The 51822-nt window shown below is 39.2% G+C and overlaps 1 protein-coding gene across 1 annotated transcript; it reads left to right on the top strand.

The window, feature by feature from the left end:
* Positions 1–4246: 4246 nt before the first annotated feature.
* Positions 4247–51272, top strand: tgfbr1b (transforming growth factor, beta receptor 1 b). The gene is made up of 9 exons (XM_026362145.1): positions 4247–4341; positions 29420–29668; positions 34724–34993; positions 36205–36435; positions 37167–37334; positions 38742–38898; positions 43071–43195; positions 43384–43514; positions 47507–51272. The coding sequence occupies exons 1-9, from the start codon at positions 4278–4280 to the stop codon at positions 47630–47632; spliced, it is 1521 nt and encodes a 506-aa protein (XP_026217930.1). The 5' UTR covers positions 4247–4277; the 3' UTR covers positions 47633–51272.
* The last annotated feature ends 550 nt before the right edge of the window (positions 51273–51822 follow it).

Raw genomic sequence — 51822 nt, 5'->3', positions numbered from 1 at the left:
TTTGAACATATACTGTAGGTTCATCCTGGTGAATGAATCTGCTCTGTGGAGCCAGCCATTAAGCTGTTAGTGTAGCTCGAGCAGAAGATAGTGTCATTTCATCATTCTGGCAGAATGTCCAACATAGATTTATGATATGACACCTTTTCCCACCAGCTGGAGTCGAGGTTTGATGCCACAACACGTCCGGTATCAGAACCATCAGCAGGACATGTTTGTTTCAGTACTGCAGAATGGCCGGGCCTGTGTTTCAGTGGGCTTTTAAGTGTGACGGTCTGTTCTTTCCTCATTGTATTATACACTGACCTACTCGTAGGTCTGCACACGCTAACTGAAAAATCATGAATATATACATATATTACACAACTTATGTTCCTAGTTCAGAAAACACAGTTATAGAAGTGAGGAAAATGTGTCACTTGTTAGAGATGAGGGACAGGCCTAAAATAAAAGCAGAGGGGTGGTGTGACTGGCACAGTTCCATCTACACCACCAGATATCAGGGGGGAGTCCAGGAGGGATCCAGGGACAGGGCACAGTCCGTTCCCTTTAGACAAACATAACAGTGTTTGTGTGTGTGTTTGTGTGTGTGTGTGTGTGTGTGTGTGTGTGTGTGTGTGTGTGTGTGTGTGTGTGTGTGTGTGTGTGTGTGAATAATGACTGTTAAATGTCACAGACAGATTACAAAAGTACATGAAAGCATAGATAGGAACAATATTAATGAGGTTTATCGATCATATACTCCTAATGGTATTTATCATGTTGATTGGGGCTTGAACAACAGAGGCATTTTTGACGTTCTGAGACGTTCTTTTATAAGATAAAGTAACATTTAACACTTCTCATTCTCATGGAGGTCTGCTCCTCTGCATCAGCAGAATGCAACCCAGTATCTACAGTAAGTTGAAATCAAACACCATTTAGTCAAAGAGCTGTTTTGATATCATTTTAATGTCATGCAACAAATATGAAGTGCACATCAGATTTAAATCAGTTCAGAGGATACGTTCGTATTCATGGACTGGTTAATGAAAAACACCGGCTAAGCTAATGTTTACTTTGGATTACTGACATGAAACACAGCATGTTACAGTGGCTTGTTTGCAAAAGCTCTGGTTAGAGGTAGAATGGACTTCATGCATGGACATATTTTCTGAATGAGCACTGGCTGCTCAAATCAGATCACTGTATGAATTTTATATAGATTCCAGTGAATATATTCTAGCCTATTATTTACTAGTTCCTGTATAGACCTGGTCCTGTACAGGAATTAAGATTGAGAAGCACAGGTAAGATTGAAAAGGTTTAATATAACAAGCAAAGGTGATGTTCATGTGCTGCAGTAAGAAAACTCCGGCCTCAAACATGATACATCCCTTGACGTACTGTAATGTCACATATATGGGTAGTGTAGTGGATCTCCATCACTGCCGTGGGTCCAGTACGTCTAGAGCTGTGAGGAGCGTTAATTTAAAAGTCTGAATGACAGAAAGCCATCGCCTTAACATGCAGTATTGATGAAGCCAGCAATGTTTCCTATTCCGTGTCTAGAATGGACACCATAATATATTGCTGGCTGTCTGCGTCCACTAGAATGATATGGGTCACACATAGTCCGAAGACTCAGGCTGCTATCTGGAGACCTCGAGGAGTCAGCTCTTTCAAACACGGGACGACTGCATGGGGTAGAACACAGAGTGATGGTGTCACATTGTTATGCTTGTCATTTTCTGGAGAAATAAAATAAACAAGCATACAGTCTCCTTTTGTGATGCTCTGTGTGTGATTAACACTGATGAAACCCTGCGTTGGCACTTTCAGGAGTGAAGCTCTGCTTGTTTACCTCTAATGTGGGTTTTTGCATAAATGCAGCTCGTCTAAAAGGAAAGGGCAGCATTTTAATACATGCTAATGCTACAGACATAAAAAAAACAAAAGCATTGCTCTGAACTCGTGCAGCAGGCAAACAGCGTGTTAGTTTTATACTGACATTAACGACTAGTTAATAATTGTCTGCTTTTAAATGTGACCCGTGCTGCCAGTCTATGTTTTTGGAAAAGATACAGGTCAGTTGTCTTTACCTGTGGAACTTTGTTTCAACTTGTTTAGCTGTGACTGATAGAAATAATTTTAGAAGAGGAACACACCCCAGCACGGTGAGTGATATCACTGCCATTAGCTGCTGAAGCTGATGTGAATGTCATTAGTTTGCAGGTATTTGAAAGTGCTGAAGAAATGACTTGTTGATGGAACAAGAGGAAAAAGAAACACTAACACCAGAGTCTCTCCGTGGGTACCATGTATTTTTGGCAGTCCATCTAATATTTGATGGGATATTTCGGGCTGAACTATAATGGTGGACCATTCCTAAAGACTTTGATATTCTTGTCCTTGGTCTTGTGCCATTAACAGTCCTTAACTCTTGGTTACACTTACTTGAGATATCTTTACATTGTTATTATTCTATATTTGCTATGTTGTTAACACGCTTAACATGCTGCAAGTACCTTATAAATGATATTTCTATAGTGGTGTTTCAAGTGTAACGCATTATTTCAAGACAATTTACCTCTTGTGGCACCTAAAGGAACTGCATTTCTGCAGGCTATACCTACTATGCCTACCTATAATAAGACCTGAGTCATTACTCCTTTAACTTGGCTCCACCCTACAGCATCAAACATTTCACACGAAGCCTTTCACATAGAAAGGACAAGGGTGAAGGATGGGTTTCAGAAAACTGAGTGGAGTTATCAGAGGAACAGAACAGCACTTAAGATGGCAGCAGAGATTCTCCGGAGTGGGACGGCCAGAGGGAAGTGAACGAGGACATATTAAAATGACTAATGAAATTGAGCTTCAGTCCTCCTCCTAGTGTGCCCCCTGTCCTTGCCAACTGTAAAGAGACTTTTGATTTTCTTTCTCCAGACAAAACAATATAGGAAGAAAAATGTGTTTACTGAAGGTATCTTAACTCCAATCACTGGTCTTGCTCTGACTAAAGAGAAAAAAAAACTGTTTCTGCCTCTGTCCTTCACTTCCTTTCCTTGCACACATTTTTGCACCATGCTTCTGAGTTAACAATAAAATTGCAGTTGACCTTTACACTACTTGCTATTGCTTGCATGTAATTTTGTTATTAAAAATCTGAGCACTTTCGACAGGTCCACACATTGCAAGTCACTGTGGATGAACGCGTCAGCTAAATGCCAAAATTGTAAATGCAAATGAGACAGGTACAAGCATTAAAACATGAACAGCATTTGATTACTGCTAAAAGCAGGTGTCGCCTGTGTGTGTGTGTGTGTGTGTGTGTGTGTGTGTGTGTGTGTGCAGGACTCAGTTGGACATCAAATAATAGGCCATCATCAATCTCTGTCACACTCACCAGGGACTAGGGAGAGACAGAGAAAGAGAGCATGCGTGTGTGTATGCTTGTGCATTAAAAGTGGGGGCATAGGGGCCATGTTGCCTGTGTATGTGTATTTGTGTGTCTACTCAGGAGATGGAATAAATGTGGCGGAGACAAAAGAAGGGTTACGAAAGAACAATGTGCGAGGGATGTGTGTGTGTGTGTGTGTGTGTGTCTTTGCCATGATTGTGTTGGACATCTGTGTTAGCGCGTGAAAGACATATGGATGATGAACATGGGTTAAGCAACAGCACGCCATTGAAGATATGTTATCTAGAAAGGCTGGCAGCAGTGAGAATGTAATCTCTATTTGCCTATGTTATTATCATGACATGTTACCTCAGCACTGTGGCATGATTGCTCTTCCTGACGAAATCACGACTGTTACCTGCCGGGAGACATTTTCCCTTGTGGGTATATGTGTGTGTACATGTCTATTTAAAGCCAGGGTGGGTAAGAGATGTATAGAGAAATCACACTGTCTGCATGTTTTTTTCTGCATTTTCAGGCAGTAGATTTTTGTATTTCCATTTGAAAGTATGAAATGGTAGGAAGTAGGTTATAATCATTTTGGCTTAGAAGGTGCTCAACATGTGTTATTGTTCTGAACATATATTGTTATTGTAGAAATAATATGAATTAACTTGAACACGATCTTTTTCACGATCGTGAATAGCAACAGTGTTTGTTTACAGTAATGAGAGAGTTGCTCCAGTGGGGCGGGGTGTGGCGTGGCTCTCCGCCAATCAGCATCAGCCGAGCGCCTGGATGGGCGGGACCTGCCGCTCTGTTAACTAATCAGCGCGCACCTTCCTGAAAGCAGGGAGAAGTTAGCACTCGGCTTCCAGTCTGGTCCGTAGCTACGATGGATGCAATACCGTGCTTCGTGGTCGTTCTCCTGTTCGGGACGGGGATACTACAAACTACTGGTAAGAGGCTTTAAAGGGATAAGACGGAGTTGTGTTTTTTTGTCTGTCGGGTATTTGTCAAGCGTCCCACTCTCTGGTTACACTCTTAGTCTCCGTTGGTAAAAGCTCTTTGTTCAAGAAGCCTGAAGAAGCAGAGTGTGTGTAACTAAGATGGCGCAGGGTCGGCGGCCAGCCTGCTGCTGCCTGTCTGAGGAATGTTTATTGTCTGAGGGGGGGGGGAAAGAAGCAGGGAGCTAAAAGTCACGTTGGGCTTAACAGGTCCGACAGCTACACCCCATGATCAGGTCAGGTCTTGGGCACCGCTTTTGGGCTGTACTCGGCCAACAAAGAGTCCGACCGGTGAACAGTCCCGAGTTTCGCAAATACAAAGTTGGCAGCATCACTGAGTGGATGTTTGCTTTTTGTCAAGTACTGGCTGTTCATTTACCTTGTAGCTGGAGCATGAACCCTCCCAGTCTGCTGTGTTTTATTTATTTGGTGGGGGAGCATAGTTGTAACTAGTGACATAAGTTTATGTTGCCTCAGTGGTAAATGTTCAGTCTTGTTCCAGGTGACCGTTATTTCTCCGTGCATCCCGCTGATGCCTCGGTTACTGGTCTATCAGTAACAACGACGTCCTGTTGTGGTGTTAAATGTATTTATAGATACTTTTAGAGAAGCGGCAAACTAAATAACTAAAGCCCTGTTGCTTTTCTCTCGCACTATTTTCCTTGAGTCTGGCAGCACTTTGTTTCTGTCACGTCTGTCACCCTCTGCTCTAGCGAAACCATTAGCCATAACCATTAGCTCTGGTGGTTGAACTTTGCTTTTTAATAGGTGTCTGCTTGTTAGCCTGCTATTGTTAGCTTTGGCTGTCAGCTATACATTTTTTTTTTTTTTGTTTAGTTGTCTGGGAATTTTTACTTTTTCTTTCGACAGGTGATGGCATTGTGTTTAGTGCTTTAGACATGCAGCATACAAGGGATATTTGATACCTCGGCTGAACAGGTTGAAACTATGTCTTCAGTATGCTACTTATTCATCCTCCTATTTGAGAGAATGCAAATCGTCCTGCTGTGCCAAACTTCATTTAAAAATATGTCAGTTTAGTTATGCCTTGTATCGTTTAAGTCTGGCCCATTCGTTTCAGTCACCTGGTGCATACAGCGTTGAAATGTCCGCATGGTGTCATTTCACTAAACCACAAGACCCAGGAATTAGCTTTGCAGCGATAGTTTTAGTTCACAGCGGAATAAATGGTTGTTTTCAAGCATGCCGAAAAGAAGGGGACGTCCCTACGACGCTCGGAAGGGACTGGCTCATGTGCAACGTGGTGTTTAAGGTTACCGAGAAGCGGTATTGTGTTAGCCCCCAAGATTTGTGAATCGGGCTCAGTATTGTGGATTGCTCATCGCAAAATACCAGTGCTACGCCAGTCTCCACCGCTGCTACCCTTTATTCTTGCTCTCAGTATGCTCTCTGGTTTTTATTTTTATTAAGCAGCGGAACTATGGTCTGTTTTCTTTTTCGGTAGCCACATTATGATTGCAGTCTTTTCTCATAGGCACAAATAATCGATAGTGTGTGTTGTTTTTTCTACTGACTTGCACACTCACGCGTTTCCTTTGTGTGTCATTTCTTTGTGTGTGGGGAGAGAGAGAGAGAGAGAGAGAGCCTCATGATGAGTGGAGGAGCATTCAATTCAGCAGCATGCACAAAGAACTTAATGAAACCTCCCCATGTTAAAATTATTGTCGTGTCTTTATAGACCACAGGGCTGTCTTGGATGCAGCCTGGCTATAAAATTGATATGTTGGCTCAGGGTCACACAAGAAGTGAGGGAATTCCGCTTTTCCTTCCCCCAGCAATATGATTGTCATGGCATGGGCCCGTGGTCTGCGCTGCATCATTTACACCAGAATATAACCCAACATTTTAAATGGAGATAGTCTGACCCACAGAGCACCAGTGCACATTTCAGCTGTCCATCACAAAGAGATGGAGATCATTTAACCAGAGAGCACACGGACACCTGTACATGCCACGTTTGCTGTTCAGCACCACACCCCTGCAGATCACACACACTTGCCTCAGCAGCATTGGTATATAGCAGTGCGGCGCGCACACACACAAAAGCATCCACACACATCCAAGGGCTGGCATTGGGCTAAATTAGGTGGTGTCACTATTACTCTCCTCATCCTGCCAGCCTCAGTCATCCTCCCACCTAATAGGCTCTGTCCTCATGCTCTGTCACTTGTTTCTTCCTCTCCTTCACTCAGCCCTCCCACCTTCCACTTTCATTTGTCTGCTCTGAGTTTTCTGCTTTTCCCCCCATTCCCAGAGAGGTATACTAAGCAAATGGGACACATTTAGCTGGAATGGATGGTATAAAGAATGGGTGTTGTGTCAGCAGTATGAGTCAAATGTCGGCAACTGTCAAGGGAGATTCCAAATTGATCCTGACTGTCCTGATGGGGCGGCATCAGTTTAGGATGTTATCTCAGCTGTTTCTTGTTGCTTCTGGGTTGCTGCTTGTAATAAGAAATCCTCAGATTTAGATACACGTGTCCTACAGTTTGTTCCACTTTCATACAATGTCTTGTGACTGTAAAGTATACACCATGTACAAAGGGAAATGACACCAGGGTGGTTGTTGTTTCCAGGAGTTGTACTTGATCTGCCTCACATTGGTTTAAAAATTCTCCCCGTTTTTTCAGGGTGTCTACTCTCATGCACAGCTTTTTGGTGTATGTAGGTTATGTGCTTGTGATGTAAACGTTAAATCCTTGTTTCAGAAACTGTTGAACCCTTGAACCCCTTGAAATTTTGAAAAAATTGGGATACACCAACTGAAATGCAATTAGGAACATAGATTGGTAAGTTGATTGTGGTCAATTTCAAGCCACTGTTGATTTCAGGTTCTTTTTTGTGATGATATGCATTTTAAGTAGTAATTAATGAAATATATGGGAAAAGGCTTTGTTTTAGAGTCTGGTAAACTGCTCACCTATTTCAGTTATTCTTTTACATTTTATACATTAATCCATAATATGATTTACTGTTCTGGTCATGTAAACGGGTGAGTAATTTCTTGTGTTTCATGTAAATGTCACATCCCAAAGAAGACTCAAAACTGGGATATTAGTCTGCACAGAACCATACCAAAGCCTGTTTAATTTAGATGTTTTCTTTTACCACTTATCACAGGGCTAGGATTAGTTTATAGTGTGCGATGGGGAGAACATTCAATCACCTAAACTCAGAAATATGAAAATAACGATGGATAGATGCACTTCTTGTATTATTAGCACTTTTTCCAAATGTTGTTGAAACTAGTGTTTACTGTGGAAAGACAGCAAACATCAGGAAGCAATATTTTTCAATGATACAATAGTCACAGGATTTTTGTCAAAGCCACAGTGTGCGTTTTGATTTCTCTTTTTTTTGTGACGTTCAGCAGATATGTTGCGTTTAAATGTTTTACTGTTACTGTAAAACAATATGCTGTATTGTTTTAGGCTGTGGAGAATTAGTGTTTTGCATTGTGTATTCTTGCCTGCTTCCCTAGCCGCTGGGTTGTATGTTTTGTGTTATGTATTTCTATGTTTTTTTTGTTTGTTTTTTTTAACGTAGTGTTGTTTTTCTGCTGGTTGTGTGCTGCTGCTGTCAGTACTAGCAGTGGAGGAATGTCAAGCATTCAAGTGACCCTGGCCGTCCGTTGTCCCGGCCCATGGAACCACAACTAATTTGAGAGGTTGTAGCCATGCCAGTGGCCATTGGATTCAAAAGCGCCAATGCTTTAATGAATGCCCCACCCTCGCTCCCTAGTCTGCTCCGTTTCATGCAGAGGCCAGAGAATCACAAACCCTACTGCTGATTCTCTGTTTGTTAGTGGTGGGAGTCATGCTCGTTCGTCTCACTGGAGTAACAATTATAACAACTTGCAAAGTCAAGATGTTCCTCCCTATTTTTGTATTTCAAAATGTTGCTAGATGATACTTCTAGACTATTGGTTTAAGGAAGATGTGCCTTTTTTTTTTTTTTATAAAATCTGTTTTGTTTTTTTTCTCAGTTAAAACAAGCCCCTCACCTTACTCTCTCAATAAAATGATAGATTGTTTTACTTGTGTCACAGTGAGATGCTTTGTATTAAACACAGAGGTAAAGCAGCAGAAAGAGCCTTTTCAGATTTTGCATTGTGTTAGGAAAAAGGTCCCGGATCTGAAACACAAAGACCCCATCCACACCACCTCTACCAAGCAAGCCACATTACACTATATTACTCTATCTACCTAGGCTCATACTTTATCCAAAGAGTAGTTTTAAATTTCTTTAGAAAATTAAGAGAAGAGAGAGATCTTTGTGTGCATTGTAAGTAAACCTGATCTGCATCTGTGAGCTTCTGACTTTGGGCTCTGGGAGGTTTGTGCTAGGATATCTCAATTAAAAAAAGTTTAAATTGACTTTCAGCTGATAAATATTTGTAAGTTAGACACATGTTTAAAGTGTATGCAGTGTAACCTACCATTAAAGCTAGAGAATGTATTGAGACTACAGTTTCAAATCTCAGTATTACACTTGAAATATTGTAGCTTCAAGACTAATGTAGAAAGTAGGACATAAACTGCTGACCAACCCAAGATAATTTTGGGCTTTACCAGGCTGTTACAGTAGGCTGGTCCATGTTGTATTCCTGGCTGATGCACTCACGTCGAAGACATCTCTCATTAACTGTAAACTCTAGAAAAATAACCAACCTACTCTACCTTACCTTATTTTTCACCTTTGTGGTCTATTTTCCTCTGCCAGGCTGGTGGTACCCATGTAGAGCAACTAAGCTGCTTAGCAATTTACCAGATGTATTCTGATTTTGTGAGCATAGAGAACAACAAAACAACCTTAAAATTGTAGGTTTTCTTTCATGCCTCGCTTTACAAATGCACACTTCCAGTTGTAATTTGGTATGTCTGCAGTCCTTCTTCCATACATATTCAAGCATTCTTAAAACATACAGTTCTTCTGTAATTATCTCATTTTATTCGCATTAAATAATATCAACACTGACCACAACATATTGATCTTTAGAGCTGCAGGAGACTGGGGTTTGAATCCCAGCTGTAGTCTACCTCCAGTATGTTGTTGTTGTTGCTGTTGTCGTTGTTGTTGTTGTTGTTGTTTTGTCTGTCTTTGTTGTAAAATACAACATTTGAATAGCTACAAACAAGACATAAATATTATGAACACTTGAATTGTGAAAATATTTTAATAATTCCAAGTATTTTAAAATAAGAATGAGTGCCCCAGCAGTGCTGCATTGAGGATTGGTTGCTCACACAAAATGGTGTAGTCCTATATGCAGTAGATACATCCACAACAAGAGGAGAGAGGAAATATCTTATGTGTTGGAGATTTTATATAGTTCGTTATACTATGCGTAACAACGTATAGTTGTAAATTAAAAGTCCCAACTTTCCTGGGCTCCTTCTGTTCACCTACCTGCTGTTCGCTTTGTGTCCATGAGATGCGCTCCACCTTCAGTCACAGAGACACAGGCCAATCAATTAACCTCTCAATTTTAGTTCTGAATCAGGATCAAGTAGCTGTTGGAAAATAAGATGTGGCAAAGTCAGCGGGCTGTTAATATGTTCATACAGTCAAAAACTATGCATACTATACACTCTGTATTTGATTGTGTAGTCTTCTTTTGCTGTGTACAAAGAGGTATGTACAGAATGAAGGTTTGTACAAAATTATGCTGTGCTATGAATCATATGAATCATTCTTTTTTCCTCAATATGTAATGTGATTGGCAATTCAAGTATTTACAAGTGTCCATTCCTGGTAAGGCAAATGCTGTGTTTCTGGTGTTTGCTGCTGTGTACTGGTCATGCAAAATTGTCACTGTAATGTTGCATGATCAGTTGCTGCTGTGACAACCCAGACAATCCTATGGCATTTTAAAGACAAAATAAGCATTAAATACATTAATTTGTTCCTTCGACTTCCCAGATCATATTTTACTGCTACATACAGCACACCCCCACAGATGCAGCTAGTTGCTTTGTTTTACTGCAGGGCATCTGTCTGTGTGAATACAACCTGAAGCAGAACCTCATTAAACAAAAGAGACATCCTTGAAATGCAGTCTGGCTGGCAAGCAGGCTAATTAGATGAGAAATGCTGTTCAGTGAAGTCATCTCTGTTAGGTAACAGTGAAGAAGTATAGGACATTTGAGATGATGATGGTGATTATTTTTGTTGGACTCACTGATCAAGGGCTCTACCTTGAACTGTGTTTTCCATAAATGACAGTAGGTGTGGGTGTGTGGGTGTGCCTTGTGTCTAGGTTGGAGCAGCTGCCAGGGTGCTGGCTGTCTAACCTTTCAGATCAAGCTGCTGCATATTTATAGGCCCAGTGGCTCAAACAGATGTACTGCCTTTTCCTCCCATCCCATTCTCAATATGTTCTGCCATCCATACCTTCCTCTTTGTTTTGCAGGAACAAAAAGCTGCCTCAGCTTTATTTCATCTGTGATGATAAAAGAGACTGGTTGCATGGTGCACATGTTTTTTTCATAAGGGTGTGCTGCAGTCGATGTCAGCAAATACTGCTTCTGTCCAAATTTTCTGCAAGTGCAACACAAGAACAGTGTCTGTGACCAAGTGTGATATAACCAGTTCATCTATCATCATTGTAGACTTTGTGCTTGAAAATTAGTGGACACCTACACCTTCAAGAATCAACAATAGCAACATACTATTCTGTGCTGTATGAAACTCTCAATGGCAGTTTGCTTCACTTCCCCATGTTGGGCATGTTGATGTTTGTAACTTTTATAGTGTCAGCCACCGTTAGCTTCGCAGTTTTTCCCTGAGTGTTGGCTCCAGCTTTGACCAGCAAGGTGAAACAAATCATCAGGGCAGATAGCAGCCTTTGTCATCGGCTCTGTGTTTGTGTGGGGGGAGGTTCATCCGGGTCTGGGGCAGTGGGCCTCTTTGCCCAACACACACACATTTAGAGAACACATCTGGTATTGACAAAGGGCTGACCATAATGGAGCTGGCTGGGTGCATGGGTGGGGTGGGTCAGGCCATGACCTATGGAAATGATTCTGGGAGCTGAAAGGTCCCACAGAAAAAGGAGGAGTGAACTTACTTATTTACATAATTCATTCTGAGGCCCTCACCATAAGCTTAACCTAAGTCTGACCTTAGCCCTAAAACCAAGTCTTAACTGTAGTAGCACTTTGAAGTTTGAGTATTAACCATAATGTCGCTGCAATACGAAAATGCTTTCATATTATTTACAGTTTGTCCATGCTACCATTCCCCCAGGAAAATATATTATATGGTTTCCAGTGTAGTGTGTAGTTTTGTGCTCTTTACCTCCCAGTTAAAACAGATGGGAATTACTGGTGACTGAGCGCAGAGTCAGTAGTGATGGGGTGTTAAAAGATGAAAACAGGTGAAACTATGTGTTTCTGTTCAAAATGACTCCTTCTTCTAGTAAAATCTGTACTGCATTTTCAGTCCTCACCTCATTTTCATAACAAAACCCACACATATCCTCCCAGACAGTATGTAAATTTTTCCTCAAATAGTATGTAGATGTGATTTTTTTTATTATTATTTTTTAACCTTAGCTGCACAATTTTGTGTGGTTATGAAAGGGAGAATGAAATGGTGGAAACAAATCTGAAAACCCATGAGTTGCTATTAAAACAGGCCTCCACGGTTTAAAAGTAGAAATGACAGTTTTTCTACACATATTGTTTTACACAACTCTCTGTCTTTATTGAAATTGAGGTTGCTATGGTGATTAAAAGTAGTTGCACGACTGGGATGGTACATTTGTGTGGCTGCACATTCACCAAGGTGTTGCCTAAAATGTGTGATTGTTGATAGGGAACAGAGTATTCATGGAAGTTGATTTGCTGAACTGTCCCCTCATTTGCATTGAAGACATCATTATGTTGTTGCCATTAAGACATTTATCATGCTGATACTGATAGCAAGAGATGGTGTAGGTTGTATGCTATCATTAAAACACAGATGAGTTCTACTAAAAATATTTTTAGTACAACTAGGCTTCATAATGTATCTCATTATTGGAGACATATTGGCACCTCCCGTGAAGTCAGACTCTCACAACAATCATGCAGTGAAATATTTGGTTCTAAAAGTCACTTCAATGATTTCACATTAATTAGTTCTATGTATTGTAGCAGAAAATGACTTATGCTGTCCAGAGCTCGGCAGAGTGTAGCAGACGGTAGAAGAGCATAGTTACGGAGGTAGATTTTAGGCCGGTCAGAGCTGAGTATATAGACTTCATGGTCATGCTTGCGCTCACTTAAGTTGCATATTGCAGTTTTAAATATGTTTTATAAAGCCTGAAAAAACTTAAAATAAAATGATAGGTAATAATTATACAACTATTACTACTATTATTATTATTATTATTATTATTATTATTATTATGACAATTGCAGACAATTTTTTATGAGCCTGTTTGTCAAAATGACAAATATCGAGAAAGTGAAAGGCAACCTCTGGTCCAAATCATGTTGTAAATATGCAAACCTACAAAACATTACATGTATTATATAACGGTGTATGTCATTTCTGTTAACACTGCGATGTGGGCAGCTGTGTGAAAATAATATAATACAATACAATACAATAATACAATTTTGGTGGCCTTTGAGAGTTACCTGTAACCATTATTGAGAATGCATGTTGTGTCACCCACATGCTTGAGTTAATAATTAACAATAATTTCACCTATGTTTAACATTTTATTAACATGTTACACTAGTTTTGTAAAAGCCAGGTTTCCTTAATGATATCTGTTAAAAATGTGAATTGGATTGGACTAAAGGATCAACACAAATGTCAACACTGGTATTGAAAATCTTTGGTAATGTAACCCTGTCATGGGTCTTGGCCACTGTAAGCACAGAAACAGTTATTACAAATGCAATAAGAGGCTTAAAATCTTTCAGAAAAACAACTCCTTCTGCCAGTCTGTGTTGTATGAACCAGATAAAAGGATTCTGTAAACTGTACGTTTTATGTTTGTTGGAGAAAATTGGCCTTGTTGTTTTGATGTTTTATTTCTATGTTTAGAGAAGTTTTATTTTGTTATTTTTTTCTTTTGTTTTCACATGTTTATGTATAATTTAAAAAACTGTTTGTGTTATTTGTCCTCACTGGCAAAGTCTTACCTGAAAGCATTTTCATCTACTCTACAGAGGAGATGTGTTACTCAAAAGGTTTGTCGAGTTCAGAGGCGTGCAGTGCTGTGATGTGAGCTCGATGACAGTTTACTTGGGACTAGTATTTAATGCAGGATGGATATTTGAAATGTCACACAAAACACTGCTCATACACATCCCAGGCAAAGCAAAGTGCTAAACATTGTGATTCTCATTGAAAGTGCCTCGTGTCAAACTTAGATCTTTTTGTGGAGCTTGAAAATGGGCACAGCCGCCTTACCTCCCTCCAGGGAAACACTTTTCTTAGGTTCTTGAAAATGTACTGCACTTGTTTAATTGAAATTATATTACCCTAATTCATTTGGGTTCTATGTTGGCTATACCAGTAAGTGGATGTCTGTTGGAGAGATTCTATCTACATGTAACAGTAATTGGGCGTCAGTCAACTGGATGCATTTTTACCACCCAGGTGATTTCTCTGCTCCTTTGTAGTCTGTGTTTTGATCCTCACTGATGGATCAGATGGCACACCTGGTCTCAGGTAGACACAGGCAAAATGTTGCTAACAAAAACCTGACATTTATAAGAAATGACAGCAAGACAGAGTTGAAGTATGGCTTGCAGCTAATGTTCCTAAAGCATTTAAATCAGAAGCTAACTCCCACACCTTTCAGCATTCAGTTTGCTGAGACTCTGCCTCAGACCTGCATACTGTCTCCCGAATGCCTCACAGCATATTAATAGGCTCTCAAGGGTTGCATCTTCTAGGCTTCTAGTATACTGGTAGTACAGCCAGCACACTCAATGGAGTGTGCAGGCTCTAATCTTTTTTTATTAGTGTATTTCAGAAGATTATTCATTGTGTTTCTTTTGTACAAAAGAAGGGAAACATTTTAGAACTAAATGACTACATCCAGAACGGAGCCAATAATATCTCCTGCCATCCTCCTATCCCATTAAATGATAGTTATAACCTTCTGTTACACAAAGATGTTTTTTGTATATACTGTATGTTAGCTAACCAGGTACATGTCCCTATGCCAAAGCCTTTGTTGAAATAGTTTTATTAGTATTTAACATTAAAATGTAAGGGAGCTTAGTCAGACTCAGGGATATTCAGCTTCTTATGGCTCCTAAACATGAGCCAGATCTACTACTGACTATTGTGTGTTTGCTAGTAAAGTGTTCAATGTAATATTTACCTAGATTGTAATCTTCACACTCTGGACAACTTTTATTTAATTGATAACAAATTAAATTTCCATCACTTAATGTAACCATCCTAGCGGTTGTCATTTACTTTCTTCATTTAGATATCCTGCATTTTGATTTATCCCTTTCAGTGGTGTAGCTTACCTAGCTTTCTGCAGATGTGACTCATCACACTGTTGAGAAATTAAGCTAAGCGCTAATAACAAAATTAATGTGATCCAACTGTGCTAAAACGCAGCAATGGCAGTGGCAGCTGACAGCAGCAGTTTGGATGAATGGACCAGGGAGGATCTGCACTTCATTCTGTGGCCCCTCTTTGTGCTGCGTAGACTCTGATCACTGAATGCTTGATAATTCAGTTAGTGCCTTGCACAAGGCTATGATTGTGTATTTGCCTGTGTATGTGTAACTGTATATTTTTTGCGTAGGGGTTGGCAAATTCAATTTCTATTGATTTGTGCAATGTGAAGCCATTGTCTTGGCCGTTTCTCTTTCCCTCCTGCCCTCTGCTATGAGTCGATGTATTAGATTAAACTTTATCCTCTCTTTTCATTTGAAAGGGTCTCCTGGGGCTTCTCCACACTGCGATTCAGCCACTTAAAGACCAGCCTCTGGAATCTGTCTCTCTTGGCTTTATTTTTTCTTTTGCCTCATTTTACTCTCAGCACTGTTAGAATAATGGTTTATTCAGCCCTAAACTGATTGCCCAGAATGGCATCAGGTTCATTTAGAGTAGTTACAGATGTTTAGTTGCTGCATAGTAACTAACTCCAAGAACCTGTACATACCTGGTCTTGTTTCTAGATACAACCAGACTGTGTTTCTGTCTGAGACAGTTTACAGTTCACGCCCAACTGTATGCAGTGGCTCAGCTGAATCTGAGTGTATACTGAGAAACCTCAGGGTGAATGATTATTGTACCTGTACCATACAAAACCACAGCTCTTCACAAACAATATCAGTCATTTTGTTGTACAGTGGCAATTTTTACTGCTTTACTAGCTGCCAGTGAATATCAATGGACCTCTTTGACCTGTATGGAAATGAAAAGAGCTCACCGCTCCCAGGAACAATAAGACTTGCTTTTTTAACCATCATAAAAATGAAAATATTTTTAATTAAACCTAATATTATTTTAGAGCTACAAATCTGTTTTTTTTAATAGCAGAATTGTCAACACTTGCTTCCGAACCTCTCCAATATAAGAAATGGTTGGCTTTCTAATTATGTCATTGTAACTGTATTATTTTACACTATTTTTGACTGGTGAGCCTTCACCCTGTGCTCTAGGAAAATGTAATAGATTTTTCTAAAGGTAAAACTCCTTGGTAGATCCCTTGTTTTGCATAATTGCTCTCCTAGTAATTGTACTCTAGCATTGCCTGCTGTATCAAAAAGTAACACCTTCTGTAATAGTACTTCATTAGTATTTTGTTCTGTTTAGTCATTGTGAAGATTTTATGACTTCCGATACTACTATTGTGCTAAGTGGTACTACATACACTCACCGGCCACTTACTTACATACTATTAGGTACACCTTACTAGTACCAGGTTGGACCCCCTTTGCCTTCAGAACTGCCTTAATCCTTTGTGCCATAGATTCAACAAGATACTGGAAACATTCCTCAGAGATTTTGGTCCATATTGACACGATAGCATCACACAGTTGCTGCAGATTTGTCGGCTGCACATCCATGATGCAAATCTCCCGTTCCACCACATCCCAAAGGTGCTCTATTGGATTGAGATCCGGCAACTGTGGAGGCCCAGTACAGTGAACTCATTGTCATGCTCAAGAAACCAGTTCCAAGAAACCATTCGCGCTTTATGACATGGCCTGTTATCCTGCTGAAAGTAGCCATCAGAAGATGGGTACACTGCGTTCACAAAGGGATGGTCATGGTCAGCAACAATACTCAGGTAGGCTGTCGTGTACACGCAATGCTCAATTGGTACCCTGAGCACATGAGACAGATGTGAATGGGTCTAGAGAAGCCGAGGAGAAAGTTATGCTGCCTGTTGCATAATTTAGCATGACCTGTTTGGTGGTAGGTCAGTAATGGTCTGGGGAGGCACATCAATGAAGAGATGCACAGACCTCTACAGGCTAAGCAACAGAACTCTGAGTGCCATTAGGTATCGGGATGAAATCATTGGACCCACTGTCAGACCCTACACTGGTTCAGTGAGTCTTGGTTTGCTACTGGAGGATGAAGACCTTGATACCATTGACCGACCCCCATGCTCAACTGACCTAAATCCAATAGAACACCTCTGGGACATTATGTTTTGGTCCGTCCTATGTCGCCAGGTTGCACCTCAGACTGTATGGGAGCTCAGTGATGTCCTGATCCAGATCTGGGAGGAAATACCCCTGGGCATCATCAGTCAGCTTATTAGGAGCATGTCCCAGTGTTGACAGGTCTGCATACAAACACGTGGGGGTCTTACAAAGTATTGAATACCATTTTCAGTTGCTGGAATGAAATTTCAGTAGAATGGACTAACCTGTTTCCTTCCTAACACCTAATCCATATATATCATAAATATAATGTATAACATATATTAGTATATATATCCAGTATGATTTTTTTTCTCATGAATGGAAATCTGATGTGTTTTCAAAGTGTTCTATTAAATTTTTTTTTTGTAATGTATTTTCACACAAAATTTGGTACAATCATTCAATTCATCAACATAATAATCAGATGTAGAGGCAGGGCATTTAGAGGACATCGACAGTGAGTCATCTACTTAATTTGTTTAGTTCTTACTTTCATAATTTCATATTCTTTTATACTCAGTCTTTAACTTGAAATGGTCTGTTAATTCACCTTAATTCCAAACTTTACACAAAGCTTCTCTGGCCATGTGATTAATTTCAACTTTGCAGAAGAGCTTTTTAAATGGCTGCGTGCTCAACACTGACTGAGATGTGAATTGAACCCGACTCTTACACGAAGGCTTGTCAGCTCTCTTCTTCTTTGCTTCTTTGAACATTGTAATTGACAAGGACCTAAAAAATTATACAAAACACATGTATCTTTAGAAGTATACATTTTATTCAAATAACCAGTCTTCTTTTCAATGTGTATTTTGTCAATTTGAATGCTGCCTCTCAGATTGAACGTATCAAGGTCTGTCCCGGAACTGCGTGTAGAAAAATTATATTAATGCAGATTTACAACTAATATGATTAATTTCTTAAACATGTAACCGCTTAAAATAAAAAACAACAGAAAACGGGTACAAGTGCAGCATGGCTGTAGTGCTGCACTGCTGTGTGTGAGCTCCATTCAGCCACAGTGCACTAATATCACAGTATCTCAACCCTTAAGCTATAGTGGGACCCTGTGTATGAAGATTGTCAAGTGGAGACTTGTTCCACTTTATGCTCTCTTAATTGTGTCATTTATTAAGGATTGCTCTCAATACTGAGTTGTGCCGACAGATACTTTGTGTAAGGAAAAATTGCCATTAGAGCGTCTTTCCCCAAGGCGACAAGCTTTAGTTTTAAGCAGCACTACTTTGTGCACAGGAGTTAATGATACTGGTGTAACAGTCTGATGAGTAGGCTACAAACACAATGTAACCTAACAGGGGCAGAGGAAAGCATCAAAATATATACTGGCTACAAGCACCTCATAGACATTGATATGACTCGATGCCGCTCTGATGTAGTGTTAACATAGTTACTAGCTCTGCTACCATTCGCTGACAAATTTCAGGGGATCACAGGTTGAATTACGGGCACCAGACTTGGTATGATATAGGCACACAAGTTAAAACTGCAAGATGCATTCTTTAAACCAGTTTGATCAGTCAGAGCAAGATAAAGGAAGCATAAGCCCAAACAGCCTGATTGAGTCTAAAACTGTAGGTTTGAAGAAATGGGTACATGCGGAACTTGAAGTGTAAATCAGTGATACCGTAAACAAAATATTTGGTGTGTGGCTTGTTAACTGGGTTTGGATTACTGAGACATTTTTTTTTTTATTTATGTGGTAACTCAGGCAGCATGATGGTTGGTGCACTGTTAACATGCAAGTAGCATGCTGCTAGCTCATGTAGTGAAGTGAATTTCACCTGTTATAAAGAGAACTACAAGTCTATTGTAAAAGCTTTGTCAGTATATCATTTGTCCTCTGACATTTAAAACCACTGCTTTTCAGAAGACATCTCAGCCAGGCGTTAGGAGAGACTGCCTTTTATTTCGGTGCACTTTTTGAATGGATACATGGTGCCTATTTTAATCTTATAACTTTAAATCTATCTTGTAGTGTATGTGATTGTCTCTGTATCTGTAGGGGTATCTTTTGTTACATATTCACTATATGTTTTATACTTTTGTTTTTCTGGCTATATTTGCTCTGTCTCTATTGTATTGTTTCTCCACCTACGTTTGTTTTATCTTTTCTGTGATACACCCAGGCAAAAGAGATCTTGATCTTTGTGGAGTTAGTTTAAAGTTATTTAGCTTGTTCTCTCCTAATACCTCAAGCCAAGTTGTCTGCTGATACCAGTAATCATTAACCTAAAGTGGAAATATGCACAGGCACAACTATTTACTGAAACACCTGCAGAGTGAACTGCTCACCTTAATGAAATGCAGTTGTTTATTATAATCAGTTACATGTGTGGTTTTCTCGTTATGACATGCCAGCATGGCTGCAAAGTAGCAATTGAAAAGACAAGAGGCTGTCTGGGTTGGACATGAGTTACAGCATATATTGAAAATCTGTATGACTCTGCAGTTCATTAGCATTTCTTCTTGTATGTTGCCTTAAAAAATGACCTCCTAAACATTTAGTTAATTAATCCATTAGTCAGTTAATAAAAAACTAACTTGAGACGCCTTCTAAACACTATCTCTGAACAGCACAAACACAGCACACAAGAGCTGGTGTCATATCCGTTACACTTCTAATGCTAAATAATACAAACATGACACGATCAAAATCACGCAAAAATGAGACCACACATGGGTATTAAAAGAGATGACAAAATAAAAATTAGTAGTTGTGCTGCTCTAATTTGAAGCCTGACATTATATTTGGTGTCACTATTGTAAGCCACCTTCTAGCTTCATGATTCAGAAAACAAGATGAAGAGAGAGCTTTACTCTGCATGAATTGAAATTCTGTGGATTAGACACCAGGAATAAATAACTGGCTCCCTGGCCTGATTTCTCACTCTTCCTGCTCCCGGTCTTTTTCACTAGACGGTTTCACAGCCTAGTGAACTTTAAGCATCGAGGGGAGAAAGTAGCTGGCACCAAGGTTCAGCCTCAGCTTGCTGTAAGCCTTAGGGTTCTGGTATACTCAATACTTCAAATCAGCATGCTCCTAGAGGTTGCCAGCTACAGTGTTGGTCAAAATTCCAGGATGACGGAGGTCTGACCGGCCAAGCCAAAAGGTAGAGATTGAGAGTTATGGTGAAGATGCAAGAAACCCAACAGTTTAATCTCAGAGTTGTGACTTTCAGAGAGTTGTGAAGGGCAATCTGAAAGGATTAGAACGGCCAGTGCCAAGAACTGGAATGTTTTGGACAACGTATGGACCAGCCTATGGAAAATAAAAATAATTTTGACATTGTTATCTTTTTATTTGGCTGAGAATGACCTGTCAGATCTCTACAACAGCTGGCATCTGAAATGAGGGCTATGTTCAAGGACTAGATAAACCTAGAATGGCAAGGGTGAGATTACATGGGCTGCCCTTGTTCATGTTTTGAAATGCTCTTAAAAAAACACACACAAAGTTGTAGACTTTTCAAATCACTGTAAGTCATATGATGTTGGTGAAGCTAGTCTTATAATGCAAATCACAGTTCCCTCAAAGACTTTGGGGAAAGTTTTTGACCTTTCATTCATGTGAATGTAAAATACCAGGACCTTTCCAATGGAAACAGGCCTGTTATTGACTGTTTTGATAGTGAAAGAAACTGTAAAACAAGTAAAAATATTTTATGGTGTCTTCCTTTAGCCCCACAGTTGAGCCACATCGCAGTCAAATATCATTTTCACCATCTCAGAGCAGCTGCCATCAGCTGGGTTCTTCTGTTGCTTTCCCCATGACATTTCTTGTTTGAGTGTTTACAAGCACAAGGCACTTTGTTGTTCGTATTGATTAGTGTTGTTTTGCTGACTTTCTGTGTGTTTTACAAATGTGCTGAATACACATTTGCTGCTCACTTATCATTGATGTTGTGACATATACTGTACTTTGTGGTCAGGCCAAAGTAGGCGTGTGCATGTAAAAACAGCAGAAAGGGGAGGTTTCTGTCATTGCTGAAACTTGTGAAGAGATGCAAATGTCTTTTTGACATTTGCATCCTAGGTGAAGCAGCAGAGTATTGTTTCTGGCAGCTGGAAAGTAACACAACTACATCCAGTGGACACTGGGTTTTTTAGTAAGTAGGTGGAGAGGGGACAGATGGAGAAGAGCTGGGCTGCTGAAACACCCAGAACAGGGACAAAGACTAATCACAAAACTACAGCTCAGGTTCTGTGTTTGCATTTGCGTGCACACTATACACACACACCCACACACACAGGACCAGCTCTCTGCCATCATATCTCTGCTGCATAACATACTGGTAACATCACCGCCCTCATGCAGGAGACTGGGGTTTGAATCACCAAATAACTAAATGTAAATGTAAATACCCCACTGACTTGTTGTTAGTCAGAAAATTCTCTTGAAACAATATTCTGTCTGAGCACTACTTCTTAGAAGAACACATACACTCTTTATATTTAAATAGGCCAGAGCAACCTTGGGAACAGAAAATCTGACTATTGGTCCAAGTTGTGTGTGTTTAGTCTAGCTGTTTGTCTGGCGTCATTGTCAGGAGCGTCTCAGATTAGTCAACCACATTCTGTGTAATCGCATAGTAAGACCATGGCCTTGTGTCTGACTTTCCTCAAATGCTTCCCCTGTCATATCAGACACACTGTGTGTGTGTCATTTTAACACAAACTTCCCTTTTTACAGGATGCACATTTCAAGTGTCAAATTTCTTAGTGCTTTAAGATCAACTTGGAAATTGACTTACCTCAATACTGACGCTGTACCATACAACTCAGGTCAGAATACTACATGATCCTCTTATGATATTGTGACTTATCAGAATGTATTGTAAAGTGTGAAATGTTCAAATTCAGCAGCAGCATTTTCTTCCAGAAACAACATCCTTGTAACTCTATAATAATCCACAGCATGAGACAAGAATATGTCATTTTTTACTGCTGTGAGCATCACAGACAAAATTTCAATTTCAAAAGAGCGACATCTGAGAGACAGATCTGTGAAATGATCCTCATAACCAGGAACAAATAGAAACAACATGCTGCTGCAGGCACCGGTGAGAAAATAAAATACACCCATGAGTATAATCATGAGCCTCAGCTAAGCACAGCTTCTCTAAGCTAAACCTGGTTTAAACATGTTCATCAGGAGCAATATTTTTTTTTTTCAGTGTCATAATTCAAATGGCAATTCATTTCTCAGCTGGCAATTCAATGTGTGATTTTGCCATGCATTGCATTTTGCAATTAGCCATCCAATATGCAGTTTGGTCATTGAATTTTAAAATGCGTTCTGCAATTAAAAATGTATTGCCAAGAGTGGCAATTCAATTCATCATTTCTTTAAAAGTTTAAATAAAAGCTAGATCAATTGCATTTGACATTGTCATGGGTTTTTGGTCTCTTTATTTAAATTAGAATTAATTTTGCATTTGGTAATTCAAATGGAAATGCAATCTGTCAGTCCTTTCATCAAGGTTGGTCCACACCTGCTTCTGCCCTCTGAGCAGCACAGCTCTTTCGAGAGGCTGCTGAGGCCCTTGACGAACAGAATAGAAAAAACCTTAACATCACTTCTCAATCGGTCCCCAAGTACCCAGGTTACTGTCGTCTTTCTACAGGAGCACATGTGCAAACAGGTCCTGTAACAAAGGCAGCAGACACGTCGCACTGTACTACTATCAGCTGAGAAGTGCTGCTAAATAAAAGGAGAGATTATTACACAGAGCGATGCAATCTTGTTTTTAAGTCAGGTTTGCTTGAAATTAAAATAAAACTGAAACCAACATAAGTTTCCTGAAGACATCTAAATAATTCTGTTCACTGTGCATTTCTTTAATTCCGACAGTTTCCTTTGTTACAGTTTTTCTCGATTGCTAAAACACATTTCTTGAAAGCTGCTCTCCTTTTCTCTAACTGTGAACACAAAACCAAGGTTTCAAGCTACAGTCACAAAACCTCAGACTCTTCTTGCAAAACCAAACTTTCACCTCAAAACAGTTCATTCTGTACTCAAAACTGAACTATGTTGTCAAATCGTGCCCCGAGTCAATCAAAATTAAAAACACTACTGAACAGTCACTAAACACTACATAGGAAAATATAAAACACAATGCTCAGGACGTGAAGCTGGAGAAATAAAAGTTTATTGTTCACCGTAGGCTAAATGCATGTTGCAAAACAAAAGAAATCTTGTGCATTTGCCAGATATAGAGCTAAAATAATTATTTTCTCACATTCACTTGCATTGACGGTTTTTCAATCTAGTGGTCCAGTGGGGTTTCACGGGTTTGGCGGGACTTACCAGCTCTATAGTATGTCATACAGTAATTGCGGTCAACATTTACATACTGTTCTATAATGTCAAATAAAGGCATTTCTCTGTGCCCTTCTCTAAATCTTCTGATTATGGTGGACACAGTGAATCTACTGATGTTTGGTTGTACCCTTTGTCCAGCCTCCCTCATGCTCATACCATGGACAAGAGCATGGTCAATCACAGTAGCTCTGATTTCATCAGATATTACTGTTCTTTGTCTTTGCTGACCACCTTGACCACCTCAACCTCCTCTCACACAAACTCTTCCTCTCTGATTTCTATCCATTGTAAGGTCTGACAAACCAGTGCTCTGTGAACTGGCTTACTGGATATGTTCCCTCCCATCATTAGCCACAAGTGTGATCAGTTTTGAGTTGTTGTGTTCAAGTGGTGACACCTGTGCTTTAATGGTGTTTGACTTTTGTCACCTGTGCTCACCATTTTGCAGCACAGGTGCATCACAATGAAAATGTGTTGGCAAGTTGTGTCTAAACAGGTGAAAAGTGCTTATGATTTTGCCAAAAGAGTGGTTGATTCAATCAGTGGGTCCAGGCAACTGATCATTTGGTTCAGACAACAGGGTGTAGTGTTTTAGCTATTGAGAAAAACTGTAATAGGAGCTCTGTGAATATCTGTTGTGTGTCTCTCTCTCTCACAGAGCTGTTAGTCACCTCCCAGACACACGTATCATTTTTTTTAAAAAGATCAAGAGAGACAGAAAGGAAAAGCGATCGGTAAGCATCTTTTCTGTCTTCATACAGTTAACATCTGTGGACCAAGCTTCCAAAATCTGCCCAAGGCAGAGGCGAAATCCGATTACTCTTGTATACTGCATGTATGCTCAGATTTATAGTAACTGGTTACTTGAATTCATGTAACACAGCTTGCAAGTCAACTGAACACTAGAGGCGTTGAAGCCTGTTAAGGCAGAAAGTTCTTCTACCCTCCAGGAGAGAGTTTGCACTCTATCCACAAAATAATTAGCAGATGCTGGATTGGCATCAACATCGTCTGCCATTACATGAAGAACAACAACAAGTTTCTCCATGGCCATAATGTTACTAGCAAGGATCAATGAGACCAGCCCTGTTCTGCCTCTGATTGGCCGGTGGTTGTTACCCTCATTGGTTAGGTTTGTTTAGCTTTAAAAAAGTTAAAGAGTTAAAGTTTTGACACCAAAAGAGTGTGGTGGCAAGTTAATGAAACTTGCATTAGGCTGGCGGTGCTGTTTCGCTGTCACATTTAAATAAAGAGACCAAAAATCCATGACAAAATGAAATGCGACTGATTTTACTTTTATTTAAAACGTCTAATCAAAGAAACTGGCACGTTTTTATATTGAATTGCAAAATGAATTGCAATTTGAATAAAGAGATCAAAAACCCACGGCAATATGAAATTAATTACATTTTGCTTTTATTTAAAGATTGATTTAAAGAAATGGAGGACTGAATTGCCACTCTAAGCAATAAATTGCCAATTGCAGAATGAATTTTCAAATTCTGCAACAAAATTACATATTGAATTGCCAGTTGACAAATGAATTGCCATTTCAATTATGACACTGAAAACTTTCCATATGTATATATCCACAAACACTGATTATCAACAAACCATTCATTTTATTGATTTCCCTCACAAGCATGCTTTGTGGTCAGACTGTCTAAAAGGGTTTTTTTTCCTGTGGTGTTCTGTCTGTATGTGGTTATGTGCAGATAAACAAGCTCTAATTGGCCTTTCACACAGAGAAACAGGAGCTGTGTTGCTGAGGAAAAAAGAGGATCATTAATATATGAAAAAATATATAGGAGGCGTTACTCTGGAGGCACAGGTTTGAGAGTGTATTATTGTTTGATTTATTACTCAAAAAGCACAGTACAATAAGCAATTTTATGTAAATAATAAGCAGTCTGTTTTTTTATTAAGTTTCTGAAATACATTGGACTTTTTCCATACTAAAGAAGCATTTATAATATACAGTGCATCCAGAAAGCGTTCACTATACATAACGTTTTCATTTTGTTATGTTACAGCCTTATTCTAAAATGCATAAAATTAAAAATTATTTTCTGCAAAATTCTACAAAAAAATACTGTCAAAGTTATTTTTTTTTATTATTTTTTTTTTTTAATAAAAACACAAACCAAGTTTAAGGAATCGTCTTTAGACCTCCAACACAGAATTGTAAGAAACTGAGCGATCAAGAGAAATGGGCCTTAGTCAGGGAGGTGACCAAGAACCCGATGGTCACTCTGAAAAAGCTCTAGCGTTTCTCTGTGGAGAGAAGAGAACAATCCAAAAGAACTACCATCTCTGTAGCACTCTATCAATCAGGCCTGAATGCCCAGACGAAAACCACTCCTCAGTAAAAGTTTGCCAAAATGCACACGAAGGAGGCTGAGAACATTAAAAACAAGATTCTCTGATCTGATGAAAGAAGGATTTTAATTTTTGGTCTTAATGCCAAGTGTCACTTCTGGAGGAATCCAGGCTCAGCTTACCACCTGGCCAATACGATCTCTACAGTTAAGCTTGGTGGAGGCTGCATCATGCTGCAGGGATGTTTTTCAGCAGCAGGAACTGGGAGACTGGTCAGAATAGAGGGAAAGATGAATACAGCAATGTACAAAGACATCATTGATGAAAACCTGTTCCACAACACTCTGGACCTCAGACTGGGGTGACAGTTCATCTTACAACAACCCTAAGCACATGGCCAATATAACAAAGGAGTGGCTATGGGACAACGACGAATGTCCTTGAGTGTTCAAGACCAGCGGTCTGGACATCATGCATGTCTGAACAGCTTAAAACACCACAACCTGCCTTTGAAGACAAAATCTCTGAATAATTCACTCTCATTTGTGTGAAGACACTGAAAGAGTCACAGAGTATAAAAAAATAACATTTAAGAAAAAAAAAACCTTTACCATTTAGAAGAAATACAATGACCGTCCGAAAATATATAGTCATGTGTTAATGTAATAGCAAGATTTCTCACTCATGGAATTCATGGAATTGTCTGGAGGTAAATTCCAGACAGACAAAGTCTGTTTGGGTGTGAACTGCATGTTTCCTAAGGAGAAGGGAAAAAGACCACAGACGAAACAGTGGATGACATGAGACAACTAAAGACGCTGGTCTCTTCTGACTCACTCTCAGAACACATAAGTCAGATGTGTCCTGTCTGCCTGTACTGTGTCTGTATTGGAGGGGGGTGCGCTGATTTAGACAGCAGTGGTTGATAGTTGAGTTAGCAACACAATTGAGTCAGCAACAGACACAGAGGAAAACAAACATACAAAAAAAGATTTTAGAGGATGCAAGTGCACATGACTGTCAAAGTTTTTTTAAACTAGTACCTTTACGGGGGGGACACTTAGCGGAAACACTAATCATATTAATACAGTGCATCCTGAAATTATTCACAACGTATTATGTTGAAATAAGGCTGTATTATGTTAAAATAAGGCTGTATTATGGTGAAATAAGGCTGTATTATGTTGAAATAAGGCTGTATTATGTTAAAATAAGGCTGTATTATGGTGAAATAAGGCTGTATTATGTTGCAGCCTTGTTTCAAAATTGATTAAATCCATTATTTTCTTCAAAATTCTCCATAAAATACACTTTGCATACTCCAAAATCTTTTTTTTTTGTTGTTGTTTGTTTTCCTCCATGTCTGTTGCTGACTCATTTGTTTTACTAACTCGGATATCAACAACTGCTGTCTCCCTATAGAGACCTGTGGGTCTTTTTTGCTTTCACTGGGTTACACACACAAACAGACTTGCATGAAGAACCCTATTCAGGTTGGATATTTAACACTCATCGCCACTGAGCAGTGTATGTTCTCTGAAGATGTTATTATATAAGTTAAAGCACAGCTGGGCCTACATCTAGCCTCAGTCAAGTTTTAATAGCTTGCTCCATTCTGGTTCTGGTTCCCCGTTGGCAAAATACCCAAGATGACGTTTCATCTCATCGCTGTCTAAATCAGCGCACCACCCTCCAATACAGACACAGTACAGACAGACAGGACCCATCTGACTTATGTGTTCTGAGAGTGAGTCAGAAGAGACCAGCGTCTTTAGTTGTCCCATGTTATCCACTGTTTCGTCTGTGGTCTTTTTCCCTTCTTCTTAGGAAACATGCAGTTCACACCCAAACAGACTTTGTCTGTCTAGAATTTACCTTCAGACAATTCCATGAATTCCATGAGTGAGAAATCTTGCTATTACATTAACACATGACTAATATTTTCAGACGGTCATTGTATTTCTTTTAAGTGGTAATGGTTTTTTTTTTCCCACTTTATTTATTTTTTTAAAAAAGTTCCTAAATGTTCTCTTATACTCTGTGACTCTTTCAGTGTCTTCACACCAATGAGAGTGAATTATTCAGAGATTTTGTCTTCGAAGGCACGTTGTGTTTTTTTAAGCTGTCCAGACATGCATGATGCGTTTCTGAGCTGCATAATGATACCAGACACCGAGACTCTCTCTGTCTGCCCTGTGCTGGGGGCAAGGACACTGGTAGAGTGTGACCTGGTTTATTCATAGTACTCTATAGCACCACTGCTAATGGGTTGAAGCCTAAGGGACTGCTAAGCAGACATTCTTACATTAAGCACATTCTTGAGTCTGCTACTGTCTGGCCTGCTATTTCCCAAGTGTTTAGAGATGATTAAAGATGTCTCGACCTGTGGCTCCACTATCTTTTTAAAACTCTCTCTTCAAAAAAAAAAAAAAAGCCATGACAACTGCACATGCTTCAGATTCTCAGAGCGAGTTCCATAAGATTGTATTGAAACATTAGAAATTAATGAATTTTACGTCTTCCAAATCGCTAAAAACCCTGGAGGTATAAGCACGATGCGTCTGTATTTTTTCTTTTTTTTCCCCCCTAGCTTTGGTAGACTGTAGATGCATCAAGCTGAGCTGAGGGATACTGCAGTTCGTGGTTAGCTTTAATTCACAATGCACAAGATAAAGCAGCTCTCTTATTTTCTGGCCTGAGGCCCGATGTGCTATGCAACATTTATTAGATTCAGCTGTGAACTACAATTTCCTCTCAAAGCCAACTTTTCATCATGTAGTTATGAAGCAATGTGATTAAAAAAAAACACATTAGAGCTGTATGGTGTTTTCTTTAAGTCCTGTCATATTATTGTGCTAAGTAAAGACTTTTTACCAGCTGTTGTTAAGCAGTATTCAAAGATTAATGAATATAGATTTGGTTGGTGGAAATGTTAGATTTCATTATCAAATTAGTTTAAACTCCAGATGTTACAGAGGAGACAAGTGCCAGACTGTCATTTCCAGTCATAAGTGGAGTTAGCAGGAAAGTGTTTGGGAAACACTTTCTCAGGCTTGACCTTGTTGTGATGGGATCAATGTACTCTCCAGCTGTAATACAGCTGTGCACATCTCTGTGTGTCACTCTGTCTCTTTGTCTCAAATGTTCATAGGAAAATGAGTCAGTAAGAGTTTGTCTAAGATACGACTGAAGTGATCTGACTACTCATTTGCCCTCTGTGAGATATCCTTCTCGGATACACACGCACACGCAAGTTTGATGCTTTCATTGAGAAAGTAAATTAAGATTGCACATAAAGTAAATTGTCACTGCTCTGAGAGGTTTTATTTTCACACATAGATGGATTAAACGAAAAGAAATATGAGAAAATGTAACCTGGTGCAAAAACTCAGGACAGTCAATAGACTGAGATTTGAGAGCATGGCTCATTCACCTTAGATCATAAAAAGAGCACAAAAATGAATTTCAGATGAGTCTCAGTTGAATAACTGTTGACTTTGGTGTCATTACAGGACTGAAACCAAAGTGACTCACATACATAAAAATTTAGTGGATCAAGCTAAAATGTCAAATATTGTTCTCTAAAATAAAAGTGCAGAAGATAAATGTTTCTAAACCCACCTGACCTTTTGTTTACGATTACATTCATATCTGCTGTGATACATAAAAACAAAGTCATGCCTCTTTATTCTTTTCTCCTTTCTTGTTCTTCCACTAGCCCTCCAGTGTTACTGTGACCGCTGCAGTGCCAACTCCAGCTGCACGACAGATGGCGTCTGTTTCGTCGCCATCCGCCAGTCCGGCAATCGGCGTACCACGGAGCAGCGCCAGTGCGTACCTGAAATGGAACTGATCCCACGAGATCGGCCCTTCATCTGTGCCCCGTCCGTCAAGCATGACACAGGCATTTATCCAGTGTGCTGTACCACGGACTACTGCAACAAAGACGCTAACATAAACATACCTGGTAAAAACTCATACACGCACTTGGGTTAATATAATTGTGTGGGCTTGGGTTGCGCAAAACCATAATTAAGGGGCAAAAAGAGAGAACAGAAACTACCACAAAAGTGGCTCAATAACTCACAGCGCTTTATAAAATAAAATAACGCTTTCCAAAACATCTTCTCTAGCAGCCTCTTATACTGCAGAGGGACTGTGTTCTACTGCTACAGAACATATTGCAGTTATTTTATCCACCCATCCATCCATCCATCCATCTTTTTAACTACTTTTCCCGTTGAGGGTCAAGGTAGTGCTGGAGCCAATTCTGGCTGTCATTAGATGAGATCACACAAACACATATTTCTATGCATATTTAGTCAAATTGTACAACAGATTTGAACCAATCTATGGTTGTGTATTGATCATAGTCACATTTCTTACTGCTGTGGTTTTCCATTACACTCCTAAGTTCTTGTGTAATGTGTAGCCCCACCCAGAAATAGAACTTCTCTCAACACAACCTGTTTTTTTTAGTAACAAATACTAATCCCCTGGTTCCTCATATGGTCTTTAGACCATATAAAGTTAATTGAGAATGGCAGCTGTTGTTGTTATCTGCATGTTGTCCAAAACACTCATTACTCTGCTTTTAAATCACAGAATATGCTGCATCCGTCACAACTTTGGAGCCAAGAGGAATTGGTGTTGCAACATTATAGTAGCACTCTACAGAACATGTTTTCTAAACCAATAATATGTAAGAATACTTTTAAGTGTAATGCAATCCAGGAAAACAAACTGAAAGAAACTGGTAGACTAAAATACTTGTTACTCAAAGTGTACTAGCAGAGAACACCCAAAAAAGTTAATTTTAACATAAAATATATACAAACATGGCCAATTGCCTTTAACCTGTTTCCTGCTGTAGACAAAATGTGACCATCAGAATCTGGTAATTGTCAGTCGTGCTAGATTAACAAGTTTGTTGCTCACTGAGTGCTTTTGTTTAGCGTTTTTAATTAGTATTCGTTGTATGAAATGTGTGCAGCAGATACTTTACGATTTTTAAACTGTTCACTTATCCACACCCAGCACAAATGACTAAACAGACCTTCTACAGCAGCTCCTCAGTTTTTCTTTGTGTGCCTCTGGCCAAGCTAAGAAGCACAAGAACCTGCTTGTCTGTTGCTCTATGTCTTAATTTGAAATGATGACGATCCCGTTGTGTGAACACAGTTTTTGTTTGATGCTTTGGTGCATTTCTTAACCCCCAAAAACGTTGATGACAAATATGATGAGAACTGGGAAAAGATATACTTTATTTTCAATTTAAATTTTCAATTTATGAATGATTCCCAGAGTTACATTAGTACATATGCCAGCCTCTCCTGGCTGACTTATTCAGCCTCACATGGCTTTTTTGTTTACCATGAACATGGATTTTAGTTTTTCTGTCACCTAATGAAAATAATTTTGTCATTTTCATTCATTTCTGATGTAAACAAAAGGACAGACTTTTCATTTGGTGTACTCTGTGGACACTGAGAATCAGTCTCTTTTTTGTTGGTTTAGTGAAGACAGTTATATGTTCTGTAGGCGTTATTTGTATTTGATTGAGGTAGTCAAGGTTATCTCAAGTTGTTTTGTTGCAGTACCAAAGCAACACAAAGGAAAGAAAAGAGTACTGCCGTTTGGGTCAAAGGCCAAACAGGAATTTGCTGGCAAAGATTACAGATGAGAGGTCTGCATTTATAATCGGGAAAAAATCATCAATCATCACTGTAAATTAATAAAGAGAGGCACTTGCATATTATAGATATGTCATCCCCAAAACCCAGATGTGAGCTGCACAGATGTATTGAGCCTGAAGACATTTACAGTGTACAGGCATGACCTGTTTGTGGTAGTTAAATCTGCTGCAAAGCTGGTTTGTACTGATGATGTAGACGTTAGCGATTATCTTTATTATATTACTTAATGAAATACAACAAATAATATTCACAGCACCTCAGTGATGTGTCAGTAATGGTCCTCTTTTGAACAGAGAAAAACCTTTCTAATTTCTTGTCTTTTTCTTTGAAAAGCCTTGAGATTACTGTTTGAACAGGTTACATAAGGTACTAGAATAAAGCTTGTGTTGTGTATCGTGATCCCTTTAGCAGAACAAGCAATCCTTCCAATACAGTCTTCTTGTCAACAAGTGGAATAACATCTTTGTAGCATTTAAATTTTTTATATTTAAATTGGCATAAAATACAAACATAATGAGGGTGAGTCCATTCAGGCCAAGGGGTGGAGTGAAACCAACCCGTGGAGCATAAGTTTGTGGTCTCTAACCAACCATCTTCAGTTACTTGGATGAGTAGTGAAATGTTTCGTTCTAACAAGAAGCCAGTCCAGTTGCCATGACTCAACTTTCAGATACTGTTGTCCATTGCCCATTGTCCATGTCCGCTACCTGAAAGGTGCCACTGTAACAGGATGATCAGTTATTTAGTTCACTTGTCAGTGGCTTTAATGTTGTGACTGATCTGTGTATATTCATATTTTTTTAAGATCATCTTTCAGGCATTTTTATCCTTAATAGTTCAACAATAGAGAAGCAGATATGCAACAAAGGTCCCACCAGAGAAGTTGCATGTGCAGTTTTATTTATTGCAATTTTTTATCAAGTAGAATTTTTGTGTGAAAATTGAGGGGTTTTTTTATCTGATGGAAACAATTTATAGTGCATGTTGGGCATCAATATCACAACTTAAAAATTAAAGCCACCAGGAACAATAGCCCATAAAACCTCATCAAATGAGTTATGAACCATAATGCAGTGGGATATACAGTAGGCTCAGCTACAAATAAATCATACTTTTCTCTCCACCTGTTTTCCTTGTTTATTTTATTTTCTTGAGCAGCTTGCACTTAATTTGAATGGTTTGCAGGTGTAGATATGGGAACTGTTCTTCTATCCCATCTGTGCCTTACTGTCAGGTTGTTCTGGATAGAACTAAATATACAAATCCCAATGCAAGTCTTTTTCATTTTAATTTGATAGCAGTGTATGTCACATACTTTATCTTCCACATAAATATTTACACTACCTTGTATCTGCTAGTTCCAAATAAAGTCACAGATTTATTATGGTTATGGTTTTGTTAGCCTTTTAAAGAGAGTTTACATTTTCCTTGCCTTAAGTCTTAGAAGACTATTAATAACAATAATACAGTATGAACAGTATGAATAGTCAGGTTGCTAAAGAGTGAACAGCAATTTTTAACCTATAAACTATTCTTTACCTGGGTTTTTTTCTTATACCCTTAGTCAAAGAGGGTATAAGAAAAAACTGGCATTTTTCTCACTATCATTAATGCCAGTAGTTCATGTTGTAACATTTGAAAATTTTGTCCTGTTATTCCCCCGCTCTGCCACACTTTAATAACCTAAATCATTCAAACACGTCAATAACAGCTTGTAAAGAGGCTCTGGTGGCCTGTGTGTGTGCAGCAACCATAAAACATCAGAAATTCTGTTAAAACAAGAGGCTTCTGACAATAAAACAGTGAATTCAGTATATAGTTGTGTTTGTCTTCAGACTGTAATGGATAGTATACAAACACATTAAAATCATGGCAGCTGCTTATGGTGGCCATAACCAGCAAAATGTTTTACAGTATGTATTCATTTTTAACATCATCTTGGGTCCCATAGGATTTTAAAGCAGAATTGGCAGCAGCGTAGCATAACTTGGTATTAACTGATGATTAATAAATTGAGCAGTCTATGTGATTGTGTGTTTAGAAACTATAATTAAGTCACAGTGTTAAGCAGCCATTGATTTTTTTTCAATCAGTCTATCAAGGTCCACCACTTATAATTTATTTTTTATCTTCTTTCTCTAAGTGCAACCACCCTATAAGCTAAATATGTGATGAATATCACATATCTTTTCATAAAGACAGTCATTTCTACTCACGGCACTCATTAAAATTACAGAACATTAATAAATGCCATATAAATATGAATAAAGAAAACAAATAATAAAGAAATAAAGAAAACAATTCTATATTTAAGGGCATGTTCTTTGACTCAAGCAACTTTTTAGAAGCAACTTAACAGACTTGTTCCTTGAAGGCTGACAAGCATTTAAAACTGGTCATGAAGGATGTGAGCTACAATTTAGTGTATTTCAGTTTGGATTTGATTGGAGCTAGTACTCAGTAACCAGCTCTTATTTATCACACAGACATTAGTGTTTTTTAAAATATCCACACCTCTCTTGCTTTCCATGGGACAAAGGCAAGAAAACACCCAGTTTACAAAGACAGGAATTAGATTTTCTAGTTCATGTATGCTATCAGGTGTCTTTATCTCCATTCACTTTAGTAGATTGTGCAGTCTTTACAGTTGCCTCTCTGGACCGTGTGATACTGTGTGTTGTGTGTTAGCTACAGGCCAAATCACCCATCAGCCTAGCAGATGGAATGTGTCTCCGCACTACTTGGCCTGTTAGCTTCCTGGCTCGTAGCTATCAGTTCCAGTTTCCACTTTCCAGTCATCGCTGTACACAAAGCTGACCTTTGCAACAGTGTGCTGCCTCATTCATGCTTTTCATGTTAATAACATTAACACAACTATTAGTTTCTCTACAAGTGGTTTAGCACCATGTTCTCCCCAGATTTGTGGGGATAAGACAAAGTGACCATCATCTGGCTGCACTCCAACTCATAAACAGCTCTACTTGCCAACCAAGGCCAGCTCTCTGGAGCTAATCAAAATTCTGCACTAAGTTGTTGTTGTACATGTAGGAGGGATTCTGACTTGGAGGCATCCTGTCATAATCCCACGGATGGTAACTTTGCACTGCAGCTCCTCAACCAAGCACAGGCACCCAGTCTCTGAAGCTGTGGTTCCTGTCATACTGAGCAGGACTACTGTTACACCAACAAATCATTAGTAGGATAAAACAACCTTGTTTTACCACAATCTAAAGCAACTATGTCTCACTACACTCACAAGTCACCTATTAACTTTGGTCTATTAGTAAACAATGGAATTTCCTCTCTATCTCCTTTCTGTCCAACAGTTCCCACAGAGAAGCCTCCTCCTTTTGGCCCTGTGGCCCTCGCAGCGGTGATTGCCGGCCCAGTGTGCTTGCTCTGCCTGCTGCTTGTTGTAGCATTTTATGTTTGCCACAGCCACAGGGGCCTGGCAGCAGGGGGTGCAGGGGCCCACCATCACCATCACCACCGGGTGCCCAATGAAGAGGACCCCTCCATGGACCATCCATTCATCACTGTTGGAACAACGCTGAAGGACCTCATCTATGACATGACCACCTCTGGCTCTGGATCAGGTAGGCACACTGGGCTCAGACTTGGACAATGATGTTAGTGTACTTAAGTGCAGCCACTAATATAATTAAATGAAAGGGAACAGGTGTCAGACCTGCAGCTTTGAATCGGTACAGCATAACTATGATTACAGCCTAAGCTACAGATCAACTAAAGGAAAGATTCAAGTTTGCCAAGAACATTGTGTCTCTGAATCACTGCAGGGCTGTTACTCACAACACAGCATTTATATGAGGGTCCATCAGTCTTCCCAGGTCCATTTGGCTTCCAGTAGACAAGACCTGACCTCAGGTGCGACATATCCAAATTATAGTCTAATTGAGTCCAGTAAGGTCATGTTTGTGTACCACCAGTCTCAGGTGTCTCATGTGTCTAATAACTGAGAAGACCCAGGTGGACACTCAGGCCTGACAAGGCTGTGCATCATCATCACAGCAACAAAACATGTTTTTTCAGATAGTGTCAGAGAGTGAACAGTAAAGCTCAGCGCAGTGCATTCATTCTCACAATCCATCTGACATTTATTTCTGTTCTGTTACATTTCCTCATTAATGGGTTTTTCATCAAGCAGCTCTCAGTGTTGCTAATCTCTCACGATTCAGGTGAACCACATTTTAATTCTTAAATACTTTAACTCTTAATACTTTAAATCTTTACTTCACCAAACTTCCTTTTTTTTTTTTTTTTTTTAAACGGAACCTCAAAGTGTCTTATAGTTATGTGAGTGATAACACTTTTACTATAGCTATAACTCAGGGTTTATAGGGGTGTCTTTACCAGTTATAGAGACCTCTGTATAAATGTTATTATATTGCTATTATATTTACATTTACATTTAGTCATTTGGCAGATGCTTTTATCCAAAGCGACAAGTAAGCATAAGGATGTCTTACCTAAGGATCCCTACTGGAGGTAGACCCCAGTCTCCCAAATGGAAGGCAGTGATCTTACCACTACACTAACCAGCCGCTATTATATGTATCTATGATTAAAACAGACGTATTTAAAATACAGATTCAGTTTTTAAAAACTGTACTTTATGCTAGCCATAAATTAGCACCTCAACACGCCTCCAAGTCTTTTTAGCAATTGGCACCATATTTCACTATATGCAGCTGTGTATGTGACACTTCGTGAACACACAATATTTTTCTTAACTATGCTTTTATTTTTTATTTTTTTTATTTTTTCCCCTCCTGTCTTGTCTCTCCAGGTCTGCCACTGCTGGTCCAGAGGACCATCGCCAGAACCATTATCCTCCAGGAGAGTATTGGCAAAGGGCGTTTTGGGGAAGTGTGGCGGGGTAAATGGCGTGGTGAGGAGGTTGCTGTGAAGATCTTCTCCTCCCGCGAGGAGCGCTCCTGGTTCCGCGAAGCTGAGATCTACCAGACTGTGATGTTAAGACATGAGAATATTCTGGGCTTCATCGCTGCTGACAACAAAGGTGAAACATCTCCAGAAGAGCTCTGGGAGGCTGTATTAAAAAAAGACTGCAAATCTTCCTGTGGGGAAAGAGAAAGTGATAGCATGCTGTGACGAAGAATACAATGTGAATCAGACTAGAGCCAGTCAGAAGATACTAGAATAATTAAATGTAAACCAATAAATAAGGGAGAAAAAACAGATTACAAAAGATCACAGGCTAAATGAAGTACTATCAGACAATTGAGATTGATAAAACAAATCAGACTGTAATGGTTCATCTTTCTAATCTTATCTGCAACTAACTGTGTTGCTCTAATTAGAAGCGAAGCAGCTGTGCTAAAGGTGAAGGTAGTGCAGACAAGCGTTCACTGTGAATAGACAGTGTGGGGGAGTAACAGTTCACAGTGAAGACTGAGCAGACGTTAGCACACTGTTAAACAGCTCCAAAAGCACACACTCTCAAAAGAGGATTGTGTGTGTGTGGGTGTGTGTCTGCATGAGTGAGACAACCCAGGAGCAAATGGATGTTGTGTGTTCATCACAGTTGTACTGACAACTACTGAGATTCTGCAGGTCTCTGTCAATACATGGCACATGATGTGAAGTAGTCATGGTGACTTGTTGTGTCTGAGGAAGATCTAAGTGGCACTAAAGTGCTGTAATATGTGTAGATACAAATTTACATCTAGTAAATCTCTCACTCTCTCTTCCCCTTTGTGTGTGTGTGTGTGTGTGTGTGTGTGTGTGTAGATAACGGTACATGGACTCAGCTGTGGCTGGTGTCAGACTACCATGAACACGGCTCCCTGTTTGACTACCTGAATCGTTACACCGTCACTGTGGAGGGCATGATCAAACTGTCTTTGTCTACAGCCAGTGGCCTCGCACACCTGCACATGGAGATAGTGGGTACACAAGGTGAGATATACACACACACACACACACACACACATGTTCTAGACACACCTACGGCACGCCACTCTGAAAATGAACTGCCCGTCCAAAAAAAAAAGGTCAGCACCTGGATTTATCTAAGCAAAGCAATATTGGCTTGCATCAAGCAAAGAAAACATCTAAGTGGATTGCTGAAACTACTAAGAAGAAGTTCATGTGGTCTGATGAGTCCAGATTTGCCCTGATTCAGAGTGACGACATGACCTGGGATTGCTGCAGTTGGTCAGGTCTAGTTTCATCAATGTTATGTGTCCAAAGAATGAGGTCAGCTGACTACCTGGATATACTGAATGACCAGGTTATTCCATCAATGGGTTTTTTCTTCCCTGATGATAATACTAGGATTTATCAGGCTCAAGTTGTCTGAACTCGATCAAACAAACCAAACTGCTGGCTCAGACACATTCTTATTTTCTAAAGCAAGCCTGATGAAAGCTGCTGTTCAGCTGTATCTTATAACTAACTAAACTAGGAGACTGCAGTTCTTCTAGGATGTCTTACAAAGGCAAAGGCAATGCTTGCTGTGACAGGAAATGTCAGTTTGAGTGCTCAGTCAACAGAAGAACTCTACCAACTCTACTGGTTGCAGACCCTATTTACACTTACCTAACCTTTGTTGAGCTGCTTCAGTCTAGTTTAGTCAAGTAGGCAAACTGAAATTAGTCACTAATGTTAAGGAGTTGTTATGACTTGTAGTGTAGTCAATTGATTGCAGCATGGTCACCTGCATTTCAAAGAAGAGTCAATATGGGAGTTTGGTTTGTGCTAATTGAGTTAGAAATGCCTCATACAACCAACTACAGTACTTCAGATGTTCAAAACTTCTTTATTGCCTTTAGGTGTTTTAAACAATATCATATTTTAAATCAATATCAGAATTAAAATGTTTAGGTGTTAATACCAGTTTAGTCTCTTTAGTCAAGTAGGAAAGTTATTGGTGCGTTCATACATAGGCATTTGAAGTAGCTGTTACTACCCGGCACCTCATGAATTTGTAGTTCTGGAGGTGTGTGTTGTGTTAAAGATGCAATTTAAATCCTCAGCAGCAACAGGATTGACCTGTCTGCCCTTCATCCACCAATCACTGATTGGAAGAGGGCAGACAAGCCGTTTCTGTTTCCTTATGCCTGGTTACATAACTTGTTTATGATACTGAGGCCAGGATGATCAGCTTTTACTCAAATTTTGACTGAAATTCTGACTCATTTCTTCAATTTCTGCTGGAATCAACATGATATACTGCCAACTTGCTCTCGCCCAGCAGACACAGGAGACTTATTATTATGTGTGTGAACAATAGGTCCATATTAATATTGTCATCCCTCGAGGCATACAGTTCTAGTTGAATACATGACTCTTCTGTTTCTTCAGGTAAGCCAGCTATTGCCCACAGAGACCTGAAATCAAAGAACATTCTGGTGAAGAAGAATGGGACCTGCTGCATTGCTGACCTGGGTCTAGCTGTCCGCCATGACTCGGCCACTGACACCATCGACATCGCTCCAAACCACAGAGTGGGGACCAAAAGGTAACCAACCTGACTTTTTAGAGTGCAGGTTGTTTTTTAGATTTTTCTCAGAAACCACTTGATTTATGATGTGGCTCACTACGATCAGCCACAAAGGAGCATTACACAGCTAGTCAAACAGACAGCAATGTTCGTGTCTTGACTGGCCACGACTTGTTGTGTTCACATTTACATTTAGTCATTTGGCAGCAAACAAAGTCTAAGTCAAGGAGAAAAAACATTAAAGCAAAGTCTATCAAAAAAGTCTTTCTGTTTCAAGAGATGTAAGTACAAAAGAGCAGAAAAGTTTGTGTTAACGTATGCTAGGTGACCTAAAACCCATTTCTGAGTCATAACATTAAGCAAGATAGAACGAGCAGGTGGAAGCCTCGCTAAGACGTCTACGGTGTCTACTAACTACTCTGTAGTAGAAACCCTCTAGTTTCTAGTGAAAATGAAGTGGGTGACAAATGCATGGTTTCAATAGCCTCTTTCTTAAACCAGCTTTTTGCTGCAGTTTTTTTGAAATGTTACTCAAACAAGAGTACATTTAGTTATGTATTCATATATATGAATATCTGATATGGCTTATCATGCTGTTTGTAGTCACAACAATTGTACTGTGAAAGTGTGAGTCTGACAGCTTCATCAGAAACAAGGTATAAAAAAAAATCACATTAAAAAACGTCAATTTACTGGGTTTGAAAAACTTCTTACTTAAATCTTACTCTAAGCTTGCAAAATATTACTTTATCTTGAGAAAAAGTTACTTATTACTTCCTCCCATCTTACCAGCTGTTTACTCCCCAGACTGGAGTCTTTCTCTTTCGCTTTGTGTCTCCACTGTTGTTCTATTATGTAAACTTGTGTTGCTGCAGAGATCGAAAGTGAGCAGTGCATTGAGGCCATAGTAGCTGTCTGTCTTTCCCTTCCTTCCTCCCACAGTGATGCGAGCGTAGCTTTCATTCTGCAATGTTTTTTTTCCTCTCTGTTTTTTTGTCTTGTTCACATCCTCCCCTCGCCTCTTTCTCTCTACGCAGTGGTTTAAAGCCGTGGGTATTTTTCTGTGCCACTAAATGATTCAGTATGCTAGGTGAGAGAAGCCTTGGGTCAGCTGAGAGAGACACCCCAGCATTGGCTGAAATCATGTTACATATTGATGATTTGATTCCACCAGTGTTTTTCAAACTTTCCAACATAATGCCACACCTTCAATAACATGTCATTCCACCCCAAAAGTTAGACTTTAAAATGTGTTATTTTGTGTCAAACATAGATGCGTGTTTCTTTATATTGAGGCATCAGTTTTATTGATATGCCTCAGATTTTGATCATGGAAAAAAGGACAGCCTTAAGTCTATTTATAAACAGTAGTGTTCCAGAGATCAGGAAGAAACAATTATATTTGCTACACACTGTGCTGAAGTCTTGACTATAATTACAGCTTTTTTTTTTTTGTTTGTTTGTTTTCAGTCTGCCTACCTCTCTGCCTCTCTATGAGGAAGTGACAATGTGTCACACATTGTGCTAGATCTCCATTGCCTAAATAAAGCAGTGTAAAGCTAGCTGTGAATTGCAATGGCCTGAGCAGAAAACAATATAACAAAGGCAAACTTTACTGAGAGGCAAGATTATCACCCATATGGGAGCTAATACTTTATTCTTTCTCATCAAGGCCATTTACATATAATTTGACATTTAAATGTTATTGTGTATATATATGAAATTTGACAAGTAGATTCTTGTAGGTGTAGAGTTATGCTATATACACTTAAGAGTTGATTGCCGAAAAGTCTGTGGGTAATTGAATATCAATCAGGATCTAATGCAGGGTCTGAAATTAACATCTTCCAAGAAGTAAATGCAGGTAGATTTTCTATATGTTGAGTAAATTTATAAGGACTGTCAAGGTAAGTGTGTGCAGCTAAATAGCTACAGTATGTAGAAAAACACTGGCCTGAGAGTCTGTCCTGCACTCTGCTTTTGTCCTCTGTTTCGCAGTTGACAGAAACTGGCAGAGTAACCTGGCAAGGTGGCCAATTTCAAACCCAGATCTGATGCATCTGAAGCCTGAGGTGGCAGAGCTATTGATTAGAGGAGCTAGAGAGCCGTGTCCTGTTGGGTCAAAGGACATGACAAAGCAAGACCAGACATACTCAAAAGATATGATGATATTGTTGAGAAAACAGTCTCATTATTGTAGTTGCTGTTAGGGAACTTTCGGTCATACCACATGAAGTCCAGTCATGAGGGGACTAGATGTTCATTTTACTTTTACTTTTCTGAGCACATTGTTGATCCCCTACAGACATGTTTTCATACATATTTGAACTGGAGCTTTCAGGTTTTTACATCATCGCTGTGTAACCTGCATTTTTTACACACAGTTGGCTTCAGACTATTTATGATGTCACAAAATCCTTCTCAGTTGAGGTTGAGCTCAGACACACACTTTACCCCTTCAGCAGATGATTGGGTAAACAACCTCTGGTCATATGTCGACATCATAGTCAAGTAACAAGAAGCAACACAGAAGTTCAAATCACACACATTTTTCTGGAATGTTGGATCATAACTGAAGCTGATTTTCTCAGTTTCCTCTTTTTCAAGATCAAAAATGAACTAGAAGGATTAGCAGTGGTCTAGACCTTTTGTTAGGATGTGTAAAATGTGAAACATAGCAACCACTCAGTAACTACACTTAAGTATAAGTTATTATACTTTGCTCAGTGAAAATGTGCGATGGACCAAAAGTAAAAGCCAAGTATCATAACTTTAGTTGATCTCAAATTAACAAAACTACAGGTGTCAGACTGGTTTCAGTATGAGATGATCCATCTTGTACAACACGTAAGACAAGGTGGTCAGGTAATGGTGATGGAGCAGTAACTGTACTGTACTTATTCGTAGCTGGTGCAGTCTAGTAAAACTTCCTTTCTACTTACTTCAAGAATCTGACTCATTATGTTCCAATTTATCTGAAAGAATAATCACTTCAAGGCTATGCACTCTACTTGATAATGTAAAGTCCCTGAGGCCTCTCTAACAAAAGTGGATTCAGTTTTTGTATACAGTTAAAAGTTTTAAAAGAGGTTCTTTAGCTTTCTAAATTAAAGACTTATTTTTTTATTATTTTTCAAATGTTAATGAAGGTCTTTTGCTTTCAGTGCAATGTGTTCCTTTTCTAATTAATTTTAACTAACTATTCAGTTAGGACCAGCAGTTTGCTAACTGAGCTCATCCATTCATTATTTTTCTTACATCAGTCAGTTAAAGAAATCCATTAAGTCTTATGCCCAGAGTGGGAGTTACATGATCATACTGGATCTGTCTCACAAGCAGTGTGTGGCTGAGACTGAGCTCTCACTGTTTATTTCTTATTGACGGGTCACATTTCATGCTGGATGAAATGAGAGATCATAACACAAATTAATGCTTTGACCTTTTTTAAATCAAGTCCACCTTAAACTGAATCCAACACACAGAGCCCAGTAGAAGACTAATAGTTGTTTGTCTGCCTGTTTTTCTCTTACTATGCTTTGGGCCTCAGCACACACAGATAATGCAAGAGAAGTCAGGTAGCAGTGTCTTCTCTGACTGTAAAGTTAAAATGAACCATGTTGCCAAAATAAGTCAGAGGGATTTGAGATTACTTATTTCCAGATTGCTAATTTACTGCATGTATACGCAGATTTTACTGTCACCAGGTTACTGCAGTGCTTGTTAACAGTCAGTGTTGCTAAGTAGCAAAGGTTGAGGAGGATGTTAACAGAAGCCGAAAGAAAAAATCGGTTAGTGCTGCTACATCATAGTTTGACACAAATAAGCAGTTGTTCATTCAAGTCTTCGTTAGATTATTACTCATTTAGACAAACAGTTTGCATACAGCCATTGCTCATTTTCCATCAACCACCACTTTAAACTTGCTTAGTGGCCATGATGAAGGAAATGACTTAAAGAGTTAAATAAATCAATATATATTCAGCATTTATACATGTAATAATGATTTATGAATAGATTTTTCTCAAGTATAGCCAACATATTATAGTGTTGTAAAAATATAAAACGTTCTGTTTTGTTTTGTACTTTCCAGCTCTTTGCTGTTTTCCAATAATTTCCACTTTGTTTCAGGTCAGCAATGGTTGTTTTAATGCCTCAGTAATTTAATAACAGTCCATTATCTTTCTGCTCAGGTATATGGCTCCAGAGGTCCTGGATGACTCCATAAACATGAAACACTTTGAGTCCTTCAAGCGAGCTGACATTTACGCCATGGGACTGGTCTTCTGGGAGATTGCCAGCCGCTGCTCTATGGGAGGTGAGGATCAAATGAGAAGGGATGGAGGGGGTGAATCTTTCACTTAATGAATGTGAGGTTGACAGATTAAAGGAGTGAAGTGATGGATGAATTGAGCAAGAGAACAATTATGGAACTGACGCAAAAGTATCTGTGTGAATGGAGGGATGGGTTCCTGATCAGACTTTCTTAAAATCTTGTAAAACTAGGCATCCATGAGGACTACCAGCTGCCCTACTACGACCTGGTCCAGTCAGATCCTTCAGTGGAAGAAATGAGAAAAGTAGTTTGTGAACAGAAGCTTCGACCTAACATTCCCAACCGCTGGCAAAGCTGTGAGGTAGGACAAGTATCACTGTATATTACTCTAACTCAATTATTGTATGTGCTGTAAATTAGTGTGCACAAACTCATTCAAAAGTAATTGTGCACAAACCTTTCCTAATGGCACACTTCAGATTTTATGAAATACTTCTCATTCTTCCTGAACCACTATCAGACAAAGCATTGCAGGTCAATCATATCCTGACATTACTCTTACAGTTTATTCAGTAGGGATCATGTTTCAAGCTTCTGGTTTTGAGATGAACACAGTAATGTCAAGATGCTCTCAGACGTATCATAAATTAAAAAAAAAAAAAAAGCCACTCACATTCACACAACTATTGACGAACCCACTACGATAATGATACTCATCCAGACAGACCATTTAGCAAGGTTAGACTAGACGGTGTCTACACATGCAGTTTGCAAACCCATGTCAATCTATTATATTAGCAATAATTGGTAAATAATAGCGACATTTGACCAAGTTGAAGTACCCCAGAATGTGGCAGTTTTTGTCTTTTAATTACTGTAGTGCTGTGTTGATGCTGTTTAGCAGCATAGTGTTTGCTGCTAAAAACAAGTATGACCTTTTGAGGGAAAAACACTTATAATGAGCGACCAGACTTTAGCAAGGATGCAGTCTGTCAGGTAAAATAATAGGCTAGCAATAGCGTGGACCAAAACTTTTCGTTTTTCTACAAGAAATAAACTTGTACTGCAGATTACACCAACAAGGTATAGTCTGTACACTTGCACAGACAAGTTGAACTGGTGAAACTGTACAGCAGACTTTATGGTGATTGCTCCAGAAGTAGTTGGTTCGAGTCCTTTGCATTTTTTTTATTATTTTAGTCATATTCTCATAGGAACAAACTTAACTTTTGCTACTTTAAGAACACAATATATAGTGAATTAAACTGCATTCACCGTAAAAGGGATATTTGTTAAGATACTTGTTATACAGTTACACTGTGTATATAGTAGTATTGCATAAGCATGATATAACTGTACTGAAGTTAACCTAGCCACCTCCATCTTAATTGGAAAAAACAACCGTTTTACCTTTACCTTTTACCTTTGGAAACTGAGACTCAAACCTACAGGTCTGACAGATACTTCTTGTTAAAGTCATACTTGTGTAACACTCTATAACTCTTTGGCAAATCTGTGGTGTCTGAAAATTAGCATTGTGTATTGAGTCATATTCTGATTGACTGGTGGTAAACCCAGAGGCCACACATCTAGCCAATCGTAGGTAGGTCGGTGCATGAATAATGCACATTTGTAAAGGTGCATTTAGACAGATCTAACTCACATTAGCTGAGTAAAATGTCAGATATGTTTAATATACTAGTTATATTAGTATTTATCAAAAGGAGTATAATTAGCCATAATACCATTTTATGATCTTGTAATTTTTTTTCTAAGGATTAGCTAACAACACAAATTCAAATAATCTCAAAGTCCCTTCTTAAACAAAAGATGAAGCAAAAAAGACTACTCTTATACCTAAACTCTAAACTTAGACTAAATGGAGAAAATGCTACCCATGCCTAGAGACACCAGGTCAGAAAAAATACTGTCCACAACATGGTGGCTGTCTGGAAATGGAGTCTAGGAGTTAAAAATGTCATGTAGTTATAGTACAGTGTTGAAATGATGAGGTACAAAAAATAAAAATGGCTTTTATAAAGTGAACATGAGAAACATGATGCATTTAAGAAAATTTGAAATAATCTGTGTAACTAGGCTCAAAATAACACAATAAAAAATGCCTAAGTCCAAATTTGATTTCATAACAATTATTCTACATGTACCGCCTTCACAATGGTTTATACTGGGGAAACAAACTTGTTTGACTTGACTCTCTCTGTATGTGCAGCCGCTTGTACAAATCAACACTCACAAATTAAATGTTCCCATGTGGCTCCTTGTGACCTAATGAGACTCCATGGGCTCTAAAATGTGTCTGTCTGCCGACTCTTATCATCAAATAAAGATCCAGTATTGTAAGAAGCACTCATTCAGAGTCAGGTCTTGTACAGTTGTTCCTCGGTGTTGCTCTGCATAATGTAGATTTTAACAGTGAAATTCCAAGGAGGGAATCTTTTGATCAGTCGGCTCACCACTCCACTCTTTAGCTGTAAATCAGAATGGCATAATAAAGCAAATAAAGCTGTCTCGCTACATTTGAAATCTTTAAATAAGAAATGAGCTTCAGAAAGCTCTGCTGAAGAAAGGAGAGAGAGAGTGTGTGTGTGTGCGTGCGGCTACTGTTGTGAATTTTTAACTATTGGACTGAGGATATTTTTACAAAGTGAGGATATTTTAGCCGGTCTTTACAATAAGAAGGGTGTTTAAAGAGCAATTTCGTGGTTAAGACTATGTTTTAGGGTTATAATTAGGTTTTAGTTAGGGTTAGGGAAAGGCAGTACATTAATGATGAATATAAATTAAAATTGAGACCTAGAAGACGACAGGGGGATGGGGAATAAATTATCTCAATGAGTGTCTTCACGTTGACTACCATACAAAAATGTGTGTATGTCTGTATGTGTCAGATTGTTTGTGGCAGTGTGGCATTGGCACTAATCCACATGATGAATGGAGGACTGGAACGTCTCAGCAGTCTTAATGAGCACTGTAGGAAGTTTCACAGATCAACACAAGCATCTCAACAGACAGACGCTGTGAGAGACACAGACATGTTGACTCATACATAGCAGATGCTGTTTACAGCCCCACCAAGGGAGATGTTAGTGTAAACTCTGGAGGCTTGAACCCTATTTCATAGTCTGTTAAGAATGTCTAGAGGTCGCCACATTAGTGAAACAAGAGGAAAATCCATTACTATGTTTCCCAGGAAATAAAAGACAAAAGCAAGTAACGATTAATTCTAAAAACAACTCTTTGTGTAACACTAGAGTTTAGAAAGCTGGTAAATATGAAGTGAAATCTTAGCTGCAAACCCTTCACTCTCTTGTGTTGTATGCTTGTTTTTTTAATGTATCAAATTTCCATTTCCCAAACACATGTATTTAAGTTGTGGTTTGGATACATTGTGTTTGCTTGAATTTGTCCTAGTGATGTGCTTATCACTTGATTGGAGCCGCGATGTGGTAAACTGAATTGACTGGCCATAGTTTAATAAGGTCCCACAAATCATACTGCATGTGAGGAAAAACCGAGCTCAAAGAACTTGTTATAGACCTCTGTGATAAAATTATGGTGAGGCATAGGGCATCAGGGCAGGGGAATAAATCCATTTCTGAATCTTTGAGTGTTCCCAGGAGCACAGTGGTCTCAGTAATTGACAGCGGCAGCAGTGTTTAACGGCTGCAGTTGGACGAGTAACTAGACCAGCTGCAGTAGTAAAATGCTGCAGTGTGAATTCTTAATCTATCAAAGACATTAACTAAAGCTGTAAAATAAATGTAGCAGAGTTGAATGCATTTCCCTGTGAATTGGTGTGAATCAGAAAAATATCTTGGATACCGTTTTAAAGTTGGCCAAATTGGAATATAAGTGCATATAAATTATTGTACAGTACAGTGCTTGAGTAAATCTACCCACTTATATTCCACATTAGATTAAACTCAAATTTCATGTAGCATAACGCCAGTGGAGGTTTGAAGTCACAGTCTATGCACGTACCATAACAGCCCTCAGCTCCACTACCAGCAACTTAACTCGTTAAGTTGCATTTCACTGACTCAGGACTAACAGGTCAGTTGGCGCAGGTTTTCATGAAGACAGCTCAGTTGTCATCAGATGAAGAACATGCAATGCAGTAAAAGGTCTGGGAATAGTTAGCAGTAGATGTTTTTTTTTTTTACACTTTTGCAGATGTGTCCCTTTAACGTTTCACTCAAAAACCTTACTTTCACCATCTCTGCATCTGTCTGGTTTATACACACAACACCGTGTACGTTTATTTCCCGAGACAGATCCAGCATGATGTTGTAATCAAGCCATATTGACTTTTGTCGTTTCTCTGCTCTGCAGGCTTTGCGGGTCATGGCGAAGATAATGAGGGAGTGTTGGTATGCCAATGGTGCTGCTCGACTCACCGCTCTACGAATCAAGAAAACCCTGTCTCAGCTCAGCCAACAGGAGGGAATCAAGATGTAGACACAACTACCAAACATACACACACACACACACACACACACACACACACATAAACACATATACACACAAACAGCTCTGACTGACATCCACATTGTTAGCATTACAGCATTATTATACTTCATTATTATTCAGTGATTGTTCCTCCCCTTTAGTTTAAAGGGAACAAAAGACTTTTTCCCTTTGTGCTCTTTTTTCTTATCCTATTTCATTCATTGACAAACTGAAGAATCCTGCACCTGAAACTGAGTAAACATGTGTTTATGTGTCTTGCAATGGGTTGACATACACACATGAATGGCTGCATGGATGGAGAAATAATGCTGGATATATGGAGAGATGGTTATGTCTGAAGGGGATAACAGAGGCATCAAAGGTAGCCTCCACTCACTTACTTTATTCATCAAATGAAGTCTCTCAAAGGCCCATAGATTCAACTGGGGTTCATCTCAACTCTCGCCTCCACCACTCACCACAAACCCAACCAACAAGAGCTGAGACCTCATCAGGAAAACTAAAGGCCAGACATGCAGCTGGGAATCACCTGGGAGGCCTCTGAGCTGCCGGTGCTTTGCTCACATCTTGCATCTTCATTATCACCCCCTCATTTGTATATTAGCATTTCATACTTTACTTTGGGGGGTTAAACTACTCTTGAGTAGGGCTGCAAGTTACACTTCTACATTTTTAAATAATCTGTTAAATCACAAAATACTGGGATTTCCTCAGTGCAGAAAATGTGTTGAAAAAGCTAAATTGATATTTGACTTCCATACCCATGGGGTATGTACAGCACTGATGTGAACAGCTGTCGAGTTTATAAAATGTCAGAGAATGAGAGTAACTAGATTGTCTTTAGATCTTAACCCAAAGAAAATGACAAACGGGCACTTTCCATGCATATGCACACTGCACATTTTTGATTTTGTTGAACATGTTGGACGGATGGTTGAAGGATAGTTTTGCTGTTGCTTATATGCTCTAAATGATAAATGCAGAACGAGCAAACGCTATCAGGTTGTCCGTGCTACTTGCCAAACTTTCACTTAACCGCAGAGCTAATAATGACTCAGCCATCAGAGAGGAAGGATTATTCAAAAAAGAAAATGGTTACTGGTGTAAAGTTATTTGCAGCCCTACTCTGGAGTCATGTAAACGGTAGCACTGGGGAAGCGAGGATCTGGGGCTCATGGGACAGCCTGTAAGCCGCCCACTGGGGTCCACTTAAACGTTGGCTTCATCTAGTTGAGTTGTAAGCAGAATCTTTCATCTCTGCAACAATTTTGCACCAGGTTTTCATTTGTTACTGTTGTATTTCCCCATCTCCCATCACTTTGTCAGGGAGATGGACAGGTCAGTTTAATTTATTGTGTTTTTTGAATTTTCTTTCTGGTGGCACGGGATCTTTTTTGCAAAACTAAACTAGACATGATGACCTCATTCATTGTTGGCGAACATGCTGCAACATATGCAATATACAGTAGATAAATGTGTCTATTTTCTATACTCTGCTCTGCTAAACCACAAACAGCAAGAACAACAACAACAACAATCAGCTGCCACCATGCCTTCCAAGCCAGCTGTTACCGGAAAGTGCCAGTGCTTTAAAAAACCCAACTCCTCTCATGTCGGCTGCTGTGAAGTGCGTTTGTATACATGTATGTGTGCAGCTCTGTGCATGTGTGTCAGAAGAGGCCTGCGGGAGCCCTGCCAAGCATACAGCAAGCTCGTACTATGCACACCCCAGACGTAAAGATGGAAAGAGAGAAGGGACACACATTGCACGTTATAGCACCCACAAGCCGACTTTCTGGTGCCATTTCGTCAGACCCCTTCGCCTGAACACCCAACCACCTCAGCAGCAACCAATTGTACAGCTTCTCCTCCCAGTGGACTGAGTCTGGAAACTGAGCTCCAGCACCTCAAACTGTGTTAAGTTTGGAAAACGTTACCACGAAAGCTCACAGTGGCTTTCAAAAAAGAGACACAGACTTGTAAGCATTAATGATGTTGCCCTATAAATGTAAACTTTTTTGTTTGTTTGTGTCGTTGAACGCGCAGCAGCGCAAACCAACCTTTTACGCGTTTTCTTCTCTGTTGGATAATCAACAAAACAGTGAGGTACATTATTTTAAATATAGCAAACGGATATTTACCAAGCCATAGTTTGTTTTTTCTTATTCGTTTTTTTTTTTTCTTTTCTTTTTTTTTTTTTGTTTTGTTTTGTTTTGTCGCAAAGTTTTTTTTCTACTAGAATGTAAATTTACGAAGACAAAAGATTTAAAAAAAGAAAAAGACCATTTTGTCATTTCAGCTTAGAAAGCCTTAAGGGACCAACACATAAGAGTCAGGAGCTGCTCTTATATATAATTTTATATATAATTATAATTTTTTTTTTCTTTATATTTTGTTTGTTTTTTAATGAAAAAAATAAACATATATATATATATATACATTATATATAAAATTGATTGCTATGATGAAAGTATCATAATTCTATCTAAAGCATAAAAGAATATGTAGCACCTGATTAAAAATGTTGTTTCAGTCAAGTGTTTTTTCCTGTTACCAAACTGCCATACACCTAAACCCCATTCTAAGTTACTTTACTGAATTGCTTCTGTCAAAGTTCTGTCACATTAAAATTAATTGCTTTATTAGATACTGTTTAAATACAATACACAAAGTAATAAATCAGTGATTATAAATACATCAAGTAAGTTAGATCTGCCAGACAGTCTCTTGATTGTTCAGCAATAAGTGCACTTCTGAACCACTGCGGGGTTTACCTGTGTGGCAGTATGGATGTTGGTGACTCTGTCTGTCTCCATTGTTTTTCTTTATGAATACATAATGTATTGATGTGCTGCTATTTAGTTGTCCACCTCGCTTTCTAAGTCGAGGTGAGAGCTGCCGTTGGATGTAAATAGCCTCAGATTGCCTGATCATTCTGTGCCATGTTGCTCTGACGCAAATCCAGCCCATCGTCATTTGGTAGGCATGCCTTAGCTTAAGAGTTGTCAGCCACTATCTATGGAAGTCCACCCCTCCTCCCACTGCAGTAGCTCTTTTAATTGATGGACCTGTGTGGTAAAAAGCAAGGCTTAGTTTAATCAGCTGCTGTGGAAAAGAAAGGAAAGCAGCAACATCCATGGATTGTGGTTGAAGCCACTGTGCCAATCGATCAAAAGGCATCAGAGTAGCTTGTCCTCTTCGTTTTGATGCCCACACACGGAACAGTTGAATATGTTTTGAGATATATTTTTATCTATAAGTAGTATAAAGGAGGGGAAAGGGGTGCTTGTTCATGTTGATGGCCTTATAGCAACTGATAATGTAATATAGGATAGATGCCATAATTGAATTAGTCAATCATACAATAGATCAACAGTTCCTCTAAAAATGTAAAGAACACTAGATAATGTAACAGCAGTAGCAGTTCTGGCCTCAGAACAGCACTGAAAAAAACCTGCTGATGTAAACTGTGTGGTACAGTTGCAAGCACTTGATTAAGAGACTCGAATTGTTGAATGACAAGACATCCTTAACCTTCAAGTGAAGCTGAGGTTCAGTCAGTTTGTTCATCAGCAATATCACATGTTCAAACATTTCTTATGTGGCATCTTAAAAAAAAAAAAAAAAAGCATCATCAGTTGCTACGGGTTTGAATCAGCAATGCCCCTGTCGTTACCGAAGAAAATTGAAATTAGCGTGATGTACCCACCTGTGTAGTTCCATTGTTCAGACTAGTTCTCGTGAATGAAGTTTTCTGAAATGTGTAGAAATGGTCAGCAGTGGCAGACATGAGCCTTGTAAATATCTTGTGAGTACACAGAAGAAGAAAGCTATCCTGATATTTAAAGAAGTAAAGTGGATATTGCTGCTATATTAAATAGAAAAAGGGTGACAGACTATGCTGAACTAAACATTAGGTGTGTGCAAAAGTGGTCAAAGGAGAGAGCCAACTGAGGCTTAGCAGGGAGGACCAGGGCCAAGGAGTCATTGTTCTAAGCCATGTAGGTTTGTGGGCCAGCTATGGGATTGGTAGTGGTGAGGGAAACTCCAAATTCCAAATCTTAAAGTGTCCCTTCATGTAAGCCCTGCTGAGCCTTTGGGTGGGATAGACATTGTACGGCTTGTGTATTCCATTAGCAATGTCATTCTCTGGGACATTAGCAACAACAAAGCTCATC

The sequence above is a fragment of the Anabas testudineus genome, chromosome 2, assembly GCF_900324465.2.
Source record: "Anabas testudineus chromosome 2, fAnaTes1.2, whole genome shotgun sequence".
NCBI classification, from domain to species: Eukaryota; Metazoa; Chordata; class Actinopteri; order Anabantiformes; family Anabantidae; genus Anabas; species Anabas testudineus.
The sequence above is the reverse complement of the archived record's forward strand: the minus strand, read 5'-3'. Positions and strand labels throughout refer to the sequence as shown.

What these genes read in the sequence shown, in the direction of transcription:
- tgfbr1b (XM_026362145.1), top strand. Translation starts at nt 4,278, where the DNA reads ATGGATGCAATACCGTGCTTCGTGGTCGTTCTCCTGTTCGGGACGGGG. An exon ending in CAGCCGCTGCTCTATGGGAG is followed by an intron (nt 43,196 to 43,383) that starts GTGAGGATCAAA and finishes TTGTAAAACTAG; the next exon opens with GCATCCATGAGGACTACCAG. An exon ending in ACCGCTGGCAAAGCTGTGAG is followed by an intron (nt 43,515 to 47,506) that starts GTAGGACAAGTA and finishes TCTGCTCTGCAG; the next exon opens with GCTTTGCGGGTCATGGCGAA.